The sequence below is a fragment of the Xenopus tropicalis genome, chromosome 8, assembly GCF_000004195.4.
Source record: "Xenopus tropicalis strain Nigerian chromosome 8, UCB_Xtro_10.0, whole genome shotgun sequence".
In the NCBI taxonomy this organism is placed as follows: Eukaryota; Metazoa; Chordata; class Amphibia; order Anura; family Pipidae; genus Xenopus; species Xenopus tropicalis.
Window position 1 is genome coordinate 142,486,711 of NC_030684.2, and position 71,307 is coordinate 142,558,017.

General features: G+C 45.0%; 4 protein-coding genes across 4 annotated transcripts; all 4 read right to left on the reverse strand.

Annotated features, from left to right (window-relative positions):
• Window positions 1-2,241: 2,241 nt before the first annotated feature.
• On the reverse strand, window positions 2,242-6,891 carry LOC100487022 (ras-related and estrogen-regulated growth inhibitor-like protein). The gene is made up of 4 exons (XM_002942433.3): window positions 6,474-6,891; window positions 6,255-6,308; window positions 4,671-4,747; window positions 2,242-3,535 (listed from the first exon to the last, which is right to left on the reverse strand). Exons 1-4 carry the CDS (start codon window positions 6,577-6,579, stop codon window positions 3,122-3,124), a joined length of 651 nt encoding a protein of 216 aa, XP_002942479.3. The 5' UTR covers window positions 6,580-6,891; the 3' UTR covers window positions 2,242-3,121.
• Window positions 6,892-16,087: 9,196 nt separating this feature from the next.
• LOC116406628 (toll-like receptor 6) lies at window positions 16,088-17,069 on the reverse strand (the record flags this gene model as incomplete). Its single annotated transcript, XM_031891013.1, has 1 exon — window positions 16,088-17,069. A coding segment is annotated over one exon (387 nt), but the record flags the coding sequence as incomplete, so codon positions are not given.
• On the reverse strand, window positions 17,052-36,855 carry LOC100487973 (toll-like receptor 2). Its single transcript, XM_031891012.1, has 14 exons — window positions 36,582-36,855; window positions 32,677-32,832; window positions 32,464-32,554; window positions 32,170-32,261; window positions 31,903-31,987; window positions 31,269-31,672; window positions 31,114-31,153; window positions 30,786-30,927; window positions 30,381-30,453; window positions 30,210-30,301; window positions 29,831-30,007; window positions 29,658-29,720; window positions 29,155-29,231; window positions 17,052-19,564 (listed from the first exon to the last, which is right to left on the reverse strand). The coding sequence occupies exons 1-14, from the start codon at window positions 36,588-36,590 to the stop codon at window positions 17,070-17,072; spliced, it is 3,996 nt and encodes a 1,331-aa protein (XP_031746872.1). The 5' UTR covers window positions 36,591-36,855; the 3' UTR covers window positions 17,052-17,069.
• Window positions 36,856-36,859: 4 nt separating this feature from the next.
• ndufs2 (NADH:ubiquinone oxidoreductase core subunit S2) lies at window positions 36,860-50,201 on the reverse strand. Its single transcript, NM_204032.1, has 14 exons — window positions 50,110-50,201; window positions 47,801-47,904; window positions 46,085-46,275; window positions 45,871-45,991; window positions 44,646-44,758; window positions 44,450-44,524; window positions 43,270-43,347; window positions 41,119-41,204; window positions 39,467-39,586; window positions 39,155-39,284; window positions 38,581-38,676; window positions 37,611-37,694; window positions 37,169-37,226; window positions 36,860-37,068 (listed from the first exon to the last, which is right to left on the reverse strand). The coding sequence occupies exons 1-14, from the start codon at window positions 50,193-50,195 to the stop codon at window positions 37,031-37,033; spliced, it is 1,380 nt and encodes a 459-aa protein (NP_989363.1). The 5' UTR covers window positions 50,196-50,201; the 3' UTR covers window positions 36,860-37,030.
• Between the last annotated feature and the right edge of the window lie 21,106 nt (window positions 50,202-71,307).

Below are 71,307 nucleotides of genomic sequence, written 5' to 3' on the forward strand. Positions count from 1 at the left end.
CTACTCTCCCTGTCTTTCTCTCCTCTCTGTCTGTCTCTCCTAACTCTTTTTATCTCTCTGCCCTCTTTCTCTCTCTGTCTCTCTCCTCTCTAGGTGTGCCTCTCTCTCCTGTCTCTCTGTGTGTCTCTCTCATCTCTCTCTGTCCCTTCTCTCTGTCTGTCCTCTCTCTGTCTCTCTCTCTGTCTCTCTCTCTCTGTCTCTCTGTGTGTCTCTCTGTCCCTTCTCTCTCTCTGTCTCTCTCTCTTGTCTGTCTGTCTGTGTGTCTCTCTCTGGTTCTCTCTCATCTCTCTCTGTCCCTTCTCTCTCTCTGTCTCTCTGTGTGTCTCTCTGTCCTTTCTCTCTCTCTGTCACTTCTCTCTGTCTCTCTCTCTTGTCTGTCTCTCTGTGTGTCTCTCTGTCCTTTCTCTCTCTCTGTCACTTCTCTCTGTCTCTCTCTCTTGTCTGTCTCTCTGTGTGTCTCTCTGTCCTTTCTCTCTCTCTGTCTTTCTCCTGTCTCTCTGTGTATATCTCTCATCTCTCTGTCTGTCTCTCACACACATGGATATAACTGTTATTCCCAGACAGCGCGTCTCACTCAGGCACATTAGCCTCACGCGGCCGCAACCTGCAGTCCCTCCGACTCACGTGGCAGCAATGCCAGTCCCCAGCTCCCCATGCCCGTGGCACGGCCCAATTACCCATCAGCCCCAGCGGCGCTAATTACTCACACACGGGTCACTATTAAATGTGATTGATAAATACAAAGAACCAGGAGCCGGGGGGGGGGATATTAATAAGGAGAAATACCTATTTACCCTCCAGGGGCTCTAATGTCTTACTGCCCCAGATACACATTTATATCAACTCATCAGTCATCTGCCCCTACTATCCCCCCCACTGCTACTATAGGCACCATCTCTCCCTACTATACCTGCTATCCCACAGCCCCAGTCCCTTCCCAGAGGCTATTATCCCCCCACTGCTACTATAGGCACCATCTCTCCCTACTATACCTGCTATCCCACAGCCCCAGTCCCTTCCCAGAGGCTATTATCCCCCCCACTGCTACTATAGGCACCATCTCTCCCTACTATACCTGCTATCCCACAGCCCCAGTCCCTTCCCAGAGGCTATTATCCCCCCACTGCTACTATAGGCACCATCTCTCCCTACTATACCTGCTATCCCACAGCCCCAGTCCCTTCCAGAGGCTATTATCCCCCCCACTGCTACTATAGGCACCATCTCTCCCTACTATACCTGCTATCCCACAGCCCCAGTCCCTTCCCAGAGGCTATTATCCCACTGCTACTATAGGCACCATCTCTCCCTACTATTACCCTGCTTATCCCACAGCCCAGTCCGCTTCCCAGAGGCTATTATCCCACTGCTACTATAGGCACCATCCCCCTATACCCACCCAGCCCCAGTCCCTTCCCAGAGGCTATTATCCCACTGCTACTATAGGCACCAATCTCTCCCTACTATACCTGCTATCCCACAGCCCCAGTCCTTCCCAGAGGCTATTATCCCCCCACTGCTACTATAGGCACCATCTCTCCCTACTATACCTGCTATCCCACAGCCCCAGTCCCTTCCCAGAGGCTATTATCCCCCCACTGCTACTATAGGGCACCATCTCTCCCTACTATACCTGCTATCCCACAGCCCCAGTCCCTTCCCAGAGGCTATTATCCCCCACTGCTACTATAGGCACGCAATCTCTCCCTAACTATAGCCTGCTATCCCACAGCCCCAGTCCCTTCCCAGAGGCTTATTATCCCCCACTGCTACTATAGGCACCATCCCTCCCTACTATACCTGCTATCCCACAGCCCCAGTCCCTTCCCAGAGGGCTATTATCCCCCCACTGCTACTATAGGCACCATCCCTCCCTACTATACCTGCTATCCCACAGCCCCAGTCCCTTCCCAGAGGCTATTATCCCCCCACTGCTACTATAGGCACCATCTCTCCCTACTATACCTGCTATCCCACAGCCCCAGTCCCTTCCCAGAGGCTATTATCCCCCCACTGCTACTATAGGCACCATCTCTCCCTACTATACCTGCTATCCCACAGCCCCAGTCCCTTCCCAGAGGCTATTATCCCCCCACTGCTACTATAGGCACCATCTCTCCCTACTATACCTGCTATCCCACAGCCCCAGTCCCTTCCCAGAGGCTATTATCCCCCCTCTGGCAGATGGGGTACAGACCCATACAGGGGGCATGGATCCCTATAAAGGCAAAGACACACATGAAGATTTAATATATTTTTTATTGGCATGTAACCTTCACAAAGACCCAAAATACGGGCAATTGCAACCAATTCCTGTGTGTAAACAGTAACCCCACACCCCCAGAATAAGTTAATAAGAGCCTTTTCTGTACATCTGTACATATAAATACATGAATGTGATATTTACATGTGGATTATATAGGGAGAGGGGGCTCATTACCCCGAGAGCCGTGTCGCCCCCTAGTGACAGTGCAAGTGCCCTGCTGATGAAGGGAATATACATATCCCCGAGGGGCTCGGCCGCAGGTAATTGGTCCATTCTGAAGTGAAATCAGAAAGTTAATAATTAGTGAGAGACAAGTCCCCCTTTGAGGCTGAATGGCTCCCATTTAGTGCAAATGATACCCCCCCCCCCATAATCCGGCTATAAATCTGCCCCTCACTCCATGCAGGGCTGAGCGGAATGCGTGGGCAAGTCTCTTCCAATCAGGAGTCTCACATCCCAGCCTATTAACGCTCAGGTTAATCATTAGCCCCCTTGGGAGTTCCACATCCTTGCTCATCTGAGCCCCCTCTGCCCTTGGGGGGGCACCAAGACTTTATACCCAGGCTGATGGTTCTTCTCCAGGTACCTGCTGGGTCACTTCAGTACCATAATAGTCTGGATTTTATGGACCCGTTCTGTCTTTAGTGGGACAGGCAGAATTATTCTGTCCATTCTGACATGAAGGACGTTAGGTAGTCCCTTGAGAGTGTCCCAACATGTACCATAACTGGTCCACCAACTAGGTCCTAGGACGAAGGTCCTCAAGACCACCATGAACTTCTTCTCTGGTTGGACCTCCTCGGCCAAACCAGGTGACTTGATAGTCCAACCGGTGGGAAAGCCTAGGGTGAAGCCTCACTCTGTCCTCCTCCTGCTGAAGACGGCCGACATGCTCCGTACGATGCCCTTAATGCCCCCGTTCTTCTTCCCCGAGCTCCTGTTCTCTCTCACCGCCTCCAGCAGTTGGTGGAAGACCACCAGGGAGCCGTGGTAGGTCTCCGCCGCCGAGATCTCGAAGAAGCCACAGTCCGAGGACAGTGCTAGCATACGTCCCTCTTGGCTGGGGACCTCTCGGTGGTGCTGCAGGTCCCTCTTGTTACCCACGATAATGACCGGCACTGGGCCGTGACGTTTCTTCATCTGTCGGATCCTCTGCAACTGCTGCCGGGCCACATTAAAGCTGTCGCGGTCGCAGATGCTGTAGACCAGGATGAAGCCGTCGGCCCAGCGGAGCTGATCCTCGGTGATACAGTTCTGAGCGTTTGGGTTCTGCAATGGGGGCAACAAGAATGATGATACATATCAGTATTTGTGGGGGGGGTAGAACCACTTAGGCCTCTATAAGGAATATGGGACTGGGCTCACAGAACCACAGACAGGGCTAAATGTAACAGGTTTTATATATAGGAAATAAGAAAAGGATCATGGGAATTGGTTGGGGCCCACTAGGGATAGGGCTGTTATGGCAGTCACTCCCCCCATTACATTTAGCACTGGGGTGTAGTTATTCCATCGGTGTCCCTATTAAAGTAGAATGTAAACATGGATATTCTGAGACAATTTGCAATTGGTCTTCATTTTTCATTTTTTTTGTAGTTTTTCAGTTATTTAGCTTTTTGTTTAGCAGCTATCTGGTTGCTAGGGTCTTGTTTACCTTAGCAACCCAGCAGTGGTGTGAATGAGAGGCTGGCATATGAATAGGGGAGGGGCTGAATAGAAAGATAAGGAATAAAAAGTAACAATAACAATAAAACTGGAGCCTCACAGAGCAATAGGGTTTGGCTGCCGGGGTCAGATATACTGTTGCTAGGGCTCAAATTACCTTAGCAACCAGGGAGCTGTTTGAAAGAGAGGCGGGTATATGAATAGGGGAGGGGCTGAATAGAAAGATAAGGAATAAAAAGTAACAATAACAATAAAACTGGAGCCTCACAGAGCAATAGGGTTTGGCTGCCGGGGTCAGATATACTGTTGCTAGGGCTCAAATTACCTTAGCAACCAGGGAGCTGTTTGAATGAGAGGCGGGTATATGAATAGGGGAGGGGCTGAATAGAAAGATAAGGAATAAAAAGTAACAATAACAATAAAACTGGAGCCTCACAGAGCAATAGGGTTTGGCTGCCGGGGTCAGTGACCCCCATTGGAAACCTGGGAAGCGTCAGAAGAATAAGGGAAATAATTGAAAAAAAATAAAAAATGCAGACCAATTGAAAAGTTGCTCAGAATCGGCCATTTTGTTACATAGTAAAAGTTAACTTCCCCTTTAAATAACTATTACAAAATAAATAATGAAGACCAATTGCAAAGTTGCTAGTACTGTCTACCCCATACCACGAGGGCTTTTAACCCTTTCTCTACCACCTTCCCCACCCTGTGTGACCCTTCGGCACTGAGGGACACTCACCTGGGGGCAGACAGAGTCCCAGATGCTGAAAGACGTCTCTCTCCCATCGACGGTCACATTGTGAGTGTAAATGGACTCTGAGAATAAAGAGGTGTTGGTTAGGCTTTTATGGAAGTGACTCCAGGCAGGGGTGGTAGGGGCAATACAGCGGCAGAGTATTAAAGAAAATGAAATGGAAGACAGGGCAGCAATATTATGAGTTTCTGCAGAACTACAACTCCCAGCATTCATGCTGCTAAGCATGCTGGGAGGTGTAGTTCTCCAACACCAGCAGGGCTTTGCTGCAGCAGGGGGATAGACTGGTTACATGGGTAGAAACATATACAGGTCCGGAAACCCGATATCCAGAAAGCTCCGAATTACGGAAAGCCTGTCTCCCATAGACTTTTAATCAAATAATTCAGATTTTTAAAAACAGTACCTGTACTTGATCCCAACTAAGATATAATTACCCCTTATTGGGGCAGAACAGCCCTATTGGGTTTATTTAATGGTTAAATGATTCCCTTTTTCTCTGTAATAATAAAACAGTACCTGTACTTGATCCCAACTAAGATATAATTACCCCTTATTGGGGCAGAACAGCCCTATTGGGTTTATTTAATGGTTAAATGATTCCCTTTTCTCTGTAATAATAAAACAGTACCTGTACTTGATCCCAACTAAGATATAATTGCCCCTTATTGGGGCAGAACAGCCCTATTGGGTTTATTTAATGGTTAAATGATTCCCTTTTCTCTGTAATAATAAAACAGTACCTGTACTTGATCCCAACTAAGATATAATTACCCCTTATTGGGGCAGAACAGCCCTATTGGGTTTATTTCATGGTTAAATGATTCCCTTTTCTCTGTAATAATAAAACAGTACCTGTACTTGATCCCAACTAAGATATAATTACCCCTTATTGTGGGCAGAACAGTCCTATTGGGTTTATTTAATGGTTAAATGATTCCCTTTTCTCTGTAATAATAAAACAGTACCTGTACTTGATCCCAACTAAGATATAATTACCCCTTATTGGGGGCAGAACAGCCCTATTGGGTTTATTTCATGGTTAAATGATTCCCTTTTCTCTGTAATAATAAAACAGTACCTGTACTTGATCCCAACTAAGATATAATTACCCCTTATTGGGGCAGAACAGCCCTATTGGGTTTATTTAATGGTTAAATGATTCCCTTTTCTCTGTAATAATAAAACAGTACCTGTACTTGATCCCAACTAAGATATAATTACCCCTTATTGGGGGCAGAACAGCCCTATTGGGTTTATTTAATGGTTAAATGATTCCCTTTTCTCTGTAATAATAAAACAGTACCTGTACTTGATCCCAACTAAGATATAATTACCCCTTATTGGGGCAGAACAGCCCTATTGGGTTTATTTAATGGTTAAATGATTCCCTTTTCTCTGTAATAATAAAACAGTACCTGTATTCTGGATAACGGGTCCTATACCTGTACTATTATATGGTGAGAGAGTTTGGCAGGGGATGCTGGGAATTGTAGTTAAGCAATGGCACAAGGGTATACAATAAAGGGAAAGCAGTAATATCTATGAATAAATAGTCGGGGAACTCACCGGTGCCAACGTATTCGCCAATGAACCGGCGGGTGAGGAATCGAACGGTCAGCGCTGGGGGGGGAAAGGAGAGGGTAATTAGGGTCATTGCATTAATAGGGGATTAAGAGCAGCGATATCATTAATAACAAAGCTACACCGTGCTTCTGACAAATCAATGCTTCCTCGGCAGAAGAGCTGACAATCTACAAGCTACAGCGCAGTAAAGCAATAACTCACCGGATTTCCCAACGTTCTCTGCCCCCAGAACCAGGATGTTGGCTTCCACCTTGGGCTGCTGCTGGCCGCTCTCACTCATTGTGCTGCTCCGGATCTGCACAACCATTTGTAATCCTGGGGCAAGTAGCACCGGGGCAAAGCTGAGAGGGGGGTAAGTGGGCTCTGGGGTAAGGCTGAGAGGGGGGTAAGTGGGCTCTGGGGTAAGGCTGTGAGTGGGGTAAGTGGGCTCTGGGGTAAGGCTGTGAGTGGGGTAAGTGGGCTCTGGGGTAAGGCTGTGAGTGGGGTAAGTGGGCTCTGGGGTAAGGCTGTGAGTGGGGTAAGTGGGCTCTGGGGCAAGGCTGTGAGTGGGGTAAGTGGGCACAGAGGAGAGGCAGTGAGTGCAGAAGAACAAGTGCTGAGTCTGATGGGAGCAGCTTGTGGTTATATAGGAGCTGGGGGCGGGCAGGGGGGGGGCACTGGCTCAGCAGCCAATCAGAGGAGAGATCAGCTCCATGTAGTATTCCCATCTCTGTCCCTGCAGAGAGCGTCTGATTCATGGCTGAGCCCAATGTACAACCCCCCCCCCGGTGCCACCCCCCCCCCCCACACACACACACACGCACACACGGGTGCCGGGAGTTGTACTTCAGTAGCACAAAAACTGCTGCAATAAAGTATTAACCCATTGTGTCCCATAGCTGCCATCTTCTCCTTCTGTCCCCATCTTCTCCTTCTGTCTCCATCTTGCCCTACTGTCTCCATCTTGCCCTACTGTCCCCATCTTGCCCTACTGTCTCCATCTTGTCCTACTGTCTCCATCTTGTCCTACTGTCTCCATCTTGCCCTACTGTCTCCATCATGTCCTACTGTCCCCATCTTGCCCTACTGTCTCCATCTTGCCCTACTGTCTCCATCTTGCCCTACTGTCTCCATCTTGCCCTACTGTCCCCATCTTGTCCTACTGTCTCCATCTTGCCCTACTGTCTCCATCTTGCCCTACTGTCTCCATCTTGCCCTACTGTCTCCATCTTGCCCTACTGTCTCCATCTTGCCCTACTGTCCTCATCTTGTCCTACTGTCTCCATCTTGTCCTACTGTCTCCATCTTGCCCTACTGTCCCCCATCTTGCCCTACTGTCTCCTCTTGCCCTACTGTCTCCCATCTTGCCCTACTGTCCCCATCTTGCCCTACTGTCTCATCTTGCCCTACTGTCCCCATCTTGCCCTACTGTCTCCATCTTGCCCTACTGTCCCCATCTTGCCCTACTGTCTCCATCTTGCCCTACTGTCCCATCTTGCCCTACTGTCTCCTCTTGCCCTACTGTCTCCATCTTGCCCTACGTCCCCATCTTGCCCTACTGTCCCCATCTTGTCCTACTGTCTCCATCTTGTCCTACTGTCTCCATCTTGCCCTACTGTCTCCATCTTGCCCTACTGTCCCCATCTTGCCCTACTGTCCCCATCTTGCCCTACTGTCTCCATCTTGCCCTACTGTCTCCATCTTGCCCTGCTGTTTCCATCTTGCCCTACTGTCTCCATCTTGCCCTACTGTCTCCATCTTGCCCTACTGTCTCCATCTTGTCCTACTGTCTCCATCTTGCCCTACTGTCTCCATCTTGCAAAGTGCAAAAAAAAAACCATATTAGTAGAAATTCTGTTACTGGTATAAAGTTTAGCTGCAACTCCCAGCATCCTCAGGGGCATTCAGACAGAAGCCCCAGGAGACCAGAGGAGGGAGAGTAAATAGAAATAACACAGAGAGTGTAGCGCAGCGTAACATACAGGGTCGGCGGATTCCATTCTCTATGCTGCCCTCTTGTGGCCAAAACTAGAAATGGCCTCCTAGTGCCAAGTCAGGGCAGAGCAGATACAAAGCAGAGCCCCCCAGGCATTAACTGTCATATGGTGAAACATTAATGGGGCAGATTCTTCCATTCCCCCCCCAGTATGTATTCAGGCTCTACATATACATTTATACAGCCCCATGAGTGCTGCGTTATACCCCCCCCCACCCACCCTGCCCCAACAATGCCCTATAGATTGGCCGCTAGTCTTTCTAGTCATCCCCTCTCCTATTCATATTTCAGTCTCTCATTCAAACCACTCCCTGGTTACTGGGGCAATATATACCATAGCAACCACATAGGTGTTGAAATTCCAAACTGAAGAGTTGCTGCACAAAAAGCTTAATAATTCAAAAACCACAAATAATGAAAAAAAATTGAAGACCAATTGCAAATTGCCTTGGAATATCACACTAAGGGCCTGATTCACTAAAGGGCGATAAAACGTGCGCTATTTTTATTGTGTGCTAAAATTTTTACCGCGTCTTAATTTTGGCGATTTTTCGCACGATTCACTATAAGCTTTTTTACACGCGATATTGCATGCGTTATTTAACTCGCGAAAAGACTATTTCAATGCGGTATTTGCCGGTACATGCGCTAAATTACGCGAATAATCGCTGCATATGAATGGTAGCATAGAAATAGTGTATAAAAATTGTTGCCGCATATAAATGGTGTATATAAATAGTAGCATATAAATGGTATCATATAAATAGTAGCATATAAATAGTAGCATATAAATGGTATCATATAAATAGTAGCATATAAATAGTAGCATATAAATGGTATCATATAAATAGTAGCATATAAATGGTAGCATATAAATGGTAGCATATAAATGGTATCATATAAATAGTTACATATAAATAGTAGCATATAAATGGTATCATATAAATAGTAGCATATAAATGGTAGCATATAAATGGTAGCATATAAATGGTAGCATATAAATGGTATCATATAAATGGTATCATATAAATAGTAACATATAAATAGTAGCATATAAATAGTAGCATATAAATAGTAGCATATAAATGGTATCATATAAATAGTAGCATATAAATAGTAGCATATAAATGGTATCATATAAATAGTAGCATATAAATGGTAGCATATAAATGGTATCATATAAATAGTAGCATATAAATGGTAGCATATAAATGGTATCATATAAATAGTAACATATAAATAGTAGCATATAAATAGTAGCATATAAATAGTAGCATATAAATGGTAGCATATAAATGGTATCATATAAATGGTAACATATAAATAGTAGCATATAAATAGTAGCATATAAATGGTAGCATATAAATAGTAGCATATAAATAGTAGCATATAAATGGTAGCATATAAATAGTAGCATATAAATGGTAGCATATAAATAGTAGCATATAAATAGTAGCATATAAATGGTATCATATAAATGGTAACATATAAATAGTAGCATATAAATAGTAGCATATAAATAGTAGCATATAAATAGTAGCATATAAATGGTAGCATATAAATGGTAGCATATAAATGGTAGCATATAAATAGTAACATATAAATAGTAGCATATAAATGGTAGCATATAAATAGTAACATATAAATAGTAGTATATAAATAGTAGCCACTAGTGATGAGCAAATGTGTTCTGGTTTCTTTAGTGAAAAATTAGCAAATCTTTCGAAAGATCCACGAAACGGCAAAAATGTTGTGCGGGCACAATTTTTGTATGTGTGGTGAATTTTTGCGTGGCAAATTTTTCCAGGCGTTTTGCCATTGGCGGATTGTTTTGAGAAACGCATGAAAAAATCCGCCGCGAAAAAAATTCAACGCACGTCCAAAAATTTGCTGCGAATCCATGCCTGGCGAAACATTTCATCCCTTGTAGCCGCATATAAATAGTTGCGCAAATGAACGCACGCCATGTTAGCCATACACGCCAATACTTGCAGAAAATGACTGTATTAAAAATGACCATTTCGCTGCAAACTGGCGGCTGCGTCACTCTGGGGGAAACACAGTCCATATTTTATTGCAAAAAATCATTTACTGTACTTTTGTATAATTTTTCGCCTGCCTGTAGTAGGTGTTAATTTTCGCATAGCCGAATGCGATATTTAGCGCGCAAAAGTTATAGTGAATCATGCGATTGTATTCTTTTCAGCGCAGAAATTAACGCAAAATGGTAAAACTAGTGCGAGAAATACCGCATGCGAAAATGGCGATTTTTCGCACGCAATAATACTATGGTGAATCACGCGTAAATTTTAACGCGAAAAAGCGTGCGATAATTTTTATCGCCCTTTAGTGAATCAGGCCCTAAGGCCTTTATTCACACGGACCATGTTAGCCTATGTATAGTCTGTAACACACTGCCATCTAGTGGCCATTAGTACAAAAAGCAGAAAATCTATTTATTACTATATTATTAAGTCCAATTGGTTTGTAGCAGAACTTCCTCACATTCCTTCACCTAAAAGCAAATATATAATATAATCATTTGCTCTATTAATATTAAAAAAAAGTTTATCTAAAAACTGCAGTTAAAGGGAAACTACACCCCCAGAATGAATACGTAACCAACACACAGTTTATATTATGTTAAGTGCCCTATTAAAGAATCTCCCCAAACTGGAATATATATATCAGTAAATATTGCCCTTTTACATCCTTTCCCTTGAGCCGCCATTTAGTGATGGGCTGTGTGCTCCCTCAGAGATCAGCTGACAGGAAGTGATGCAGCTCTAACTGTAACAGGAAGTAGTGTGGGAGCAAAAGGCAGAACTCTGCCCATTCATTGGCTGATGAGGCCTAGCATGTATGTGTGCCTTGGCTTGTTTGTGTGCACTGTGAATCCTATGACCCCCAGGGGGCGGGGCTTAGTACTTAAAATGGCAGTTTTCTATTTAGGATTACCCAATGGCACATACTACTTACCCCATCCCACGACACCACGCTCCGCCTCCTCCCCCGCCCCCCCATGACATCACCCCGCCCCCTTCCCGGCGCAGAAAGCAACCCTATTTCCATAAGTCTCTCCCCACTCTTTTCCGCATCCAATGGGAGTAAATTGAGACTCAGGCAGTGATTTGCTCATTGGGGAAATCCCATAATAATAATCACAGGAGTTTATTTGGGTTGATAAAAGACAAACCATCCATCAAGTCCAGCCCTTCAGCGTATCCCCAGCATCACCAAGCTGATTTGTAAATGAGGCCTAGTTGTTGTCAAGAGATATGGGGGGGCACCCCCATTTTGCTTGGTTTCAGTAGCTTCTGTGCTGCAGCTCTGATTGGGAGGAGAAGGAGATGGGGAGAGAGGAGAGATGGGAGGGGAAGAGAGGAGAGATTGGAGAGGGAGGAGAAGGGAGGGGGAGAGAGGAGAAGGGAGGGGGGAGTGGAGAGATGGGAGGGGAAGAGAGGAGGGATGGGAGAGGGAGGAGAAGGGAGGGGGAGAGAGGAGAAGGGAGGGGAGAGGAGAGATGGGAGGGGGAGAGAGGAGAAGGGAGGGGGGAGAGGAGAAGGGAGGGGGAGAGGAGAGATGGAGGGGAGAGAGGAGAAGGGAGGGGGAGAGGAGAAGGGAGGGGGGAGAGGAGAGATGGGAGGGGAAGAGAGGAGAGATGGGAGAGGGAGGAGAAGGGAGGGGGAGACAGGAGAAGGGAGGGGAAGAGAGGAGGGATGGGAGAGGGAGGAGAAGGGAGGGGGAGAGAGGAGAAGGGAGGGGGAGAGGAGAGATGGGAGGGGGAGAGAGGAGAAGGGAGGGGGGAGAGGAGAAGGGAGGGGGGAGAGGAGAGATGGGAGGGGGGAGAGAGGAGAAGGGAGGGGGGAGAGGAGAAGGGAGGGGGGAGAGGAGAGATGGGAGGGGAAGAGAGGAGAGATGGGAGAGGGAGGAGAAGGGAGGGGGAGAGAGGAGAAGGGAGGGGGAGACAGGAGAAGGGAGGGGGGAGAGGAGAGATGGGAGGGGAGAGAGGAGAGATGGGAGGGGTAGGAGGAGAAGGGAGGGGGAGAGAGGAGAAGGGAGGGGGAGAGAGGAGAAGGAGGGGAGAGAGGAGAAGGGAGGGGGGAGAGGAGAGATGGGAGGGGTAGGAGGAGAAGGGAGAGGAGAGATGGGGTAAGAGAGGAGAGATGGGAGGGGGAGATGGGAGGGGGAGAGAGGAGGAAGGGAGGGGTAGGGGGAGAACGGAGGGGGTGAGAGGAGAGAAGAAAGGGGTGAGGAGAGATGGGAGGGGAAGAGAGGAGAGATGGGAGAGGGAGGAGAAGGGAGAAGGAGGAGAAGGGAGGGGGAGAGAGGAGAAGGGAGGGGGGAGTGGAGAGATGGGAGGGGAAGAGAGGAGAGATGGGAGAGGGAGGAGAAGGGAGGGGGAGAGAGGAGAAGGGAGGGGGGAGTGGAGAGATGGGAGGGGAAGAGAGGAGAGATGGGAGAGGGAGGAGAAGGGAGGGGGAGAGAGGAGAAGGGAGGGGGAGAGAGGTGAAGGGAGGGGGGAGTGGAGAGATGGGAGGGGAAGAGAGGAGAGATTGGAGAGGGAGGAGAAGGGAGGGGGAGAGAGGAGAAGGGAGGGGGAGAGAGGGGAAGGGAGGGGGAGAGAGGGGAAGGGAGGGGGGAGAGGAGAGATGGGAGGGGAAGGAGGAGAGATGGGAGGGAAAGGGAGGAGAGATGGGAGAGGGAGGAGAAGGGAGGGGAGAGAGGATATGGGAGGGGGAGAGAGGGAGAAGGGAAGGGGGAGAGGAGAGAAGGAAGGGGAAGAAAGGAGAAATGGGAGAGGGAGGAGAAGGGAGGGGGGGGAGAGGAGAAGGGAGGGGGAGAGGAGAAGCGAGGGGGGAGAGGAGAAATGGGAGGGGAAGGAGGAGAAGGGAGGGGGAAAGATGGGAAGAGAGGAGAAGGGGGGGGGGAGAGGAGAGATGGGGGAAGAGAGGAGAGATGGGAGGGGTAGGGGGAGGGGGGAGAGAGGAGAGAAGGGAAGGGTAGGGGGAGAAGGGAGGGGGAGAGAGGAGAGAAGGAAGGGGGTGAGGAGAGATGGGAGAGGAAGAGAAGAGAGATGGGAGAGGGAGAGGGAGAAGGGAGGGGGAAGAGGAGAAGGGAGGGGAAGGGAGGAGAGATGGGAGAGGGAGGGGGAGAGAGGAGAAGGGAGTGGAGAGATGGGAGGGGAAGAGAGGAGAGATGGGAGAGGGAGGAGAAGGGAGGGAGGAGAGGAGAAGGAGGGGAGAGAGGAGAGGGAGGGGGGAGTGGAGAGATGGGAGGGGAAGAGAGGAGAGATGGGAGAGGGAGGAGAAGGAGGGGGAGAGAGGAGAAGGGAGGTGAGGAGAGATGGGGAGGGGAAGAGAGGAGAGATTGGAGAGGGAGGAGAAGGGAGGGGAGAGAGGAGAGATGGGAGGGGAAGAGAGGAGAGATTGGAGAGGGAGGAGAAGGGAGGGGGAAAGAGGAGAAGGGAGCGGGGAGAGGAGAGATGGGAGGGGTAGGAGGAGAAGGGAGGGGGAGAGATGGGGGAAGAGAGGAGAAGGGAGGGGGGGAGAGGAGAGATGGGAGGGGTAGGGGGAGAAGGGGAGAGAGGAGAGAAGGGAGGAAAGAGAAGAGAAGGGAGGGGTGAGGAGAGATGGGAGGGGAAGAGAGGAGAGATGGGAGAGGGAGGAGGAGAAGAGAGGGGGGAGAGGAGAGATGGGAGGGGTAGGAGGAGAAGGGAGGGGGAGAGAGGAGAAGGGAGGGGGAGAGAGGAGAGAAGGGAGGGGAAGAGAGTTTGGACTAGTGATGTGTGGGCCGGTCTGACACCCGTGGGACCCATAGGTTTCCCCACAGGTCGGCAGGTTTAGGCAGGCTTCTGCGCACCAGGTTGTAGGTGGGTTTGGGTTAAGCTCTTTCTTCTGCGCTCCCCACCTAGGAACTTACTGTGCCGATTGCCGTCTCTGGTGAGCCTTTTATAGACCGACACCTGCTTGGCCACGCCCCCTTCCAACCCACTATGATGTCATAATGAGGTGGTTGGGCACGGATCTATAAATTCTGAGGCGTGCCATGTTAGGGTCGGATGAGGGTGCTGGAAGCAAAACCGGTGCCAGTTTGGAGCATCAGCTCCGTGTTTCTCTAGTAAAAGAACTACAAATTCTTTTTCTTAATTCAAATTTTATAATAAAAAATAAATACAAATATATACACATATTTACAGAAATAACATTGATTTTTACAACGGGGGACTGGCCAAATGTGCCTGGGGGGGGGGACCATAGAGTTGGAGCTGAACCTGGCATGAGGAATGAATGGATATTGGGGGGTTGTATCAGGAGTCAGAACCAGCAGTGCAGGGAAGGGACAGACACAGTGACAGTTACACATAACTATAAACCCAGTGAGAATGAGGAATGAATGGATATTGGGGAGTTGTATCAGGAGTCAGAACCAGCAGTGCAGGGAAGGGAAAGGGAAGACACAGTGACAGTTACACATAACTATAAACCCAGTGAGAATGAGAATGAATGGATATTGGGGAGTTGTATCAGGAGTCAGAACCAGCAGTGCAGGGAAGGGAAAGGGACAGACACAGTGACAGTTACACATAACTATAAACCCAGTGAGAATGAGGAATGAATGGATATTGGGGAGTTGTATCAGGAGTCAGAACCAGGCAGTGCAGGGAAGGGAAAGGGACAGACACAGTGACAGTTACACATAACTATAAACCCAGTGAGAATGAGGAATGAATGGGTATTGGGGAGTTGTATCAGGAGTCAGAACCAGCAGTGCAGGGAAGGGAAAGGGACAGACACAGTGACAGTTACACATAACTATAAACCCAGTGAGAATGAGGGATGAATGGATATTGGGGAGTTGTATCAGGAGTCAGAACCAGCAGTGCAGGGAAGGGAAAGGGACAGACACAGTGACAGTTACACATAACTATAAACCCAGTGAGAATGAGGAATGAATTGGGTATTGGGGAGTTGTATCAGGAGTCAGAACCAGCAGTGCAGGGAAGGGAAAGGGACAGACACAGTGACAGTTACACATAACTATAAACCCAGTGAGAATGCAGGAATGAATGGGTATTGGGGAGTTGTATCAGGAGTCAGAACCAGCAGTGCAGGGAAGGGAAAGGGACAGACACAGTGACAGTTACACATAACTATAACCCAGTGAGAATGAGGAATGAATGGGTATTGGGAGTTGTATCAGGAGTCAGAACCAGCAGTGCAGGGAAGGGAAAGGGACAGACACAGTGACAGTTACACATAACTATAAACCCAGTGAGAATGAGGAATGAATGGGTATTGGGGAGTTGTATCAGGAGTCAGAACCAGCAGTGCAGGGAAGGGAAAGGGACAGACACAGTGACAGTTACACATAACTATAAACCCAGTGAGAATGAGGAATGAATGGGTATTGGGGAGTTGTATCAGGAGTCAGAACCAGCAGTGCAGGGAAGGGAAAGGGACAGGCACAGTGACAGTTACACATAACTGTAAACCCAGTGAGAATGAGGGATGAATGGGTATTGGGGAGTTGTATCAGGAGTCAGAACCAGCAGTGCAGGGAAGGGAAAGGGACAGACACAGTGACAGTTACACATAACTATAAACCCAGTGAGAATGAGGAATGAATGGATATTGGGGAGTTGTATCAGGAGTCAGAACCAGCAGTGCAGGGAAGGGAAAGGGACAGACACAGTGACAGTTACACATAACTATAAACCCAGTGAGAATGAGGGATGAATGGATATTGGGGAGTTGTATCAGGAGTCAGAACCAGCAGTGCAGGGAAGGGAAAGGGACAGACACAGTGACAGTTACACATAACTATAAACCCAGTGAGAATGAGGAATGAATGGATATTGGGGAGTTGTATCAGGAGTCAGAACCAGCAGTGCAGGGAAGGGAAAGGGACAGACAATGAATGGATGTTGGGAAACTGCTAGATACCCACCCTTCTAAACACCTCTGCTATTCACATTTTCTATTATTTTTCATTATATTAGTTGTTGTTTCCTGCCAGTATCCTGAATGTATAACACCAGCAGCAGGCAGCAGATCTGCTTGAGTCAGGAAGCATCTCCGGGCGCCTCTCTGCTCAGTTCATGCTAATATCGTGAGAAAAAAAATAGAAAGATGCTCAGAAGGGATCCCATTAAATTATATGGGGGGGGATATAAGTGCAATTTGCCAGTTGGCCAGGTTGTGATGTCTTAGAGCCCCAACACACACTTGCTATTGGTATTTAGGCTATACTGTCCCTCATACACAACAGAGACCCTACATCTCCTTGCATATGGAAGTGGTAGGACACATTGGAGAAAGCTACGGTGATCCCGGCAGGTAAAGTAACAAACAAAAATTCACAGTAAACTTTGGCAGTGACAGCTGTCTCTTAGTAGACTGCAACCCAGGAAACACAAGTCCATAATTGGGCAGTCAGCTGCCTGGCAAGTTCATTTTGCTGTAGGTTATTGATGGGACCTCTGAGGCAGGACATGGTTCCAGAGCCCCGGCAGTGGAAGGGCTGCCTAAAATGTTCTTCAACTGTATCCAAAAGAAATGCTGCTTGCTTGGCTCTGAAGGCCACTCCAGGTAGGTCTTCTTCCTCAGCATCTTCCTGAGCTTGTGAAACCTCTTCGGAAGGTCCTTCAGGGTGACGTTCTTCTTGACCACCAAGATGACGTCCTCAAACGAGTGTCCGATGGCCCTCTGGTGGGCAAAATACAGCTCATAATTGCACCACTCGCTGTTGACGAAGTTGTGGGAGAGAACGAAGATGGTTTTGCAACTGTTCTCGATGTTGTGAAATCCATTACGGGGCAGTCAGCTGCCTGGCAAGTTAATTTTGCTGTAGGTTATTGATGGGACCTCTGAGGCAGGACATGGTTCCAGAGCCCCGGCAGTGGAAGGGCTGCCTAAAATGTTCTTCAACTGTATCCAAAAGAAATGCTGCTTGCTTGGCTCTGAAGGCCACTCCAGGTAGGTCTTCTTCCTCAGCATCTTCCTGAGCTTGTGAAACCTCTTCGGAAGGTCCTTCAGGGTGACGTTCTCCTTGACCACCAAGATGACGTCCTCAAACGAGTGTCCGATGGCCCTCTGGTGGGCAAAGTACAGCTCATAATTGCACCACTCGCTGTTGACGAAGTTGTGGGAGAGAACGAAGATGGTTTTGCGACTGGTCTCGATGTTGTCGATGATGTTGTCGATGATCCATCGACCTGGGAGGAAGTCCCTCTCGTGAATGCAAACTCGGTACGGGGGGCTGCAGCTCTCCAGCCGGTACAGCAGCTCCCCTCTCACCCAGTCGGCATCTGAGTAGCTGTAGGAGATGAAGGCGTGGTAGTTGTATTCTCTGCTGTCATTGGCCTTTTTGGAACGGTATTTGGACTTGACAATGTGGCACATCATACGAAAATACCAAGGGGCATCAAGCCTCCAGCACATTATCATGCAGGCTATAACCACCACTGCCGTTGTCGACACCGTTATAGCCACCAGCAATCCCACGTTGCACTCTATTGACCCAGGTGTGTAAATGTCCACCCTTGTGTTCCTAAGTTGCTGAGGGTGATAGCAGCAATAGGATTGTGGCCAATCGGAAATTGTAATCTTGTTTTTACCTAGAACGTCTGAGAAGAAGGAATATAGGTCACAAGTGCAATGATATGGGTTATTTCCTGCGGTCAAGGTTCTGAGCTGGGGCAAGTTATTAAAGGACCCCTTATCAATAATACTAATAATGTTGTTATCTAGAAACAGAACCTGAAGGAAAGGATTACTCCAGTTGCTGGATATCGAGGTGAGTTTGTTGTAGCTGAGAACCAGCGTTTTAAGGTTTGTGGCATTGCTGAAGTAATCCATATCCAACGACTCAAGGCGTGAGTTGGACAGATCCAGGTATCGCACTGTGGTGGGCAAACAGGTAAACACCCCCGGTGTAAGAAGGTTGTTCTTTAATATAAAAGTCGTTATGTTAGGAGTCCACGAACAGTTTTCATCCTCAGAACCTATGTAATTAGACGAAAGGTCGAGAGAGGACAGCTTGGGCCAGTTGGCCGTCAACAAAGAAATGGGCTTAAGGATTTGGAGATTGTTGTTGGCAGCCGTGAATGTGTGGAGCTTGGGCAACTCACCGTACTTGCACGACGGATTGTAGAGGTCGGAGCTCAGAAGAAGGTTGTTGCGTATATCCAGTCTCTCGACGTTTTTCATCTGACTCCACGTGTCGCATTGCGCAAAATTGAAGTTGACGTTGATGATGTACAGGTTGCTCACCTTACTGAACCAGGTGAACGTCTGATCAAACGTCAGGATATCGGGGTTGGTTGCGTCTTTGATGACCAGGCTTCTCAGGAAAAGATTATCCATTTTGACGTCAACGGTGGTCCGTACGTCACTATAATCAAAGTCGACAGAGAGGAGGGAGAGGTCTTGGATACTGGAGGTCTGAATGGTTTCCAAGATCAGCTGCAAGAGCTTCTGGTTCACTTTCCCTCTATTGAAGATCAGTTCCCTAACATTAATATCTGGGAGGCTGGAGAATGGATTGGTGGGTCCTGCGTAATAGTTGTGTTCAAATAAGTTCCCAAAACTGAGGATGTCCAATGATTTCCCTGCCAGGTCCTTTAGAATCATCGGCAGTACTTTTGGGTTCGTATCAAGGGTCATAACCAACACTAGAACGTCAGTGTTTAGGACTGAGAAGGCCCCCGTCTGATAAAACCTAAGGCTGGATCTAGTCTTCAATTCAAATTTTTGGAGGCTGATGTTCTTTATGGGGACAAAATCACCTCTCAGAACCTTGCTGACAAACGGGCCACCGATGGACAAACTTCGGAGATTCGCCAATGTCTTAAACACTTTCCCGAGAGTAGAGTAGTTGTACAAATTGTCGGACAGATCGAGGACCTCCAAGAGCAGAAGAGGTTCAAGCAACGTTGAAGGCATCTCCGTTAGGCCATTATTAAACAGGGTCAGGTTCCTCAGCTGAGTATTGGAGGCAAATGAGCTGTTGTCTATGGTGGAAATATTGTTGAAACTCAAATTTAAGGCTTGTAGGTTGGTGTAAGAGGAAAAGTCATCAACTCTGATTTGGGAGATCCAATTGCAGGACAGATCCAGAACCTCCAGCGTGACGGGAAGGTCCTTTGGGACGTCATTGAGATTCTGCCCTTGGCAATTGGCATATTTTTGTTTCTCATCCACTTGGCAGGAGTTTTGGGACCATATGCCCTTGGTAAGGGCAAGTAGCAGGAAACAATAGAACACTGGCTCATTGTAGCGTCGGAACATTTCCATGTTCTTCACATCTTCTAGCCCTGAAAGGAACAACAAGAGCAAATCAATGCTATTGGCTTAGGCTGCTCAAAAAACAAAACAAAAAAAAGAACATTTCTGATAGGTGATTAGGGGTATGGGTATCTATCCGTTAAAAGGGAGGGGTTTATAATCAAGTTTGTGCCAGTTCCAGGGTGATGGGGTAAGAAGTTGCTCCTGGCCAATGAGCACACTTAGAAATCCCTTATGGAAAGAAATTTGGGCGGGGGGGGGAACACATTTCTCCTACTCCTTACTAATAAAGAAAAGGTACAGATAATAATTGGGTGAGTACTGGGGGGCAAAAGGCTTTGGATAGGACAAAATGTGATTATCTGTGGACTAATTACCCCAGGGTAGGTCCATTAGCTGCAATGGTTCCATGGTGGGGCAAAGAGCTTCCCACTGATGAATCATTGGCAGGGTGAGATCGAGACGTCCTTTGAGACCCCATTTCTGTGGGGGGCTGTTGAGTAGGTTGCATAGGCTACCAACCTGGGGCGCACACAAAGGGGGGTACATGGCATAAGCCGAGGGCAGGAAGGGCTTTCGATCATTTCTGATGAGGGCAGCTGGCTATCAATTCCAATGCTATAACTGCAGGGGTTACATTGTGACCCTAACTGCGCCTGTTTGTGGGACTGGACTGTAAGTGCAGCTCAGATTCATTTATTATTATTATTTCTGTATATAACAAGCTCACTGATTGGATCACTATGGATTACTCGCTTGAAAAGCAATTGGTTACTGCCCTGGGGGTGGGGAGGGGGGCATTTGTGGTTTTGAAATTCATCTCTTATTTGGCTTCTGGCAATTCACTTGCAACTCAGTGGCCCTATCAGAGCTGGGCCGACAGGTACTTTTGCCCTAGGCCAGGAAACCCAACCTGCTCGCCAGCCCTCCCCCCTACCCCCCTACCCCACTGCTCCATTTCTGTTTCTATGTTGCACAGTAGCCAGCAATCTATGGCAGCCCCGCGGCAACTGCCGTATTAGCCTCCCATAGCCCCCAGTTACACATTGGGGTTTATTGACTAAGGGGCAAGCGCTGGGGTGGATAGGGCCACCATTAGATTGGCTTATGCTTAGTGCCAATGAGTAAATATGGCACGAGGGGCAGAGCACAAAGCTCACTAGCACAAGGGGGCACTAAGCTGAACAACTGCCCTGGGGAGGAACCCTTTGGGCACCTGTTTGGGGGGGTAGGGAAGGGGTGCGCTCCGGTCCATAGCAACCTGTCTGCAAACAGAATTAAAGGGCAAGTCATAGTGTTTGTGCAAGTGGTCATTAACTGCAGCCACCGGCATGAAAAGTGACCTTGAGACAATATCCTATTGTTTTCTGCTATTTACATTCCTGCCTGATTGCTAGGGCACAGGGCTGGAACTAGGGGTATGTGCCTAGGGGGCAACTTTGGGCGGGCACTAGGGCCCAGGGCTGGAACTAGGGGTATGTGCCTAGGGGGCAACTTTGGGTGGGCACTAGGGCCCAGGGCTGGAAGTAGGGGTAGGCAGCAGAGGCACGTGCCTAGGGGGTAACTGGGGTGGGCACTAAGGCCCAGGGCTGGAACTAGGGGTATGTGCCTAGGGGGCAACTGGGGTGGGCACTAGGGCCCAGGGCTGGAACTAGGGGTAAGCAGCAGAGGCACGTGCCTAGGGGGCAACTTTGGGCGGGCACTAGGGCCCAGGGCTGGAACTAGGGGTAAGCAGCAGAGGCACGTGCCTAGGGGCAACTTTGGGTGGGCACTAGGGCCCAGGGCTGGAACTAGGGGTAAGCAGCAGAGGCACATGCCTAGGGGGCAACTGGGGTGGGCACTAGGGCTGGAACTAGGGGTAAGCAGCAGAGGCACGTGCCTAGGGGGCAACTTTGGGTGGGCACTAGGGCCCAGGGCTGGAAGTAGGGGTAGGCAGCAGAGGCACGTGCCTAGGGGGCAACTGGGGTGGGCACTAAGGCCCAGGGCTGGAACTAGGGGTAAGCAGCAGAGGCACGTGCCTAGGGGGCAACTGGGGTGGGCACTAAGGCCCAGGGCTGGAACTAGGGGTAAGCAGCAGAGGCACGTGCCTAGGGGGCAACTTTGGGTGGGCATTAGGGCCCAGGGCTGGAACTAGGGGTAAGCAGCAGAGGCACGTGCCTAGGGGGCAACTGGGGTGGGCACTAGGGCCCATGGCCAGAACTAGGGGTACATGCCTAGGGGGCAACTGGGGTGGGCACTAGGGCCCATGGCCAGAACTAGGGGTACGTGCCTAGGGGGCAACTGGGGTGGGCACTAGGGCCCACGGCCAGAACTAGGGGTAAGCAGCAGAGGCATGTGCCTAGGGGGCAATTTTGGGTGGGCACTAGGGCCCATGGCCAGAATTAGGGGTACGAGCCTAGGGGGCAACTTTGGGTGGGCACTAGGGCCCATGGCCAGAACTAGGGGTACGTGCCTAGGGGGCAACTTTGGGTGGGCACTAGGGCTGCCGCAGGGAAGGGACCATGGGAGCTGATCAGTAAATCCTACTTCCTGCATAGATGCAACAGTCCTGTCTCGCTTTATGGCAGGGATTTTAGATACACACTCAGGATTACAAGAGATCAATTAACCCTTTACCTGCTGCTGGGGGTCTACTTTGGCTGGGAAAGTAGATGAGATAAGACAGAAGAAAGCAACCAAAGATCTATTAGAATGGTGAGCCCCATTGGCTTGTATGTATGTATCATGGTGGGAGCCAATGGGATTGCAGCTAAGCAGAGACATAGGAGGCATAGGAGAATATTGGGGTGTCCCTAAACCAATGTTATTATGTAGGGGCCCCTCGTCAATTCTTGCCCTTTATTCTAAGAGAGAGTTCCCTTTGTTTGTCGCTGCTTGTGTGACCTTCCCCTGAGTGGCTGGATGCCGAGCGTTTGTTACTGGCTTTTGTTTGTGGGGATTGTGGGGATTGTGGAAATACTGGTTCTCCGCAGAAGCTGCACAACCACTGCCTCCCCAGTATGAGTCTCGGGTCTCCCTGACCTAAAAACATCTCCCCTTCTCACCAGGAAACCAATGCGCGGCTTATGTACAAATAAATGCCCTTAATTGGGGAGAATATAGAATTCAGTGTCAGAATCCCCACAGAGCATGCTGGGATATGTAGGCAGCATGATGGCTAAGGAAGGCCCCGGCTACAGTAACAGGCAAGCTCATTGCAGAGAAAAGGGAATCATTTAACCATGAAATAAACCCAATAGGGCTGTTCTGCCCCCAATAAGGGGTAATTATATCTTAGTTGGGATCAAGTACAGGTACTGTTTTATTATTACAGAGAAAAGGGAATCATTTAACCATTAAATAAACCCAATAGGGCTGTTCTGCCCCAATAAGGGGTAATTATATCTTAGTTGGGATCAAGTACAGGTACTGTTTTATTATTACAGAGAAAAGGGAATCATTTAACCATTAAATAAACCCAATAGGGCTGTTCTGCCCCAATAAGGGGTAATTATATCTTAGTTGGGATCAAGTACAGGTACTGTTTTATTATTACAGAGAAAAGGGAATCATTTAATCATTAAATAAACCCAATAGGGCTGTTCTGCCCCCAATAAGGGGTAATTATATCTTAGTTGGGATCAAGTACAGGTACTGTTTTATTATTACAGAGAAAAGGGAATCATTTAACCATTAAATAAACCCAATAGGGCTGTTCTGCCCCAATAAGGGGTAATTATATCTTAGTTGGGATCAAGTACAGGTACTGTTTTATTATTACAGAGAAAAGGGAATCATTTAACCATGAAATAAACCCAATAGGGCTGTTCTGCCCCCAATAAGGGGTAATTATATCTTAGTTGGGATCAAGTACAGGTACTGTTTTATTATTACAGAGAAAAGGGAATCATTTAACCATGAAATAAACCCAATAGGGCTGTTCTGCCCCCAATAAGGGGTAATTATATCTTAGTTGGGATCAAGTACAGGTACTGTTTTATTATTACAGAGAAAAGGGAACCATTTAACCATTAAATAAACCCAATAGGGCTGTTCTGCCCCAATAAGGGGTAATTATATCTTAGTTGGGATCAAGTACAGGTACTGTTTTATTATTACAGAGAAAAGGGAATCATTTAACCATTAAATAAACCCAATAGGGCTGTTCTGCCCCCAATAAGGGGTAATTATATCTTAGTTGGGATCAAGTACAGGTACTGTTTTATTATTACAGAGAAAAGGGAATCATTTAACCATTAAATAAACCCAATAGGGCTGTTCTGTAACTTTCTGGATAATGGGTTTCCAGGTAAAGGGATCCCATACCTGTACAATTATCCCCTTCTGGGCACTAGCACTTTATGTGCCAATGAGTATCACTGGATCATTACTATTTTGTAGCATTACATGTGTCACAGAGGTGTTTGTATTACTACAACTCTCACTCTATATATAGTAGCACTTTAGGATTTACAGCATCACGTGACATGGGTAAATTGAGCCCTGGCATTCGTTATAAGTGCAATTATTATATAATAATATCATTAATGGGGCGGTTCAGCTTTGGGTTAACGTTCGGTATGTTATAGAGTAGCACTCTCTGCATCATACCAAAAGTTACTGTAAAGGCAAACTGGGTTCCAGCGGGTATGGAAACACCAAGCGTAACCACAAGAGCTTACAATCTAGAGGTCGGACTTACCTTTGTTCTGCTGTCGGGGGCCCCGGGGATCCAGTCTGCTCATCCAAGCCTCGTCCCCATGGCTTCCTGCCCCACTGAAACCCAAGCGACCACAGAGAGATTCTCTGCTGACAGGCGCCCGAGTGAGTCTTTCCTGTTTCTATAATTGCCCCGAGGTGGGGCAGGGGGTGGGATTGTCTACTCTAGGCATTGTGGCTTTTCTTAAAGCGACATGGCACTGCTCAATTATGCATTTCCAAAACAATTGTTGACTGAAAGCTTTGGCCCCATTAGCATGTCGGGTTTAAAGGGGAACTCCACCCAAAAACTGTTCTGCATAATAAAGGGGTCTGTAGCCAACTCTGCTGTGTGTAAAGGGTGGGATTAGCATTGTTAGGGGTTGTACCCTAATTTCTACTACTGATTTACTACTACAGGTATGGGATCCCTTATCCGGAAACCTGTACTTGATCCCAACTAAGATATAATTACCCCTTATTGGGGCAGAACAGCCCTATTGGGTTTATTTCATGGTTAAATGATTCCCTTTTCTCTGTAATAATAAAACAGTACCTGTACTTGATCCCAACTAAGATATAATTACCCCTTATTGGGGCAGAACAGTCCTATTGGGTTTATTTCATGGTTAAATGATTCCCTTTTCTCTGTAATAATAAAACAGTACCTGTACTTGATCCCAACTAAGATATAATTACCCCTTATTGGGGCAGAACAGCCCTATTGGGTTTATTTAATGGTTAAATGATTCCCTTTTCTCTGTAATAATAAAACAGTACCTGTACTTGATCCCAACTAAGATATAATTACCCCTTATTGGGGCAGAACAGCCCTATTGGGTTTATTTAATGGTTAAATGATTCCCTTTTCTCTGTAATAATAAAACAGTACCTGTACTTGATCCCAACTAAGATATAATTACCCCTTATTGGGGCAGAACAGCCCTATTGGGTTTATTTAATGGTTAAATGATTCCCTTTTCTCTGTAATAATAAAACAGTACCTGTACTTGATCCCAACTAAGATGTAATTACCCCTTATTGGGGCAGAACAGCCCTATTGGGTTTATTTAATGGTTAAATGATTCCCTTTTCTCTGTAATAATAAAACAGTACCTGTACTTGATCCCAACTAAGATATAATTACCCCTTATTGGGGCAGAACAGCCCTATTGGGTTTATTTCATGGTTAAATGATTCCCTTTTCTCTGTAATAATAAAACAGTACCTGTACTTGATCCCAACTAAGATATAATTACCCGTTATTGGGGCAGAACAGCCCTATTGGGTTTATTTAATGGTTAAATGATTCCCTTTTCTCTGTAATAATAAAACAGTACCTGTACTTGATCCCAACTAAGATCTCCCTCAACCAATGGGGGGATCGCAGCCAGTGTGGAGGGTGATGGGGGGCAGCCACGGGGCTCTGCTCCCCCTATAGGTACCCCTAGAGTTGCCACCTCACCCCCATACATTGAATTGGCATCCTGCACGGCTCAGAAATGAATGTAGATACATGCTGCAGACTGAACTGATTTATGTGCAGCCATGCAGCATCTAAATTAATTGCTGATTAACCATGAAGGATGTGAATTCAATATGTGGCCGGTATTAAAGGGGTGAAGTAGCAACCCTAGGTACGCCCCTGGATCTATTCATCCCTTAACATTCCCATGAAACAATGAGCCAACAAGAAAAGATGGGGGGAGTGTGTTTATGATGCGCTCACTACTTCCTGCGCTCACAGCAGACAGTGTACAAACTAAAAGCACTGACGTGAGTCGGGCAGACACGTATAAATGCCGCAGCACCCTCATATTGAAGCCAGATATTCACGTGCGTCACGCCTTCCCAACGGAGGAATGCGTTTGTTTCCCTAGGTCATCGACCCGCGTGCCGTGAGAAATGCACAAACGGGCTGGCCTCCGTATGAACCGGCTCGTGGCCGCCAAGCTGGTAGCCCAACGGCTGCTACTGGCCGGCTGGGGATTCTGGGAGATGTTGTTTGCAGCAGCTGTTGTTATTAACGGGGAGGTTCGCTAAGCAACTTTTCCATTTTCAAATAGGGGTCACTGACCCCGGCAACCAAAAACCTATTGCTACAATTTTACTGTTTTTACTACTTTTTTTTATAGCTTTTTTTTTCTATTCAGTCCCTATCCTATACATAAACCAGTCTCTCGTTCAAACCACATCCTGGTTACTATGGTCATTTGGACCCTAGCAACCAGATAGTTGCAGAAACTCCAAACCGGAGAGCTGCTGAACAAAAAATGAAATAACTAAAAAAATAATGAAAAATGAAGACCAATTGCAAATTGTTTTTGCTACTTTTTTATAGCTTTTTTTTTCCTATTCAGTCCCTATCCTATACATAAACCAGTCTCTCGTTCAAACCACATCCTGGTTACTATGGGTCATTTGGACCCTAGCAACCAGATAGTTGCAGAAACTCCAAACAGGAGAGCTGCTGAACAAAAAATGAAATAACTAAAAAACTAAAAAAATAATGAAAAATGAAGACCAATTGCAAATTGTTTTTGCTACTTTTTTTATAGGTTTTTTTTTCTATTCAGTCCCTCTCCTATACATAAACCAGTCTCTCGTTCAAACCACATCCTGGTTACTATGGGTCATTTGGACCCTAGCAACCAGATAGTTGCAGAAACTCCAAACCGGAGAGCTGCTGAAATAACTAAAAAAATAATGAAAAATAAAGACAAACTGCAAATTGTTTTTGCTACTTTTTTTATAGCTTTTTTTTCTATTCAGTCCCTCTCCTATATATAAACTAGTCTCTCGTTCAAACCACATCCTGGTTACTATGGTCATTTGGACTCTAGCAACCAGATAGTTGCAGAAACTCCAAACCGGAGAGCTGCTGAAATCATTAAAAAAACTAAAAATAATGAAAAATGAAGACCAATTGCAAATTGTTTTTGCTACTTTTTTATAGCTTTTTTTGTTCTATTCAGTCCCTGTCCTATACATAAAAAAGTCTCTCGTCTAAACCACGTCCTGGTTACTATGGTCATTTGGACCCTAGCAACCAGATAGTTGCAGAAACTCCAAACCAGAGAGCTGCTGAACAAATAATGAAATAACTAAAAAACTAAACAAATAATGAAAAATGAAGACCAATTGCAAACTGTTTTTGCTACTTTTTTATATATTCAGTCCCTCTCCTATACATAAACCAGTCTCTCGTTCAAACCACATCCTGGTTACTATGGTCATTTGGACCCTAGCAACCAGATAGTTGCAGAAACTCCAAACCTGAGAGCTGCTGAACAAAAAATGAACTAAAAAAAATAATGAAAAATGAAGACCAATTGCAAATTGTTTTTGCTACTTTTTTATAGCTTTTTTTTTTCTATTCAGTCCCTCTTCTATACATAAACCAGTCTCTCGTTCAACCCACATCCTGGTTACTATGGTCATTTGGACCCTAGCAACCAGATAGTTGCAGAAACTCCAAACCGGAGAGCTGCTGAACAAAAAATGAAATAACTAAAAAAATAATGAAAAATGAAGACCAATTGCAAATTGTTTTTGCTACTTTTTTATAGCTTTTTTTTTCTATTCACTCCCTGTCCTATACATAAACCAGTCTCTCGTTCAAACCACATCCTGGTTACTATGGTCATTTGGACCCTAGCAACCAGATAGTTGCAGAAACTATATCTTGTATTTATCTGTATTTATTGTTATACTGTGTATTTATCTATTATTATCTTAATAACCCCGTTTGTATTAGTGTATAAAGATATACATACATACATACTACAGGGCACAGGCGTGTGAATCTGCCCGAAGCTGGATAGTAAATAGCCCAACGCTAACCATTCAGCTTAAATCCAATTGGCTTTGCGTACTGGGGGAACCAGTGCGGCGGGAGATTTGGGTTCCCACCCAAGTGCCACCCATATACATAACTACAGGGCATTAAGCAGCTTAGCAGAAGGGATAGAAGCCCAATTGGGGTTAATTAGCAGCTAATTACAGGGAAATGGCAGATCCTTTTACAGTCACTTCAGCTATACAGTAGATTGTAAGCTCTACAGGGCAATATTCTATAATCCTGTAAAGTAAAGATAATAAGGATGCTTTGGCCAGTTCAGAAGAAAAAAGAAGCAGCCAATCAGAAGACAGGACACACATAGGGAGGTGCTGGGGGCAGTTGTGTGAAAGCTGCATTCTCTGACTGCCCCCTGCCCCGGAGCTGGGATGGATACCTGCCAACAAAGATGCCCAAGCCACCCTGAAACTGCCCAGTCTTAGACTCCCATGTCTCACCCTGTAGGGGGCCTCTTTCCTTCCAGAGAAGCTTCCTACCCTGGTTTGTATTAGTGTATGGCTCCTAGAGAGGGTTGCCACCTTTAGCTGTGGCTAATCGCCGGGCAGTGGGACAGGAAGTGATGTATAAACTGTATATTGTTCAATTTCTGAGCCCTAAACTATAACCCTGTCAGTTACCAGACTGAGTCCCTATAATATTCTACAGAAACCAGCAGCATTCTAGGGCCTAATGGGATCTACCAATGGGTGCTCTGTACTTACCTTCCCAACAGCCATCTCATAGATAGTCACACCTAAAGCCCACCAGTCCACGGTTCTGTTATATAATGTTTTGCGCAACATTTCAGGAGCCCAGTAGCTCATAGTTCCACACGGGTAGGTCATTTGCGATCGGTCGTCAATTCCTAAAGGGCAAGCAAAACGGTGTTATCTTATAATCAACTGGGGTCTCCTAACTGGTTAAAAGGTGCATATAATATATAAAGGCCAAAAATGGAGGTTTCAGAATTTTGAGAATTCTGTATTAACATTAACGAGCACTAACATGATGTTTATCACTGTGTGTGAGCCTTAGCCTGGGACAATATGGCACATTGATGGACCAGAACCTTATATGTTTTATAATGATGCCAGAATATCCTACCTGTTCTGCACACTCCGAAATCTGCAAGTTTGGCATATCCAGCGCCGTCTATAACTACATTTTCAGGCTTTAAATCTCTGCAGGGAAACAAATAAAGTTATTGGTAATAATGGGCTTTATAGTGTTCCAGCCCTCAGTTCCCACTGCACAGTATGGGGTCTCCCAGCAGAGAACCCCCCCAACCCCACCCTGACTGTGTAGCCTGAACCCACTATCAGCATCACGTTCATAGAACCCAAAGCCCCCTCTGCCCCAGTTCAGAAGCCCATTACATGTGGTATATACCCTATACATTAGGGTAAGGCTATCTACATAATTACCCCTGCTGTTATTAATGCCAAACCTTTATATCGACATAAGCTCAGCTCATAGATCCCATATTAGAAAGTAGGGGACATTTCCCACAGATTTTTATTGCAGTATTATACACCCAGTCACCCTGATAGAAGTCCCTGTGCCTGACACCCAAGCTACAAGCCCCGTTACCTCTCTATAGTACTTACCGGTGGACAATTTGATTCTCATGTAAGAACTTGATCCCCATTATGATGCACGCAGAATAGAACCTGTGAAAATAAACACATATCACTTGCTTTACACATACATCTATTAGAAGAATACAGCGTGGCTCTTATTCTCCGTCTGTGAGGCAGCAGAACCCCCCAGTGATACTTACATAGTTCTGTCATGGGGGAGTGCACCTCTCTTCAACTGGGTCGATAAACTGCCTCCAGCAGCGAATTCCATCGCTATGTACACGTGGTGCTCACTCTGGAAGGCGCAGAATAGACTCACAAGGAAAGGGTTTCTTGAGTTCCTCGCCAACCTTAATATATCTTTCTCCAGGAAAACCCTGAAACAGAAGCCAACCAACATGAAAGGAATTAGCCAAATAGGTCACACAGGGCTGATTTACTGTCATAACGGCAAAGCTTCACCCATAGCAATTAATTGGCAATTTGGATAAATCTAATACTGAAAGCAAAGATCTGATTGGTTACTATGAGTAACGGCACCAGTCCCATGTTGGTAAAAGAATAGAAAATCCTACGAACCTTTCAGTCATATTATTCTCAAAGTAATATTCCTTTTCCATGCGCTTGATGGCGACCATCTTCCCCGTCTTCTTATGTTCTGCCTGATAGACCTGGAATGAGAGCGAGAGGCTTATATTTCTGTGCAAATGTGAATAGACAGTCAATTATAACCAGGGGTGAGTAACTTACCTGCCCGAATCTTCCACTGCCGAGCCATCTACAGAACTCGAAGTCAGCAGTGGAGATCAAGCTGTTCTGACGACTGAAAGAAAATAAATGTAAGGTTTAGCCCAATAGAATTCCCACTGACGGTGCTGATACTATATACCCAGAGTCTAGTTCCAGAACACTGTACATTCTGTAAGTTCTATGAAATCCCCATAGCACAAGGCGGCATGGGCCTTCTGATGGGGAAGCAGCCGTGGGATTAATAGAGGTTACACGAGCAGCACATTGGGATTGGGAAGAGCTTGGGATAATGTGAATAAATCCCTTGGCATAATCTATATTTAAGGTCCCGCCATAGTCACAGCAAAGCGCATCAGTCCATATTCTTATATATTAAAGTATTAGTACCAGTAACATTTCACTTACTCCTGATTGGCACATGCCCCTCCAATCGCTGGTGTCTCTGCCCACGCCTCCTTCTGGGTGGGCTGTATAGAGCCGGGCTGAATTTGTATCTTCTCTGAACAAACAAAGCCACGATCCCGAATGTTCGCTCGTGCAAGGCATTCTGGGAAAAATGAAAGAGAATAATGTAACACACATGAGGTTCTATAGAATACGGGTTGCACATATAGAACATGTATATATTATGGGAACACTGAGGGATGCAACATGATTACAGTAGGGCTCACATAGAACAATAGAACCCAGCAGTAAGAGAAGGACAGAAGCAGCCATTGCTCAGATACTGTACCTGGAGGTGACTCCTGTTCAGGTGAGCTACTCCCGGCAGCCTGTAAAGATACAAATCACAAGATTTTAGTTAAAACAGAGTCTCTCAGATTTTCACTTTATCTTGATATTGGTGCTTTGTAAGTTATTGTATTGTATAAAAGCAAATCTACTCACTGAGCTATTTCCACTAAAAACGATGTCTTTTTGCAGAAATTTAGTTAGGGAATCTAAAGTACTCCCGCTGCCTTCTGGTGGGTGCTCAATCTTTAATATGTTCACAGAGCCTGTATGTGATTCTTCGGGAGGATCCTCAGGTAGTAAATCTGAAGGCTTCTCACTGACTTCCCAAGCGTCCTCCATCTTTAATACATTCACAGAGCCTGTATGTGATTCTTCGGAAGGATCCTCAGGTAGTAAATCTGAAGGATTCTCTTCCGAAGCTTCCTCCATCTTTAATATACTCACAGAGCCTGTAGTTGTATCTGAGTCTGACAGATACTCGGTCTCTAATGAAGTACTGTCACTGCCCAGGGAAGTCGTAAGGAAACCTTGGCCGAATAATAGCGGCTTAAGCTCCTCTGCAATAATCAATAAGAAATAAAAAAGTAAATTACAGAGCTTGATGTTTGTTCTTTGGAAGTGTATTGTTAGCCCAATATATAATTATATATATTCTATAAATTGAGTACTACAAATACCAACAAATGCCCATTTCCACCAGATGTATGTCTGTATAGTTACATAGTGTTACTACCCACAATACAGCAACTCAGCACAACACAAAGCAATGGTTCATTGTGTACTGTACCTGACTTGGCTTCTTGGACCACTATCAGCATTGCCCCAGGGCTTGGATCAATCATAACTGGTTCAACTGAGTCATCCATAAGATCCTGTAAAGAGAAATATATAAAGATCAGTTGAAGGGCTGAGCGGCAGGAGGGCCGACTGGGATTCCCAACTGTACGAGTTCCCTAGGTATCTGCTTTCTAAGTGACACGAGCAGAACAAATAATTTTACTTGTATTCTCTCCCAGGTTTTACCCTCTGATTTCTCTTTTATAAATATACTCACGTTGCCTTCTATCTGATGGCACTCAGGTCTCTTCCATAGATCTGCATAGTCCTCAGCTAAGGAAGCAGCCGGGGCTATTTCTGCAGTGTATTCTGTAAAAAACAAAATATAATCCATTAGGTTGGTCACTGGTCACTGAGAAACATTGTTGTTAAAAGCCATAAAGCAGAGAGGCGCCTATAGATAAGTTATACAGTCAGTGGGTCTCTATACTGAGTATGGGGGGGATTAGGAAATTCACTAAGAAGAGTAAAGGTGGAGTTAAAGGCTGATTGTATAGATATTATATTATACCGAGTCGTATCTTGGCTTCTTGTACCACAATCAGTTTTGCTCCAGGACTAGGAGTCATCTGAATAGGGTCAGAAAAGCTGCTTTCACAGTCCTAGAAAGAAACAGAGAAGAAAGTGGTTTAAAAGAAAGTTTGCAAAGATGTGTCTATAGCATTAAAATACACACACACTATATATACATATATGGGTAATATATATTCTGCAGAAGAAGCACCTTGGTTTCTATTTCTACTACGATTTCTTCTATTTCTACTATTGTCTCGATCTCCTTTTCATTTTCTTCTTCTCTATGTACAGGAGCTTCTGGGTATTCCCTCTGTGCAACTTGGAAAAGCTGCTCGGGGGTCGGCACATTGTAGTTCATTGGTTCCTGAATGTGAAAATAACGTACATATTAACCTATCCAGGCAGCAGTTTGGTGATATTTCCCTATATATTGCACTACAAAAGTGTTTAGCAGCAGTCGGGGCCCAGGGATGTAGAAATGAAAGGGGCAATAAGAGTAGCATACCTAGATCAGCAAATTCAACTTTTAGCCCCAAAACATTAGTAAGTTGACCTATTCTACCAAGATATATTGAAATTGCTCATGAATTAGGGCTTTACTGGGCCCCTACACTCCTGGGCCCCCCTTTAACTGCAGGATCTGTTCCCCCTGTAGTTCTGCCCAGGGGGGATAAAGGCCTCACTAACTACCCTAGTGGGAATATGCCACATACTGTATAGGAGCTATACATAGCAACAATCTATTTTAGTTATACACACTTTTACACACACTTACACACATTTATATACATTTATACACACATACAACACAATTTAGCACAGGTTTTTTTTTTTTTTTTCCACTTTGCACACTTATATACACTCATATACACTTATATACACTCATATACACACTGTCACACAACTTTCACATGTGCACATGTATACACAAACTCACAAAAACTTTTTTAAATTTTTTTTTCATTTTACTTCTTTTTTTTTTTTTATTTCCCCCCAAAACTGTTTATTTTGACAGAGTGACTATTGGATCAGATATTCTGACCACTAATTATGCTGTCGTGTGACTTATTTTGTTGTTTCATTGATTTGCACATTTTTATCCCTATATTAGTATTCCTGATCTGTTTTAGCGTAGCTTTGCCATGTGCAACTTTGGTGTACAAAAATAACTTTACCTATTTTGAATTCATCAGAATGTGTACTTTCCAAAAATATATGGTTTTCTGGGGGTCCCTGTGTAGTTTGGGGGTCTTACTGCATATAATAGGCTGTCAGGGGGCTCTGTGTGCAAAAGCTGAGCTGGCAGGCGAGAAATCCTTATGCGCTATTTTCATTTTGGGGTCAGTACATACCGCAGACTTTGGTATATCTATGCATATTGGGCATCAATCTGTTCAGTAGGCCTCTGGTGTTCCTATTTGGGGTGAGCTGCCTTTGTACGCAAGAAATTGTGTGAGATAAATGCGGCAAACTGCAACATTTTTATGCGATTTTCTCAAATGTCATAAAAACCACTAACTTTAGGAAAGCTTTGCAGATTGGTACTTTGCTGTAGAAAGGACTCTTTACCCTTGTTGGATTTGTCAGAATGTGTACTTTCTAAAAATATATGGTTTTCTGGGGGTCCCTGTGTAGTTTGGGGGTCTTACTGCATATAATAGGCTGACAGGGGGCTCTGAGTGCAAAAGCTGAGCTGGCAGGCGAGAAATCCTTATGCGCTATTTTCATTTTGGGGTCAGTACATACCGCAGACTTTGGTATATCTATGCATATTGGGCATCAAACTGTTCAGTAGACCTCTGGTGTTCCAATTTGGGGTGAGCTGCCTTTGTACGCAAGAAATTGTGTGGGATAAATGCGGCAAACTGCAACATTTTTATGCGATTTTCTCAAATGTCATAAAAACTACTAACTTTAGGAAAGCTTTGCAGATTGGTACTTTGCTGTAGAAAGGACTCTTTACCCTTGTTGGATTTGTCAGAATGTGTACTTTCCAAAAATATAGGGATTTTAGGGGTAACCCTACATTTCTGCAGCTTCTACCCCTCATAAAACTGCCATGTGTTTATGAATTAGGTAAAGATAAGCCATGAAATTAGTGTGCACAAGGTATATTTGGGGGTCTCTAAGTGCCATGTGCTTTGATAAACCTATGTACAGTGGGCATCAAACTGTTCAGTAGACCTCTGGAGTTCATATTTAGGGTGTTTTATCTTGGTACCTAATGACCTGTAAAAAATAAGATGCTGTATAGTGGAAGTTTTGAGGTGATTTTTGGAAATGCCATAAAAATCATCAAACTAAGGATAGCTTTATGGCTTGGTACTTTGGAGTAGAAAGACATGGGTACCCATTTTAGATTTGGGGGAATGTGTACTTTCCAAAAATATATGACTTTCTGGGGTGAGTGTACTTTTTACTAGCTTTATCCCACATATAATGATGTAAATGTATTGATTTTGCAGAAGCTGAAATGACAGAAATGATAGTTCATATGGGGGTATGTTCTCATTGGGGCCCCTACATGCCACATACTTAGGTAAACCTATACATATTGGGCATCAAACTGTTCAGTGGGCCCCTGGTGTTCATATTTAGGGTGTTTTATCTTGGTACCTAATGCTATGTGGGAGATAAGATTCTGGAAACTGGAAGCTTTGAGTGGATTTTTGGAAATGTTATCAAAATTGCCAACTTTAGGAAAGCTTTGCGGCTTGGTACTGTGGAGTAGAAAGACATGGGTACCCATTTTAGATTCGGGGGAATGTGTACTTTCCAAAAATATATGACTTTCTGGGGTGAATGTACTTTTTACTAGCTTTATCCCACATGTAATGATGTAAATGTTGATTTTGCAGAAGCTGAAATGACAGAAATGACAGTGCATATGGGTATATGTTCACATTGGGGCCCCTACATGCCACATACTTAGGTAAACCTATACATATTGGGCATCAAACTGTTCAGTAGACCTCTGGGGTTCATATTTAGGGTGTTTTGTCTTGGTACCTAATGACCTGTAGAAAATAAGATGCTGCATAGTGGAAGTCTTGAGGTGATTTTTGGAAATGCCATAAAAATCATCAAACTTAGGAAAGCTTTATGGCTTGGTACTGTGGAGTAGAAAGACATGGGTACCCATTTTAGATTCGGGGGAATGTGTACTTTCCAAAGATATATGACTTTCTGGGGTGAATGTACTTTTTACTAGCTTTATCCCACATGTAATGATGTAAATGTTGATTTTGCAGAAGCTGAAATGACAGAAATGACAGTGCAGATGGGTGTATGTTCCCATTGGGGCCCCTACATGCCACATACTTAGCTAAACCTATACATATTGGGCATCAAACTGTTCAGGGGACCCCTGGCGTTCATATTTAGGGTGTTTTATTTGGTTACTTTATGACCTTTAGGAGTTAAGATACCATAGACTGGAAGCTTTGAAGTGATTTTAAAAAAAATTCACAAATTTTGATAAAAACCAATAACTTTAGCAAAGCATTGCGACTTGATAGTTTGGAGTAGACAGACAGTTGTGCCTATTCTGTATTCCCCAGAATCTCTTCTTTCTAAAAATGTAACATTTTCTGGGATAAACCTTCTATTAGCGGAATTTTTGGCCTTAAAATCTAAAGTATGCAGCTTTCTGGAGCAGTGCTTTGGAAATTTGGTAGTGTACTGCTGGGAGTTTTTGACCTATACATGTGCGAAATCTCCATAAAACTATATATATTTGGTATTGGCACGTTCAGGAGACATGGGACTTTCCAAATCAGGTGTATTTTCATGCATAAAATAATTTTTTTTTCTGGTATGTGTGTTTATATTATGGAAAATATAATTTTTTAGACATTTAGAAGCCTATATCTTGTTACAAAATTGGAATTACACAAAAATTCTACCATATTTTAAAAGCTTAGGTTGTCCTGAAAAAAACAATATATTGTTTTCCTGGGTAAACTAAAAGTTCCCCCAAGGAAAGGCTCCTAAAGTGAAACAGTGCAAAATGCTCAAAAACTGTCTGGCAGTAGAAGTTCCGCTTTGTTCAAAACGGCTGGCAGTGAAAGGGTTAAAGGAAAAGTTCATATGCCAAAATGTTTATTATCCTACCAAATGCATGTCTTCCTGCCTCTTACTAGTGATTCTCCCCGCAGAGCTGCTTGCTGGTTGCTAAGGTCCCTGAAAGCGGCAACATGCTGAAAGGCTTCCTTGCTGCTGCAGACCTAACGTTATTTACAAATAGACAGAAATAATAGAGAGCAGACAATACATAAAACACTGCATTTGCCTGACGGAGACTATTCCCATGGATTATTATTGCTCCCTAATGTGCTGCATAGGGGCACGGTGCCGGGGAATAAAAGGACTGATACACAGGAAATCTCATAGAGAAACCATAATATTTATTCATATTCAAAGCGGAAACGTGGGGATTTAAATACACGGACACGTGGCGCCTACGCCGGATGGAAGAACCACACCCATCACATGGTCATATAAGAGCTTTGCCGGTTCCCAGCCAATCCTGTCATGCTGTTCTTTGGTGTGAGCCAATCAGATTATCGATCCACTTCCCCAAACACAATATCCTGAGTTCCTGCAGGGAAAATACAGACCATGAGCATGGGGGTCTCTGTAACACCAGGGAGACAAGTGAAATGATGGAAAGGGGGAATGAAAAAGAAAAGAAATCTCACCAATAATAGCAACAACATCGGCGAGCATGTGTCCTTGTGACATCTTATCCAAACCTGCCTGAAAAAGAGAAAATGGGGCTCGTTATACAACAGGGCAGACTAGCGGCACATATTCCGACAGCTTTAATCACTACAAAGGCTTCCCCCATACAGATATCAGTAAAACCCTATTCAGTGATACAGTGACATGCCGGGGTAAATAGGGATACGCTGATCATTTGCCCCCCCAGCCAGTGAGCGGCCATCATGGGGAGCTAGGGAGACTCATCTCTAGAGGGACATGTCAGTGTGCCTATACTGCCCCATAGGTATCTGCTCTATTTTAGAGACAAATTATAGCCAAGCAGGGCCAATAAGCTCCCCACTTGGGCTGATGGGTAGGCAACCTTTACCTTTTCCTGCATGACCACCTGAAGACATTTGTACATTGTAATTTCCTTACCAGGTGAGCGAATCCTGGGGCTTTAATCTTACAGCGGTACGGGCGACTGCTCCCATCGGATACCAGGTAGACCCCAAATTCACCCTGGGGAGCAGGGATCATAAAGCAAAGTTAGCCAGCTATCATAACCAGTTGTCTAACCCTAGAAGAGCAGGTTATATATCTGACACTTAAGTTAACTTTTAGGGTGAAGACACACTGGGCTACTAGTAGCGGCTACTTTTTCATGGCTACTAAACGCCAGAAAATCCCCTGCCATTGACAATACTGAGAATTGCCTCTTCTTAAACATACATAGAGACAATTATCAGTAAATGATCACCTTTGTCTGTTTTAGTAGCCGCTACTAGTAGCTCTGTGTGTCTTCACCCTTAGTATTCCTAGCAACTTTGTAATTGGTCTTTATTATTTATTGCTTTTGAAGTCTTGTACATCTTTCAAATGGGGGTCACTGACCTCAGCATTCAAAAAACTATTGCTCTTGAGCTTACAATTTTATTATTGTTACTTTTTATTCCTTATCTTTATATTCATATCCTGTCCTATATTCATATTCCTGTCTCTCTTTCAAACCACTGCCTGGTTGCTAAGGTAAATCAGACCCTAGCAACCAGATAGCTGCTGAAATTCCAAATTGGAGAGTTGCTAAAGAGAAAGCAACATACCTGAAGAACTACACAAAAATAAAAAACAAAACAATTGATATTCTGAAACAATTTGCAATGTCTATGCCGTACTAAAAGTTAATTTGAAGATGAACAACCCTTTTAATGGTCCGTGCAGCAACCGCCACTACTGGCAGACTCATCCAGAGGGATAGATTTTCTAAAAGAATCTTATATTCTCAACCATCATCCCTATATCTAGCCTAGCAGAGGGTGCTGGGAGATATTTGAACTGGAAAAAACGAAGGCAAGTAGGCTTGTATTGCAGGAGATGAGAATAGGGTATTACCCAGGCTGTCTCTTACCTTAGGTGCCTCAATAGCAGTGTAAGTGGCCCCTGGGGGCACCTGGTATCCTTCGGTGTAAAGTTTGAAATGATGGATCAGACTCTCCATGGAGCGCTGCAAAGAGAGCATTTGTGTTAGGGGTTTCCCAAGCGGAAACACTGATTACTTTAGTTCTATACGGGCGAAGACAGCCGAGGCGATTAGATGTTGTGATTTTTTAAAATCTGATCGCAGTGACCAATCACCACGGCGAAAACAATAGCGCTGGCAGAAAGCTCAGACTCAGGCACAATGCACTGAGATGGCGCCTACACACCAATATTACAGCTACAAATACATTTGTTGGTTCAAGTATAATGTTAAATGGCAGAGGGAATTATTAATGTAAACAGTGTCATTTAGAAATAAAGAGTATCCCATAGAGCTGAGGTCTTACACAGCATGGGCCATTCCATTTTATCTGAATGGTTTATCTAGCTGAATTAACTACAAGAGTAGGCCTCTGATACACTGGTGTGTATAAACAACGGACACTGTGAGAGGGCACTAGGAATATTCCCATTTCTGTATTACTTTGAGTTACTGATCGAACCTTCATTTCTGATCTCTTCGGGGGAGACACCTTGGCATCATCTACTTTTATCTCTCCTTCTGGCATTTTGTTCAGACACTGAAGGATGATCCGCATTGACTGGCGCATTTCCTCCACACGACACAGGTATCTGCAGCAGGACAGTAACAGTGATTTCCTTCCCTACAGCGCCCCCTATTGCACACACATATACAGGAGGAATTTGAGGTGATCCCTATCTCCTGTACTTATCTTACCCCTACAAATTAGGCCTGTCTGCAATAGCACCCTGAATAACTTTATTTCAAAAGGGAACAGTAACACATTTCTCACCTGTCATAACAGTCTCCCCGTGAACCAATTGGGACATCAAATTCAACCTGATCATACACATCATAGGGCTGTGATTTCCTCAAGTCCCACTGGATCCCAGAGCCACGAAGCATGACACCGCTAATAAGAGAGAAAGAAAGGTTACAATAGTAAATAATTCCCTCTGCCATTTAACATTTTATTCTTGAACCAACAAATGTATTTGTAGCTGTAATATTGGTGTGTAGGCGCCATCTCAGTGCATTGTGCCTGAGTCTGAGCTTTCAGCCAGCGCTACACATTAGAACTGCTTTCAGCTAACCTATTGTTTCTCCTACTCCCATGTAACTGGAGGAGTCCCAAGCCGGACTTGGATTTCTTACTATTGAGTGCTATTCTGATACCTACTGGGAGCTGCTATCTTGCTCCCTTCCCATTGTTCTGCTGATCGGCTGCTGGGGAGGAGGGGGGGGGGATATCACTCCAACTTGCAGCGCAGCAGTAAAGTGTGCCTGAGTCTGAGCTTTCAGAAGGAGCCAGCGCTACACATTAGAACTGCTTTCAGCTAACCTATTGTTTCTCCTACTCCCATGTAACTGGAGGAGTCCCAAGCCGGACTTGGATTTCTTACTATTGAGTGCTATTCTGATACCTACTGGGAGCTGCTATCTTGCTCCCTTCCCATTGTTCTGCTGATCGGCTGCTGGGGAGGAGGGGTGGGATATCACTCCAACTTGCAGCGCAGCAGTAAAGTGTGCCTGAGTCTGAGCTTTCAGCCAGCGCTACACATTAGAACTGCTTTCAGCTAACCTATTGTTTCTCCTACTCCCATGTAACTGGAGGAGTCCCAAGCCGGACTTGGATTTCTTACTATTGAGTGCTATTCTGATACCTACTGGGAGCTGCTATCTTGCTCCCTTCCCATTGTTCTGCTGATCGGCTGCTGGGGAGGAGGGGTGGGATATCACTCCAACTTGCAGCGCAGCAGTAAAGTGTGCCTGAGTCTGAGCTTTCAGCCAGCGCTACACATTAGAACTGCTTTCAGCTAACCTATTGTTTCTCCTACTCCCATGTAACTGCAGGAGTCCCAAGCCGGACTTGGATTTCTTACTATTGAGTGCTATTCTGATACCTACTGGGAGCTGCTATCTTGCTCCCTTCCCATTGTTCTGCTGATCGGCTGCTGGGGAGGAGGGGTGGGATATCACTCCAACTTGCAGCGCAGCAGTAAAGTGTGCCTGAGTCTGAGCTTTCAGCCAGGGCTACACATTAGAACTGCTTTCAGCTAACCTATTGTTTCTCCTACTCCCATGTAACTGGAGGAGTCCCAAGCCGGACTTGGATTTCTTACTATTGAGTGCTATTCTGATACCTACTGGGAGCTGCTATCTTGCTCCCTTACCATTGTTCTGCTGATCGGCTGCTGGGGGTGAGGGGGGGATATCACTCCAACTTGCGGCGCAGCAGTAAACTGTGACTGAAGTTTATCAGAGCACAGGTCACATGGTTGTGGCACCCTGGGAAATAGATATGGCTAGCTCCATGTGAAATTTCAAAATTAAATATAAAAAAATCTGTTTACAATGATTTTACAATTCTGCTGGAGAAACTCTATTAACGGATGGGTTTTGTAACAAACATGATTTCCCATGACAGAGTTCCTTTAACTTTACCTGAATCCATAATTCAAAGCATCCTCAGCTGAAACCACTCCAATATCCACAGTTCTGTTCTTCCAAATTCTGTTGTTTGTCAACATCTGCAAGCACAGGATTATGGGTAAGGAAAGCTGCCTAATTCGAAGGCACAAGGGAGCCGCACCAAACTACTGGCAGTCTCATTTAGAGTTCCATTCTCAAACAGTTAGAATCCCAGGCCTATAGCATCAGAAGCTTCAATACTCCCTCTGATCCCATGTTATACTCTCTGCCCTTGTTTGTTACATTACTGTAAGGCCCCTATTCTTCAAACATTAACGTAAAGTGCTGTGTAACTACCTGGGGCTATATAAATAAATGATAAAGCCTGACATCAAATGCAGTGTTCTGCTTCTTTTTGAGTCAGTATGAGTAAGAGGGGACATGATTACTCTGTACAAGTACATTAGAGGGGATTATAGGCAGATGGGGATGTTCTTTTTTCCCATAAAAACAATCAACGCACCAGAGGTCACCCCTATAGATTAGAGGAACGGAGCTTCCATTTGAAGCAGCGTAGGGGGTTTTTCACGGTGAGGGCAGTGAGGGGGTTGGGGAATGCCCTTCCTAGTGATGGGGTAATGGCAGATTCTGTTAATGCCTATAAGAGGGGCCTGGGTGAGTTTTTGAACAAGCAGAATATCCAAGGCTATTGTGATACTAATATCTACAGTTAGTACTACTGGTTGTATTTATAGTTTATGTATGTGAGTGTATAGATTGGTAGGTGTGGGTTAGGTGTGCTGGGTTTACTTGGATGGGTTGAACTTGATGGACACTGGTCTTTTTTCAACCCTATGTAAGAGGCAGTGTGCAGTTTAAGTGATATAAATGTTTGCTCCAGTGTGACTGTTACCCCAATGTTTCTATATATCTGTAACCTTGTTATGGGCTAAGGGGGCCCAGCCTGAAGGCCAGTTAGGGGGGGATTTGGGGTGAGTGCTTACTTGTGCCCTGGGTACCCCTGGAACTATAGCGGGGTGACTGTTACCCCAATGTTTCTATATATCTGTAACCTTGTTATGGGCTAAGGGGGCCCAGCCTGAAGGCCAGTTAGGGGGGGATTTGGGGTGAGTGCTTATTTGTGCCCTGGGTACCCCTGGAACTATAGCGGGGTGACTGTTACCCCAATGTTTCTATATATCTGTAACCTTGTTATGGGCTAAGGGGGCCCAGCCTGAAGGCCAGTTAGGGGGGGGATTTGGGGTAAGTGCTTATTTGTGCCCTGGGTACCCCTGGAACTATAGCAGGGTGACTGTTACCCCAATGTTTCTATATATCTGTAACCTTGTTATGGGCTAAGGGGGCCCAGCCTGAAGGCCAGTTAGGGGGGGGATTTGGGGTGAGTGCTTATTTGTGCCCTGGGTACCCCTGGAACTATAGCTGGGTGACTGTTACCCCAATGTTTCTATATATCTGTAACCTTGTTATGGGCTAAGGGGGCCCAGCCTGAAGGCCAGTTAGGGGGGGATTTGGGGTGAGTGCTTATTTGTGCCCTGGGTACCCCTGGAACTATAGCAGGGTGACTGTTACCCCAATGTTTCTATATATCTGTAACCTTGTTATGGGCTAAGGGGGCCCAGCCTGAAGGCCAGTTAGGGGGGGGATTTGGGGTGAGTGCTTATTTGTGCCCTGGGTACCCCTGGAACTATAGCAGGGTGACTGTTACCCCAATGTTTCTATATATCTGTAACCTTGTTATGGGCTAAGGGGGCCCAGCCTGAAGGCCAGTTAGGGGGGGATTTGGGGTGAGTGCTTATTTGTGCCCTGGGTACCCCTGGAACTATAGCGGGGTGACTGTTACCCCAATGTTTCTATATATCTGTAACCTTGTTATGGGCTAAGGGGGCCCAGCCTGAAGGCCAGTTAGGGGGGGGATTTGGGGTAAGTGCTTATTTGTGCCCTGGGTATTCCCATAGGACTTCGGCAGTGATGTGCAGGCTCTCCTGAAGGCAGTCGTGCAGAACAGAAATTGCTTTGAAGTGAAAACTACAGCGCCCCCTGGATGCTGTTTGGCAGGAAATTCATACTCCCGTTTCAGTGCCTGCACACATTAAACAATATAGTTAAATCATCTTTATTGTAAGTGGAATGATTGCCCGGAAGTTCTTCTAAAGCAATGCTTACCTCTTCCACTTCATCCACTCGGATAGAGAAATTCTTTATGAATTCATAGATGTCGTCCATCAAGCCTAAAGGCATGTCCTGTGGGAAATCATCCATTGAAATAAAATAGCAATCTGTGCAGAGCTCACCACAAATAAGATCAGATTGTGAGCAGAGGAAAAGGGAAACTGAGCACTTTTTTTTTTCTTTAACACAAAACATAAGAAATCAGGGCAGTTTTCCTTTATTAGACATTACTTCCTTAAACATAAGATTATTTGTGTATATGTCCCCATTTCTGTACATGTCCGCGCTCACTGGTCGATTTTTAGACACTCTGAGCTCCAAAGTATAACCCTGATATTGAGCGCTCTTCCTGCAGTAATTCTATATACATCAGCAATATCTAATAGCAGTGTATTTGGGAATGCTTTATGCACCTATGATCATCTGTGTAGTAGTGTTTGTGTAATTTAAGTCCACTATAAAACCGTGGGTCTGCTTCTGGAACTGTGGAATGGCACCATATAGAAGTTATAGACCTCATTCGTCCAGGGGGAGGCATTCCCTGCAGCTACTACTATAAGCAAGATGTGCTGATGTAAACAGCAATGTATTATGGGGACTGCAGTTCTTAGATTATACCAATATTTACCTTTTAGTTTGACATCCCTTTAAAAAGTCCTATCATAGTGCAGTCTTTCATATACTCTTCCCAGAATCCCACACAAGCCAGCAGCAATGCATGTTCTTTTCTGCTGTAAATGTTTTGTGTTGTCCCCAGTAATTTATAGTTCTGATTGGCTGGTACATATGGAGGTGGCTATCCGGCCACCAATCACCAGCATGTCCACGGGCAGATTTTAGCTGTTGAATTGGGTCCATTAGACCAATCCGTCAGCCTATCTGCCCATGTATGGGCACCCCGATGGGCCTACCTGGCCTAATCAGGCAGGCTTGATTGATGCGGTCCCTGATCCGACAGCGCCTATCCCGCCATTGTAATTTAATCGTTTCGATTAAATTTGCCCAATATTGTTTACCCTTAGGTGGGCATATCGGGAGAAGATCCGCTTGCTTGGCGACCTCGCCAAATGTACAAATCTTCCCATGTATGTCCACCTTAATATCCAGCAATTCATTGGTTTTTACATATTATCGGGGTTTTACTTGTAATGTAAACATTTAACCATTCCCTCACCTGATGTACTCCGCCAGGACGAACGTAAGCAGCGTGCATTCTAGCCCCCGAGACACGCTCGTAAAACTCAAACATCTACATTGGGGAAAGGTCACATTCTGATTAGAAATCTGACAGACAGAAATTTGTTGTTCTCTTAAAAGCACAAATATGTACAAAAGTGCTACAGTAATGGGGAGAATAAATAAGAACCCACCTTCTCCCTCTCCTCGAACATCCAAAAGAAGGGGGTCATGGCGCCGATGTCCAATGCGTGACAGGTGACCGCCATGATGTGATTTAGAATGCGAGTGATCTCTCCGAAAAGCACTAAAGAATAATCAGCAGGTCAGGGGACAGGAATCAACAGCAGCACCATAATCTTTACTAGTACCGCTGATCACAGGCACATCCGGTTGCTTTGAAGTAAGCTGACCAATGATAACAATCCACATTGGATCAAATTCAAAATCATCCAATCAGACAATCCAGTGAACTAAGGAGCCTTGCTGGCAGCTGTAGGTGCTGATTGCCAAAAGCAACTAAATAGCTGAATTAGCCATTGTGCCAATCGTGTTTCTATTAGAGAAGGCTGATCAAAACTAACCAGTCATTGGCAGTCACTGGTAGCACCCATTTGTGTACATCAACCCTCCCCTTATCAAGACTTGCCAACTACATAGCAGCCAAAATTGCAAACTGAAGTGAAGAAAAATATTATTATTACTATAAATTATTCATAAGTCTTTAAAAAGAAAAAAGGGGAAAAAAACTCCATGTTTCACATTGGTTCACTTTTAAGTTAATTTTTAATAGAATTTCCAATTCCTAGCAATTTTGCCATTGGTCTTCATTATTTGCCTCTCTCTTCTACATCTTTCCAGCTTTCAAATGGGGGTCACTGACCCCAGCTGCCAATAAACCATTGCTTTGTTAATGCTTCTTTTTATTTTTAATCTTTCTATTCAGTCCTATTCATATTTCTGTCTCTCATTTAAACCGCTGCCTTGTTGCTAAGGTAAATAAGACCCTAGTAACCAGATAGCTACTGAAATTCCAAGCTGGAGAGCTGCTGAACAAAAAGCAGAAACATTAACAACTATAAGCTCAGACAAATTTCCCATATCCTCGAGTCCAATATAAAAACACCTGTAAGGGTTTAATCTTTGGAGGGGAGCTATTCACCCACCATCTATTAATAACCCTGACAAGGTCTACGGTTAATCATACTCGTCTTTGTGCGGAATCTAGGAAAGTTAGGGTGATAAAGTGATGTTTGGTATACACGTGTTCATCCTACTGTGTGATAAATATATTCCACAAACTTACAAGACTGTAAATCAGTAACCGCTAAAATATGTTTAGCATCTATTCGTGACCCTGGGGAGAAAGGGAATGCAAACCCCATGAACTGCATAAGAACAGAGAACTGATGGCGTTACCTCGAATCCACTGAGCTCTGGGCGGAGGCTGGATATTCAGCAGTTTTTCTACGGCCAGGGAATAAGCCTGTTCATTACACATCATGGATACATAGTCCAGGCGGTCAAAGTAAGGTAATGCCTGAGGGTCAAGGAGATCCATGAGAAAATCTATTGGTAAATAATCTTCAAAAATCAGAGTGACATTTATATTCATGGGGGAAGGGGGGCTTACCTGGAGGTAGGTCTTGTACTCAATAAGTTTCTCAGTGCCACGGTGCAGCAGGCCAATGTGAGGGTCACAGCGTTTCACAGACTCCCCGCTCAGCTCCATGACAAGTCGCAGCACGCCGTGGGCCGCCGGGTGCTGGGGCCCGAAATTGATGGTGAGGTTTGAAACCGTTTTCTCAACTGGTGGGTCCTTATCTATTTGGAATGAAAAGACAAGATAACCAATTTTCCAAAAAAGTCTTTGCGGAAGGAATTCTTTCCTGGTTTACAAAACCACAGCAAATTTAAGCTGGCTATACACTTAAAGAGAAGCTCATTTGGGTGATATTGGATTGATCCCATAGTTCAGCCCTTGGGCCAAACGATAGGGTCGCATTGATGGAATGCAGGCTGTCGGGGTGAGGAGGACCTCATCAACACGCTGATGAGCAGTCCCATCTGAGGGCCCCCATACCTGAGCAGGTAAAGGCGGCTATACATGGGCAGATTTTAGCTGCCCATTCTTTAGGCCAATGCGGCAGCTTCTATGTCCATGTAATGGCACCCCCAAAGGGCCTACCTAACCAAGATCAGGCTGAAAATTGGGCAGATCTCGATCGGGCAAGTTTGATTTTTAGTTGGATTGGGGGCCGCATCTAATTGTTGATGCAGTCTTTGCTTCAACAGCACCTATGCCTGTCAGTCTAATGCAGTCGCTTGGCCCTAGAGCCAAACAACCAAATAAGCCTGGGCATAGCGGGAGAAGATCCACTCGTTTGGCAGCCTCGACAAACGGGCAGATCTTACAATATATGCCAATCTTAAGCTGCAGCTTTTATCGGCCCATGTATAGCCACCTTAACCCCATTTGGCCAAAAGTGGGGTGTGCAGCATAGGGTATTCTTTTCATCTCAGGTTAAGAACCCACGGAGCGGGCGGCAAACTGCTCTGAAAAGACTTTCCACCAGCAACAATAGGAGTCTAAAGTTGCGAGAAGTTGCCAAAAGCTTTCCATTGGCAACAATAGGATCCCAAAGTTGCCAATGGCTTTCCACTGGCAACAATAGGAGCCCAAAGTTGCCAATGGCTTTCCACTGGCGGCTACTACTGTTGCAGATGGAAAGCCTTTTTGGAGCGCTGTCACCCACGATAGCAGAGATGTATAGCAGGCGACTCAACTGCTCCGTGTGTTCTTACCCTTAGAGATGCACTGACAAAACTAACACTTACTCTAACTGAAACCCTTTAGGGCAAAGACACATACATCAATTAGTCGCTGCAACAGACTTTTTAAAGGTCGAAGCAACTTATTGCCCCATGTGTCTTTGCCCTTACACTAACTGTGTGCCCTGGAGCAGTAACCCCTCCAATTGGACTGCTTAGAAGCAATGGGGTTAAGGGGGGAGGTTGGACTTGGGTCCTCAAACCACTTAAATGTTACTGTTCAGATATTGTGTTGTTTGCTTGAAAAAGGGCTTTGCCTGAAACATGTAGTAATGCACAAATAAATATCAATTGCAGCAAAGTTCTGCAGTGTCAGGTGTCCTCCATTGTTCTATATGATGTTTATGTATAATAGTGCTACAACAGGAGAACAGGAGCGATAGCCTGTCCAAAGGAGTCAGCTGAACTCGAATACCGGAATTGGAAAGACTTTAGATTTCACAGGATCTCTTGTACTGTCCGTTTTTGCCAATAAAAAAAACAAAAGGACGTGGATACCATAGTTTATGGTTATTACCATTCCAAGGAGCCGGAACCCATTTCTCTGTGATGGGGCTGGGATACATGACGGCTCCAGCATACTGCTCGGTCCATTCTACATCTGGCTGCCATTGCTTGCCTCTGCAGGGAAACAGTTAAGCAGATTTCAATACATGAGTGAGTATCCACTGCACCTCTATTTAGGATCATCAAAAAGATGTACAAAAGGTATAAAAATACCCATAAACTAACCTGGCCCCAGACGTGACACTGACTCCATGGGTTAAACTGCTATAACAGATAGGTGGGGGGGAAAGGGCTCTCCCAGCTTGTACAATTGCCAGTTGTGTGGCCCAATCCTGCTCCTAGAGGCACACAAAATAAAGGCAATCTGGAAGGGGAGGAAGTTCAGACTTCCCATGATATACAGTCTACTTATTCCCCTCACTTCAGCAGCAGGCTTAAGTAGCAGGGCGATTATGCAGTTTTATTTATCCGTAATATCCATCTTTAGGGAGCCCTTTATTGTGTGTGCCTCTAGTCCAGTACCGTTCCATACAACCAAATGCAATCCAATACATTTTTGATGTTTAGGGAAACTTGCCCATTTGTGCCCCATTGTTTGTGATTATAATGGGTGCCTGTTTGCCCTTTATCCCTGACACACAACCCCAGCTTATGGACTGCACTTGGCTGGAAGGATCATACCTCCCCGGCGCTGGCACAGGTCTATACATGCCAAAGAACCTTTGCTAACAAGTATGTCCCGTAAGGCTGAAATGGGACTCACTATATAGGACATATATAAAGACAGGTCGTAGTTCTCCAATGACTGCAACCACACTATACAAGAGATAAGCAAAGATAGATAGAGATAGATAGATAGATAGATGATAGATATAGAGATAGATAGATATAGAAAGAGATACATATAGAGAGATAGATGGATGGATATAGAGATAGATGGATAGATAGATAGATAGATAGATAGATAGATATAGAGATAGATAGATAGATAGATATAGAAAGAGATACATATAGAGAGAGATAGATGGATGGATATAGAGATAGATAGATAGAGAGATAGATTGATAAATGGATATAGAGAGAGAGATAGATAGATAGATAGATAGATAGACAGACAGATAGAGATAGATAGAGAGATAGATAGACAGACAGATAGACAGATATAGAGATGATAGATAGATAGATGGATATAGAGAAAGAGAGAGATAGATAGAGAGATAGATAGAGAGATAGATAGATAGATAGATAGATAGATAGATAGATAGATAGATAGATAGATAGACAGACAGACAGACAGACAGACATAGATAGACAGACAGATAGACAGATATAGAGATGATAGATAGATAGATAGATAGATGGATATAGAGAAAGAGAGAGATAGATAGATAGACATATAGAGATGATAGATGGATATAGAGAGAGACAGACAGATATAGAGAGAGATAGATAGATGGATAGATAAATGGATATAGAGATAGATGGATATATATATATATAGATAGATAGATAGATAGATAGATAGATAGATAGATAGATAGATAGATAGATAGATAGATAGGACAAAGGAGTGCTTTAAAGGGGTGATTCACCTTTAAGTTAACTCTTAACATGTTATATAAGATCCTATTCCCAGGAACTTTGCAATTGCTCTCCATCAATTTTAAATGATTTCCCTTCCTCTTCTGCCCCTTTGCAGCTTTCAACTGGGGGGTCACTGACCCCGGCAGCCAAACCCTATTGCCCTGTGAGGCTCCAGTTTGATTGCTATTATTACTTCTCTTTCTCTGCAGCCCCTCTCCTATTCCTAATCCTTCCCTCTCGTTCAAATCACTGCCAGGTTGCTAGGTTAAGTTAGACCCTAGCAACCAGATAGCTGCTGAAATCCAAAACTAGAGAGCTGCTTTACAAGAAAAAAAACTAAACAACAGAAAAAAATCATAAAAAAGGAAGACCAACTGCAAATGATCTTAGAATATCAGTGTCTACATCATACTGAAAGTTAATTTAAAGATAAACAACCCAGTAAGGTGACATTTAGCTTTAGGGCAGAATATGCTGTTCCCAGAGCAGGGACAATGATGGGCAGATGTCTATTCAGCCTACAGGGCTGTACAGCGCACCAGTGCAGTCTGCAGCATGAATGCCATATAATAGTCAGTCATGGAGGATGTAGATGCATTTGCTATTAGTTCTACACACACACACGGACATATAGAGCCGGGTCACCTCTGCCAGGACGCTGTGCCCCCTGCCCCTCCCCACCCTCCCCTTGCCCTGGCACACAGGCACACAGCCCAGACCTGTGCCAGCTCTCACCTGACGGGCTGGGGCAGCTTTAGCCACCGGCTGCCTAACAACCCTGAAGGTGCCCGCAGCCTTCCAAGGGCTCTGAGTGCCGCCATTTTCCCTGACAGCCCGAGAGAACTGGCAGCTGGGAACTTCCGGAGAGGCGAGTGGCTTCACGCCGATAAAGAGCAGTGCGGGATCGGCCGCCATCTTTGGTGCGGGAAAGGGCTGCTTTATTTCCGCGGCGGGGAATCCTAGGGAGACATATTGCTTGTGGGCAGAGATACACTAATGTTATAAACCCCCCAGTCCCAGGATTTCTATCATGTAGTCTAATCATTCTGTGAGGGAATCAAGTCATTTTATGCTGTTAATGTGTTCATTTTGTGAGGGAATCGGGTAATGGTCTGAGGTAACCAACTGCGTATTATCCGTGATACACTAATGTTATAAAGGCGCAAGTCCCAGTCTTTCTATGAGGTAATGCTAATGTTATAACTCTGCCAGTCTTTCTGAGAGGGAATAAAGTCATTCCCAAAAAAGTTCATTCTGTGAGGTGCAGGTATAGGACCCGTTATCCAGAATGCTCGGGACCAAGGGTATTCCGGATAAGGGGTCTTCACGTAATTTCATACCTCCCAACATTCGAAAAATAAAAAGAGGGACAAAAAGATTTAGCGCACGTAGCACAGCACATTTTTGACCACGGCCACTTTTGTAGCCACACCCTAATTGCCACACCTCATTTGTTTCACAAAATACTCCTTTTATATAGTTCAAATGGCGGGATCAGATGCAAATGTGCTATACCCTCATACTGTACTACCTAAGGAAAACCATATAGCAACTCCTACATATAAATACAAATATAGAGAGAAGGCAGTCAGTTATAAGTGAGTTATAACTATGTACCAGTTTTACCCCCCACAGTGCCCCCAATGGCCCAATAGACAGTATCCCCCATACACAGTGCCCCCAATTTCCCTCATACACAGTACCCCCCATAGAAAGCGCCCCAATTGCCCCCATAGACAGTACCCCCCATTGAAAGTGCCCCCAATTGCACCCATAGACAGTACCCGCCAATAGAAATTGCCCCTACAGACAGTAGCCCCCATACACAGTGCCCCATAGACAGAGCCCCCAATTGCCCCCATTGACAGTAGCCCCCATACACAGTGCCCCCCTAGACAGAGCCCCCAATTGCCCCCATTGACAGTAGCCCCCATACACAGTGCCCCCATAGACAGAGCCCCCAATTGCCCCCGTTGACAGTAGCCCCCATACACAGTGCCCCTATAGACAGAGCCCCCAATTGCCCCCGTTGACAGTACCCCCATAGACAGAGCCCCCAATTGCCCCCGTTGACAGTACCCCCCAAACACACGCCGCTTCTTCTTCGGCTCTAACTTCTCCTGCGGCGGTGACAGGCCCTTTTATAAGGTTGCGCTCCGTGTGTACGTGTGACGTCAGTACGCACAGGGCGCAACCTTATAAAAAGGCCTGGCGCTACCACAGGAGAAGTTAGAGCCGCATAAGAGGGAGTCAGCGCATCCCGCTGTCCCGGAAATGCGGGACATTCCTTGAACTATCCGGGACAGCGGGATGCACTATAAAATCCGGGACTGTCCCGCAAAAAGCGGGACGGTTGGGTGGTATGTAATTTGGATCTCCATACCTTAAGTCTACTTAAGAATCAATAAAGCATTAATTAAACCCAATAGGATTATTTTGTATCCAGTAAGGATTATTTATATCTTAGTTGGGATCAAGTACAGGTACTGTTTTATTATTACAGAGAAAAGGGAATCATTTAACCATTAAATAAACCCAATAGGACTGTTCTGCCCCAATAAGGGGTAATTATATCTTAGTTGGGATCAAGTACAGGTACTGTTTTATTATTACAGAGAAAAGGGAATCATTTAACCATTAAATAAACCCAATAGGGCTGTTCTGCCCCAATAAGGGGTAATTATATCTTAGTTGGGATCAAGTACAGGTACTGTTTTATTATTACAGAGAAAAGGGAATCATTTAACCATTAAATAAACCCAATAGGGCTGTTCTGCCCCAATAAGGGGTAATTATATCTTAGTTGGGATCAAGTACAGGTACTGTTTTATTATTACAGAGAAAAGGGAATCATTTAACCATTAAATAAACCCAATAGGGCTGTTCTGCCCCAATAAGGGGTAATTATATCTTAGTTGGGATCAAGTACAGGTACTGTTTTATTATTACAGAGAAAAGGGAATCATTTAACCATGAAATAAACCCAATAGGGCTGTTCTGCCCCAATAAGGGGTAATTATATCTTAGTTGGGATCAAGTACAGGTACTGTTTTATTATTACAGAGAAAAGGGAATCATTTAACCATGAAATAAACCCAATAGGGCTGTTCTGCCCCAATAAGGGGTAATTATATCTTAGTTGGGATCAAGTACAGGTACTGTTTTATTATTACAGAGAAAAGGGAATCATTTAACCATTAAATAAACCCAATAGGACTGTTCTGCCCCCAATAAGGGGTAATTATATCTTAGTTGGGATCAAGTACAGGTACTGTTTTATTATTACAGAGAAAAGGGAATTATTTAACCATTAAATAAACCCAATAGGGCTGTTCTGCCCCCAATAAGGGGTAATTATATCTTAGTTGGGATCAAGTACAGGTACTGTTTTATTATTACAGAGAAAAGGGAATCATTTAACCATTAAATAAACCCAATAGGGCTGTTCTGCCCCCAATAAGTGGTAATTATATCTTAGTTGGGATCAAATACAGGTACTGTTTTATTATTACAGAGAAAAAGGAAATCAATTTTAAAAATCTGAATTAAAAATGGAGTCTATGGGAGACAGGCTTTCCGTAATTCGGAGCTTTCTGGATAAGGGATCCCTTACCTGTAATCTACCACCAGTGTTTCTGTGAGGTAATTGGTTCATTTAGTGAGGTAATCAGGTGGGTGAAGATGTTACAACCACAGAACTGATAAAACTGCCATATTTATTGTAAAAAAAAAACAAAAAACTTTTTTAACAGTGGAGAAAGGGGAGAAATATATTTTATCATAAATTTTAAATAATAAGTCTGTTTTTAATTAATGTCTAACTTAAGTTATTATATTGTATATTGTATATAAATGTATAATAGTGACCTAACTACACAGCTGTCGGTTCTGGGAATATGGCAGACTTGCTACATCCTGGGTTTTCATTAGTCCTGGTGGTGGGATGGCGACAAGGGCAGGTAAATGTAATGAGTGGCTATAATACCATAGAAATGTTGCACAAAGATGTTTGTTTAAGCGCACAGTTCAACAGTATTTCCTAGAATTGTGGTGCCATTTTACCCAAACGGCTGCACAGCCGTGTACCCGGGGCCGTAGGTGCCAATATTTGCGCCAGGTGTCATGCAGTTGGGTTGAACTTGAACCCACCATATGAGGGGCAGCAAAACATTGATCTCTGCATAAAATCCCATCAGTATGTAAGTCCTGAGTTCAGGGCCATTTGCAAATGCATGTGGAAACTACAACCTTTTACTGGTGCAATGCTGAAGCCATTATTGTGCATTTTACACACACTTTGTTGCCTTCCCTGGTGCAGTTCATTCTTTTAAATGAATTTAGACATTTTGGTGCCCTGATTGGTTGCAGGTTGGCTTTGGCCCGACTACTGTTGGGCCCGACTACTGTTGGGCGCCCTAGGCAACCCGGTCGGCCACCTCGCCCCTGCACCTTCCTCATTCGAATCGCAATACGAACCCGGGGGCGGGGTTCGCATTGCGATTCGATGGATCATTGCCCCCACCACGTAAGGACAAAAGGTGGGGGCAATGACTAAAGTTAGCGGACTGGGGGTAGGCAGGAGAGGCTGCCTGGCACCCCCCAATCGTTGCACCCTAGGCAGCTACCCCTAGTTCCGGCCCTGCAAGGGCAGGTCAGGCCCCCAAATCCCACTCTTGCTAAAAGGGTGAGTGAAGAAACTAAAGCCGGCCATACACGCAGGGCTGCCTTTAGGGGGGGAGAGGGGGTACCGTTGTGCAGGGCCCCGTGAAAATCTTCTTCGGAAGGGGGCCCCGGGCTCGTCGCGAAAGATATACGCAAATTGCGTAAGTTATGCATAAGGTTACGTTAAAACTTGCGCAATTTGCGTAACTTTCTTAAAAGTTGCCAGTAGTCCTAAGACTTAAATTGCCTAGAAATTTAGGTGACTTGAGTACAAGCAAAGACAATGCAGGGAAGGGGCAGGTAGGTGGGAAGGGGTTAAACTTAGGGCAAACTCCACTGACCCCAATAAACTGTCTTATTAGCAGATTAATCAATGGAACTCTATAATAAGCAGTTTATATAAAGAGTAACATCAGCTGATTATATTGCACGCACAAGGGATGTGGCCAAAATTAGGGTACTGTGTACTTGTGTTCATGGGGGGCCCCATATAAATAAGTTGTGCGGGCCCCAGAGTTTCTGATGGCGGCCCTGCATACATGGACCAATAGTATCGTACGAAACCCGTTATCAAACCGATATCAAAAAAAGGCTGTGGATATTGGTCCGGTTAGAAGATTTTAATGGTGCCCGAGCAAAATCTACGTTCAGGGCTGAATCGGCAGGTGGAGGTAGAATTTCCGCCGTATCTGATGATTTCACATGAAAGATCAAAATTGCTATGTGTATGGCCACCTTAAGGGTAACCGGGTTATATAGTATACTTAGCTGCATTTACCCCATATCAGGGCTAACAATCAAGTTTTTCTCCTTGTTCTAACTGCCTATAATGGTGAAAAGCAGAAACAAAGTGTTTCTGTGTTGCTCTGGGTTACAGGACCAGGACAAAATTTCCAGTTATTATATATACCCATAATCCCCTTGGTTGACAATGGCAAAATGTGTTTTTGTAATAGTCAAGAGATTAGAAAGGGGTTTAGTTATGTATATCCAATATCAGAGAAGGGTAGTTACTGCTGGGGGGGTCCTGGGGTAAAGCAGGTTTAAAGGGGTCCTGACTAATATACAATAAATGTTGGAGAAACTGATCTTTGCCAAGGGTTGGGGCCCTTTAATAAGTCACTTTGGCTATCAGAAATATCTCTCTGGTGGCTACCTATTGAGGCTTGCAGTATCAGCAGCTGAAGGGGCCTTATATCCCCTATTCCTGTCTGTCACCTTGGAAATGGAAAGTGTTCACACCCATAGGTCCTACTGATGTCAGCAAACAGGGTTTTTCCCCCATAAATGTACCATTGGAAATAGGGTGGCAACTCTATAGTATATGTGCCAGTCAGGAGTGGGGGGCGAAGGGTGAATGCCAGACATTGGGTACAAGGGGTAGTGGGATGTAGAAATTGATAATCTGAGGCGATTTGTAGTTGATGGTTTTTCAGCTATTAAGCTTTTTGTTTAGCCACTCTCTGGTTTGGTATTTCTGCATCTGTCTGGTTGCTAGGGGCTTATTTGCTCTAGCAACCAGGCAGTGGTTTGAATGCGAGACTGGCATATGAAAAGACGAGGGACTGAATAGGAAGATAAATAATAATAAGTAACAATAAAATTGTAGCCTCACAGAGCAATAGTTTTCGGGCTGCTCTGTGCAGATGTAATGAAGGCCAATTGCAAAGTTGCTAGGAATAGGACATTCTATAACATACTATATGAATGTTGGTCCGGGATACTACCCGTATATACTCGAGTATAAGCCGATCCGAATATAAGCCGAGGTACCTAATTTTACCAAAGAAAACTGGAAAAACGTATTGACTCGAGTATAAGCCTAGGGTGGGAAATGTAGCCGCTACTGCTAAGTTTCAATAATCAAAATAAATACCAATAAAATTACATTAAATGAGTGGGGTATGTGTTTTTAAAAATGTGTTTAAACAGTAAACTAGCTCTGGTGGAGAAGAGGGTCAACAAAAACAATATTGTATCAATAATGATACCTTAAGAGTGCTACCCCCTCAGCAACCAAGCTAAAACACAAAGAGTTAAAATCCTTCAAAACTATATATAGTTTATATCGAATATAAAGTGCAATGTCTAGTGCAGAATGGGACAGGTGAGGATGGTAGATGAAGATGAATTTGGGAGCTGGCCGGGGCACTGGAGGGTCTGGTTGCGGGGGGCCTAATTTGCACACAAAGGAGAGAGGGTGCTAGTCTGGAGGGACCCATGGCACCCGACTCGAGTATAAGCCGAGGGTGACTTTTTCAGCACATTTTGGGTGCTGAAAAACTAGGCTTATACTCGAGTATATACAGTAAATTTAGTCATTAGGAACTAAAACTCCCATCCGCCTTTGGGGCCCATAAATATAGTTTACCTCTAATTCCAATCAGGATTTGCGACTCCTAAATACAGCGTGGGGGCCGCTCCTTTCTCACAGCAGTTTTTTCAGTGTCTCCATCTGAAATCTGTCTGGATTCCGGGGAGGCCTAGGAAAAAGACCCAGGAATTCCATCTTGGCCGGGGATCAGAAAATAACAGCGCAAATAAATAGAACAGAACAGACGGCTTATTAGGGGCTAATTCCCTCCGGAGAACAGGGGGTTGGGAGACTTTGCAATATGGCAACACAATATAAATATGCTGGGGGTCAGTGTAGAGAGCTCTCTGGGGAACAGCCCCACATCCATCCTATGATTTGCCCCAATACTGCTTTCTGCCCACACCGCTATCTAAATAAAAGATAATAATATTAATGTGTTTTCCATGCATTTTTCCATAGACCCTGGGACCTGAGAAGCACAGCTGATGCATTCGGGGACAATGGCACCCAAAGCAAAACAAGCACATTTATGAGCGCTCCAGGGTACTCCTACATAACATTCTTTTTCAGAGGGGTAGTTAGAAAAGCAGCGAAGCAGAACACAACCTAACCCTATGTGAAAATTAGCTGGAAGTAACATCTGTGGATCTGCAGCCCCCCCACCCAGACAAACAGCTGCTGGCGACCCCCACACATACCCACAGTCATGCTTGGAATTGCAGAAATCCTTTTTTCCCACAGTGCCATTGGAGAACGCTGCCCACTGTACGTCCCCTTATGGCACCACAAGGGTTAATAACATGATACAGTGGGTTTCAGTCCAGCATTTGGTCAGGGCCCCTCTTAGCTGATAACATGATTTTAGATTCATGCAAAAATGTATTACTGTGGTTCCAGGATTATCTAGAACAAAATACATTTTCATCCCAAACCTCACCCAGAACATTAAAGGGGAACTCACCCTAAAAACTGCTTTTTGCTAATGAAAAGAAATTCAGTTCTAAGTAGCTTCTCAGTATCCATTCATTACACGTTCTCACTGGTTTTATAATTAGTTGTAAATGTAATTGCTATTAAAAGTAATATTTGTCTGGCTGTTTATATTCATTGCACTGCTGGTTCTGACTTCTGAAACAGTGCAGCAGAAGCTTGTTAGATTAACAGATGTTGAAAAGAACTGGCTTCTGCTATATTCTGCTATATATAAGGGTCAGAACCAGAGAACAGAAAGATACAGACAGACACTGCTGACAATAGCAATTATATTTACACATAACTATAAACCCAGTGAGAATGAGGAATGGATTTATTTTGGGAAGTTGTATCAGGAGTCAGAACCAGCAGTGCAGGGAAGGGAAAGGGACAGACACAGTGACAGTTACACATAACTATAAACCCCAGATGAGAAATGAGGATGATGCGGGTATTGGGGAGTTGTATCAGAAGTCAGAACCAGCAGTGCAGGGAAGGGAAAGGGACAGACACAGTGATCAGTACACATAACTGATAACCCAGTGAGAATGAGGATTGAAATGGGTATTGGGGAGTTGTATCAGGAGTCAGAACCAGCAGTGCAGGGAAGGGAAAGCGGACAAGACACAGTGACAGTTACAAATAAACTATAAACCCAGTTGAGACATGCAGGAATGAATGGCATATTGCCGGGAGTTGTATCAGAGTCAGAACCAGCAGTGCAGGCGAAGGGAAAGCGGACCAGACACAGTGACAGTTACACAAATAAACTTTAAACCCAGTGGAATGAGGAATGAATGGGTATTGGGGGAGTTGTATCATGGAGTCAGAACCAGCAGTGCAGGGAAGGGAAAGGGACAGACACAGTGACAGTTACACATAACTATAAACCAGTGAGAATAGGAATGAAGGATCTATGGGGAGTTGATATCAGAGAGTTCAGACCAGCAGTCGCAGGAAGGGAAAGGGCAGACACAGTGACAGTTACACATAACTATAAACCAGTGAGAATGCAGGAATGAATGGATATGTGGGAGTTGTATCAGAGTCAAACCAGCCAGTGCAGGGAAGGAAAGGGGACAGGGACACAGTGACGTTAACAATAACTATAACCCAGCTGAGAATGAGGAATGAATGGATAGTTGGGGAGTTGTATCAGAGTCAGGAACCAGCATTGCAGGGAAGGGAAAGGGACAGACACAGTGACAGTACACATAACTATAAACCCAGTGAGAAATAGGAAATGAATGGGTATTGGGGAGTGTAATCAGGAGTCAGAACCAGCAGTGCAGAAGGGAAAGGACAGACACAGGGACAGTTAAACATAACTACTAAACCCAGTGAGAATGAGGAATGAATGGATAGTTGGGAGTTGTATCAGGAGTCAGAACCAGCAGTGCAGGGAAGGGAAAGGGACAGACACAGTGACAGTTACACATAACTATAAACCCAGTGACCCAGTGAGTAAGGCCAAACAGTTGAGAATAATAGGAATGGGTTAGGAGGTGGGATATACAATAAAGAGGAAATTGAAGGAGTTAAAGGGAAAGAACAGATAGAAGAAGTGGGCAGAGAAATGACAATGAGATTATAACAGAAGAATGAGAGAACTGGAGTGGAGAAAGGGAGAGAGTAGCTTAGTGGGCCCCAGGAGTAATATACTTCAGTTGAATATTTTGGAGATGCAGCCTTTATAACTTTATTGTAGTTCATGTTTCCTCCTCTGGGAGGAGCTAGTTGGCCAAGAATAGTCACCTGAGGCAATTTGTTTTCTCCCAAAGAGCATTTTCAGTGCAATCTGTTTTCTTTATGACTGTGTGTTATTCTCTCTTCCAGCTGTGCTCTTGAACCCTGGAAACCTTCTTGTAGTAACTGTGAAGAGACTTCCATGCTTGAGAGCTGCTTGGAAAAGGGTTTAAATCAGCAGAAGAAGGGAGGGCGCTGCTCTTCCAGGAATACAGATGCTCAAATCTAGCTGAGGATCTTGGGAGACATAGTTCCACAGCAGATGTAGAGCAGAGGAGGCCCAGTGCAATGCAGAAAAGCTCTAATTCTGTGTAAGGGAAGCCATTGCCTTGGTGGATCCTATGGTACAAAGCCGCAGTTTCCCCCATAATCCCAGCTCACACAAGCAATTAGACAAGATCTAAAGCAGATAAAGTTGTGCTCCTGTACCCCCCCCCCCCCCCCACCTCCCCTTCTCGCTTTTCTGAGAATCCCATGTGTTTGCTTTGCTCTGGCAGCATAGGAAAACGTTGCTTCAGTGGAAAATACAAACCAAAAGCTCCTCCAACTGATGTTAAACTGCAATTCTCTGCATTGCCACTTATCTTTCATATCTCAATTAAGGGAAATAATAATTTAGCAGCACACACATGCAACATGCAGTGGAAAGCAGGGCAACTAGGTAAAGGGTTTAGGTTCCGTCACTTTGTCCTCTCCAGTGTTTAGTAATCCGGTGGCTACTCTGCATGTCATTCACTTAGGTTTCTAAAAGCCTCTATTGGTTTAGCAGGCGCTGAAGTCATGAAGGTTCCACAGAGAACGTTCGTGTACTTCAGTATATGTTCGTTGGCTTCCGCTGGCTATCATGACATGCGCAGAGAACAATCTTTCAACAACAAATGTGCATCCGATCAATTTTTTGGCCAATAATGTTGGGCCGATTAGTGGCCTGACTATTGTTAGTACACCATCAACTATACGATAAGTTAACAATATTATCGGATCCTTTTGGAAAAAGATGGAGACAGTAGACAAGATGGAGACAGTAGAGCAAGATGGAGACAGTAGGACAAGATGGAGACAGTAGGGCAAGATGGAGACAGTAGATTTAGATGGAAAGAGTAGGGCAAGATGGAGACAGTAGAGCAAGATGGAGACAATACAGTGAGATTGAAGGAGTAGAAAAAAAGATGGAGACAGTAAGAGGGAGAAAGTAGTCCAAGGTGAAGACTGTAGGACAAGATGGTGACAATAGATCAAGATGAAGGGCAAAATAGTGTTGGCAGAGGAAGATGATGACAGTAGGACAAAGTAGAGAAAGTATGGCAAGGTGGTTATACTGGGACAGAAACGTGACAGTATGTCGAGATGTTGGCAGCATGGAAGACAAGATTATGACAGAAGCACCAATAGTTACAAGAGGCCAAAATTGTGGCAAAAATATGGATATAGTAGTACAATTTGGCTAAGGTGAAAAAAGATGGAAACTGAAGGGCAAAATTGAGACAGTAGGGAAAGATGGATGGAGTCGGTAGGGCAAGTCAGCCTTGCTAAGAGAAGATGGAGAAAGAAGGGCAAGATGGCAACAGAAGATCAGTGGACCAGATGGAGGCAGTAGGGCAAGATGGAGACAGTAGGGCCAGATGGAGACACTAGGACAAGATGGAGACAGTAGGGCAAGATGGAGACAGTAAGGCAAGATGGAGACACTAGGACAAGATGGAGACACTAGGACAAGATGGAGACAGTAGGGCCAGATGGAGACAGTAGGGCCAGATGGAGACACTAGGACAAGATGGAGACACTAGGACAAGATGGAGACACTAGGACAAGATGGAGACAGTAGAACAAGATGGAGACAGTAGGGCCAGATGGAGACACTAGGACAAGATGGAGACAGTAGGACAAGAGGGAGACAGTAGGGCAAGATGGAGACAGTAGGACAATATGGAGACAGTAGGGCAAGATGGAGACAGTAGGACAGGATAGAGACAGTAGGGCCAAGATGGAGACAGTAGGGCAAGATGGAGACAGTAGGACAGGATAGAGACAGTAGGGCCAAGATGGAGACAGTAGGGCCAAGATGGAGACAGTAGGGCAAGATGGGGACAGTAGGGCAGGATAGAGACAGTAGGACAGGATGGAGACAGTAGGGCAAAATGGAGACAGTAGGACAAGATGGAGACAGTAGGGCAAGAAGATGGAGACAGTAGGGCAAGATGGAGACAGTAGGGCAAGATGGAGACAGTAGGGCAAGATGGAGACAGTAGGGCAAGATGGAGACAGTAGGGCAAGATGGAGACAGTAGGACAAGATGGAGACAGTAGAACAAGATGGAGACAGTAGGACAAGATGGAGACAGTAGAACAAGATGGAGACAGTAGAACAAGATGGAGACAGTAGGACAAGATGGAGACAGTAGGGCAAGATGGAGACAGTAGGGCAAGATGGAGACAGTAGGGCAAGATGGCAGGGTGATGAGAGGAGCAGAAGATGACAATAGTAACATTGTCAGAATGGATCCTTATTGAGGGTACAGCCTCCAGTTGTGGGTGGGTGATAGGAGTTCTGTCTGAATAAAAGCTAAAAGGCCATAGGCCAGTCCTACTATATGTAAGGAAAAAAAGCATAGGCCTAGCTGTAATTGGTCTGGCCCCACAGCAGGGGGATTATTACTTTCCCATTGTAATGAGCCGGAGACATAAATACAGTTACAGCAAACTGAATATACCCAGCAGCCTTACACGCTAATAGAAAGTGACAGAATTATCATGGAAATAGGGTTAAACTGACAGTTTGTTCCTGCCTGCCCCCCACATGTGTCCTCTGGTTGGTAGGGAAGAGTCGGTCCCCCAGCCGCCATAGAGACAAGCACCAAAATATAGATATACGGCTCAACTGGCCTTCTCTCCCATAATCCCTTGTGCCTCTGCTCCAGCTGTCGCGCAGCTCCCACATCTGCCCCTGATTCCTAGCACACTCTGTATGGCAGCTTTCTCCCGCAGATCTGGGGACATCCTGTCTTCTGTAGCGTTATTAATGGATATCCGGAGCTTCATGCCTAATGCAAATAATTTACAGAAGGAAGCCCGCGTGTTCTCGGGGATAATGCGCAACATTATCAGGATTAGGGCTCATTGATTCCCTCGGGGGAAGAGGCGGCCGATGGCAGTGAAGTGACAGTTAGGAAATAGAAAGATTCCAGTGTCCAGGGCCCTATAGAAAGTATTTGGTACCTTTTTCATAAACTGAAATTGTATTGCCCCACTGGGCCCCTTATACCTCCAGGACCCCCATAGTATTTGCAGGGTCTGCTCCTTCCATACTTAACCCCTGATTCCCTTACCTTGGAAATATCTTCTTCATCAGGGGCCTACATAAGAGCTATCAAGCCCAACAGTATCTGCTTATTTACTGCTGCCATATTGGTTGCTATAACCCTATACTAACCTTCCATGTATTGTATTTCTTACCGCTTTCTTCAGATCACTGAGAAGCTATTGTGTTGATGATGACCAATCAATTGCCCTGGCTAAAGCAGCAAACTATTGGCCGAACAGGGGGCGGGGTTCAGGCTCCACACCAAAAGCAAGTGGAATGGATATTGGTGAGTACTACAGCATATTGGTTCGATAACTGAAAAGTGGGTGTGGCTTAGTCTCCAAGGTAGACACAGGACAGTGCAGTGGATATCAGTAAGTACTGCAGCCATATTGGTTGCCATGGCAGTTCATCAATAGCTGAAAAGTGGGCGGGGCTTAGTCTCCAAGCTAGATGCAGGATGATGCAATGGATAGCAGTAAGTACTGCAGCCATATTGGTTGCCATGGCAGTTCATCAGTAGCTGAAAAGTGGGTGTGGCTTAGTCTCCAAGCTAGACACAGGACAATGCAATGGATATCAGTAAGTACTGCAGCCATATTGGTTGCCATGGCAGTTCATCAGTAGCTGAAAAGTGGGTGGGGCTTAGTCTCCAAGTGGACGCAGGACAATGCAATGGATATCAGTAAGTACTGCAGCCATATTGGTTGCCATGGCAGTTGATCAATAGCTGAAAAGTGGGTGGGGCTTAGTCTCCAAGTAGACGCAGGACAATGCAATGGATATCAGTAAGTACTACAGCCCTATTGGTTGCCATGGCAGTTCATCAGTAGCTGAAAAGTGGCCTTGGCCTGGCTGAAGCAGCACAGAGGGTGAGGTTCAGTCACCAAGCTATAACCAGTGCAGGACAATGCTACAGTTATTGGCGAGTACTGCGGCCATCTTATTTTTTTTAATACTTATAACAATGTATTTTGCCTTTAAATCACAGATTTGTCCATGATCAGATGTCTGTCATCCACTGCACTAACATCCGCCAAGTTTATTAGGAACTTATTAGGATCTCATGCATGAAGCATCTGCTGTTGACACTCTTGCCATTTCCTATTGGCTTGTTGTACTTGGCAGCCATTTTGTTTTGGCAAGAGATGTCATTTCTGCTGATAATTGTGTTCTGTAATGCCAAAAGGGGATACAAAGTGTAGATTAGTTCTGATTTCTGAGTTTTAGTGAAGAGGAGGAGGACATGTAACTCTGCGTTCTTTTGGCACAGTTAGTGGGCCCTTCAGGCCCGGACTGGCAATCTGTAGATTCTGGCAAATGCCAGGGGGGGGCTGTAAGATGCCATAGACAATCACTGTTTATTGGGTTGGTGGGGGGCTGTTTGGGCCTCTGTACTTGGAGCACCAGGGCCCATTTTTGAATCCCAGTCCAGACCTGCAGCCCTTTATGTATCCAAACTCATTTGTCAGAGGAGAAGCCTGTGTGTATCCTCTCCCCTCTCCCTTTGACTCTAACCATGTTGGAAAGGGAGGAATTATCTCTATTTACAAGAGGAATTGTTTCCAGCTGTGCCTTTTGCTCTGTGTCAGCAAATTCAATGTAACATGAAAAAAGAATTAAGTAATAATAATATTATGGACGGGGGGGGCAGTACAATAAAAGGATACAATAAGGGGAGGTGGTGGGAAAAAATAAGGTTTTATATCAGATATCAATATGATTCCCAGCACTAAGAGGAGTGAAACAATGAAGGGTTTGGGGGGAAAAGTAGGCCGAGTAACCCCCTTAGGGCCCCGAGCTGTCACTCACCATTCACTGCTATGGAAAATACCTTTCTGAGTCAGGGGTTTACAGCCATGAGCTAAGCCTGCAGCTGCTTTGTATGTCCACCATGGGGCTAGGGCTAGGCTAATTCACATGGAAGGGCTTCCACTAGGATATCAGGCAACACTCAGACGCAGCAAGGCTGCAGGGAGTTGTGGTTAAGGAACGGTTAGATGCTGTAGGTTGGCTTTGTGACTAATATTGCCTGCATTTACTTTCAAGGAGACTAAGGAAAATACATCTGTGGCCTCTTATGCACCCAGTTCCACCCCAACCACGTCCACTACTCCACCTGTCCAGGGTGTAAATGGGTTAAAGCTCAGAGCTTATAGTATCCTTAGAACCTTCCTTCTTGGCCGTGTCTATCTAACAAGCTGCTGAACCTCACTTTCTGTCAGTCTCTGCTGATGTCCTAAGGCAGGCGTCCTCAAACTTTTTTAACAGGGGGCCAGTTCAAGGTCCCTGAGACTGTTGGGGGGCCGGACTATAGTTAGTCCCCGCCCCCTGCTCCTCGGTCCCGCTGCGGCCTCATCCCTGGCTACTACCTGTCTGCCTCAGAGTGGTCCTTGGCCCCAGTGCATCATGTCACCGCATCGCACCAGGGGTGACGACCCAGCGGGGTAAATGACCCTGGGGGGGGGGGAGTATATGGCCCAAGGACCATAGTTTGAGGATCCCTGTCCTTAGGGAAGTGTCTTTCCTTCCCCTGCTCACTTACTTGAGACTGCAGCAAGAAATGTGTCCAACAGGGCTGAGTAATATTGGTACCCAGTACCAGGGTCGGACTGGGGGTTGCAGGGCCCACCAGGGTTCCCGCCCCGGGGGCCCTGTCGGTGCCCCCACTGGCCACGTCCCCAAACAACCCCCCCCCCACCCGAGGTCCCCCCGAGCGTGCATAAATTTAACGCGCCAGGGGAGGAACAGTCAGCAGGGGGACCAGTCCGACCCTGCCCAGTACTACCACTATTCCTGCACACTCAAGTCCCCCACTACTCGCTAAGTCCCCCTTGGTCATCTTGGTCAGCAAAGTTTGGGGGAATTCGTTCTTAAAGGAATTGTTCATCTTTAAGTTAACTTTTTGAATGATGCAGTTTGTAATATTCTGAAACAATTTTCATTTGGTCTTGATTTTTTTATTATTTGTGTTTTTTTTTTTTTTAATGATTTCACTTTTTGTTTAGCAGCTCTTCAGTTTAGAATTTCAGCAGCTTTCTGGTTGCTAGGGTCTAAATTGTCTTAGTAACCTGGGAGTGGTTTGAATAAGAAAATAGAATAGAAAAATAAAAAGTAACAATAACAATAAAATTGTAGCCTTTCAGAGCAATAGTTTTTGGCTGCCGGGGTCGGTGACCCTCTATTTGAAAATTGGAACCAGAAGAAGAAGGAACATCATTTGAAAACTATAAATAATAACGACCAACCGAGAAGCTGCTTAGAAGTGGCCATTCTATGACATACTAAAGGTTAACGTAAAGGTAAACAACCCCTTTAATAACCTTGTTTCAGGCACCTCCTGGATCTTCCTGCCTCCCAGCATTCCCCAGTTGGAGGACCACCATTTATTGAGCATATCTAACCACCCCTTTCTTTGCTGGTGCTTGAATCTTTTTTTCCCTTTAGAAAGTGATGGCCCTGAGTCAGTCGAATAGTTCTGGGCATAAGGAATTTGCTTGAGAGGTTAATAGCAGAGATGGCAGTTAGGTTGCACATTTTGTACAATGATTATTGCCATGCAAGATTCATGCCACCCCCACCCTGCTGTCCCTACATGCACCCTGGAATATATATATATATTCCGCCTTCTAGCAGGACGCGTGGGCAACGTTGAAGCCGTGCCCATTGTAAAAATTAATAATATGAAACAAAACTGCAGAAAACCAAACAAAACAGGACTCTACCTCCGAATATGTCTGAAAACAAACGTTCAGCAGGAGATTGGCCAAAGAAACACATGTTGTCAGAATGCAAAATAAAGGAAAAGAATCCCGCAAACACCATGGGGCTTAACATTAAGACCACGGTACTGTCCTTAATTCACCCCGTGGTGTCTAGGTATCATTATTCACATGTGGTTCCTGTTAGGGGATTCCAGGGGCGGGTGGGATAAAATGTTTTTGGTTCTTTATTGGGTAGAACCAACCTGTGGTCTTCCGACTACAACTCCCAGCATCCTTTCCCCGCTGGATTTAATAGCTCAGCACCTTGGCAGGTTGTACCCATAAGCAGGGGCTTATTCCCATAAAAATATCATTTCTGCAGTGATGCTCCATAACTAATATGGTCAGCAGTCGCTAGGGGCAAGTGAATCATATCAGAAGATACAGAGAAATCATTTTTGTCCCAGACAGAGCCACATCTCTGGGAAATCGAAATCCCCTAAATCGAGATTTTTCCTTCCTAACCTGAAAAGCGTTGCCCCCCTCCAGCTTAGAAAAATGCATGGAAAATGTAAAATATATGGACATGTGGTTCGAATTATAAAGCAACATTTCCAACCTAGGAGTCTGCTATTACACAGACAAGATGAATATTTATGTTTTAAATACTGCTCACTCGAAGTGTTCTTAACCGTTTCACACTATCAATCACTCCGGGCCCCTCAAAAGCCCCCCCCCCCCTGTTTGTGTCACTAATCTCCAATGTGTTTATTAATGAAGTGTCAGGGGTTGACGGGTTTCTTTGTCAAAATATTGGGAAGAAATGTGCTTGGCGTTGTCTGATATGTGGATTTAATTTGAGGGTCTTCCATAGACTCAAGTCCACTTCCCGGGAGAATTGAGAGGTGGAGAATCTGGACATGAGAACGTCCAATCCCACTGAGAGATTGGCCAAGATGAGAGCCCTGGGTTCTCCCAAGAGACAAAACCCCTTCTGTTTTCCCATCTTAGACACAGCCAATGGACTGCCCTACTTTTTATAAAAAAAAAAAAAATATGACCTCAAATGACGTGGTCACCTTACTCCCAGATCTACAGCCAATTCCCAGTCGCCCCACATCAGAGCTGGAAGAAGAAAAAAAAACAAAAGTTTTGTGAAATTTTGCCAACGAGGCAAAAACAAACAGCTGTTCTGCTATTTAATTCAACTGTAAGCTGTAACACCGGCCCCTCGGAACAACAAAAATACAACAATAACAACAAAAGTAATGGGGCTTCAACATTCGCTGGCAGCAGATTCTGCTTGGACAAACCTTTTTTCTAATCTTCAAATCTGAAAGATAAAACTGTGCAGTCTTAGCACGTTCCGCTTGGGCGGAGCTTGGAAAGATCTGCAAGAGAAAAGAAGAGACTCGGTAACGTGAAACCCATTTGTTAAAGCATCAGGTTTATTATTCCGAGTTGTTTTGGATCCCAGTTGAGACTGTTGGCCTTCTCAGCTGAGCCACATGGTTTATGCCAAGCGTGATGCATCTGTGTTTGATATCATGGGGATGATCCGTCTAGCGAGCCCTTAAACGACTTTGTCAATCGCGTTTGACTCAGTATTATCTATTTGTTAACAGCTGCTCAGCCAAGTGTTGTAAAGATTTAACAGCTTTGGTTTTAGGGTAGGGAGGAGCGGCCAGTATAGGGGAAGACATGTAAGAAGGACATATATTATATTTCTACTATGGAATTTTTGTTTTTAGGATAGGGAGGAGAGGACCTTTGAGGTGGCCGTACATGTACCAATTACGATCTTTCCTGGGACCATTGACGTTCAGGGCTGAATCGTCAGATTTGCAGTATAGGTTAAGAGCAGATTCAAGTAAGAAGGACATATATTGTATTTTTGCTATGGAATTTTTGTTTTTAGGATAGGGAGGAGAGGACCTTTAAGGTGGCCGTACATGTACCAATTACGATCTTTCCTGGGACCATTGACGTTCAGGGCTGAATCGTCAGATTTGCAGTATTTGGGAAGAGCAGATTCAAGTAAGAAGGACATATATTATATTTTTTCTATGGAATTTTTGTTTTTAGGATAGGGAGGAGAGGACCTTTGAGGTGGCCGTACATGTACCAATTACGATCTTTCCTGGGACCATTGACGTTCAGGGCTGAATCGTCAGATATGCAGTATAGGGGAAGAGCAGATTCAAGTAAGAAGGACATATATTATATTTTTGCTATGGAATTTTTGTTTTTAGGATAGGGAGGAGAGGACCTTTAAGGTGGCCATACATGTACCAATTACGAACTTTCCTGGAACCATTGACGTTCAGGGCTGAATCGTCAGCTATGGAAGTAGAAACAATAGGGATTCTACCTTCACCTGACGAATCTTTAGTCCAGGGGTGGCCAATATGTCGATCGCGGTCCACCAGTCGATCCCCCGCAGATTTCTGGTGGACCTTGATCAAGCCGGGCATGCAGAAGTGCTGCGTGAATGCGTACGTCTGGCCACCCCTGCTTTAGTCCCACCCGATCGACGAGACGACCGATACCCGAAGCTTCTCGTTGATCCGCCATACACGCATTGAATATGCTATGAAACACGGTTTCGTACGATAATATCGGTGGGTGTATGGCCAGCTTAAGGGTATAAATGGATAAAAATAATGACGACATAGAGCACAGAGTCTATTTTAGGTGAGACTCAGGGTCAGTATAGTAACATGGATTAAGTATGTCCAGTAATGTACAGCCAATAAGATGCTTGCTATTACTACTTTAACTTCTTAATGAATAGAACTAGCTGCTGATTTCTACTTCCCCCCCAAAAGTGCTGATATGTAGGTTATCACCAAGAACCAAACCTAAAATTCCCATTGTTACTCTGAGCACCAAAGATGTTAAAGTGAGAAATTGCAGCTAAAAATACGCACGTAAACTGATAAACCACAGAAAAATCCCTTTAATCTAAGACTGGGTTGTTCCTTTTCTCCTCGGTAATCCATGTGTATATAAATATTTTTCAGTGTAGGTTCTGCACCATACTCCTCTTTTGTTTTGTTTTTAAGATGGATCCAGCTTTGTGCTATAGATCTTATTAGCCTCTGCAAACCATCATCGATGCATGAATGTAGCCAAGAGGTCGTAGACATCTGTCTCCAAAGCGGTGATCAATCCCAGATCTGAAGGCCTTGGTCGGAGGCCGTTGATCCCACGGTTGGGTTGTGTGTCATTACCTGGTTTCTGGATGAGTCACTGTCCAGCTGTTCTGTTTTTACTCAAGATGTTAACCAAGCGAATCAAAGTTTGTTTGGGTTGAACTGAGGAGGCTTTTCCATTCCAGTCTGATCCATGAATCATCTCAAATTGTGTGCAACACCTCTGGTTGTTGCTGTGGAAGCTCTTCTTGTAGGGACATAAGACAAAGCTATGTTAGGGATTGTGTGGGAGATAATAGCAAAGAGCTTGTCCTTAATTGATGCTTAATTACCCATGAGGTTGAACATGACCTCAAGATGGATTCAAACATGGAAACTTGCCCCTGGTGGTCCTTCTGTGGCTTGGGATGTATACAAAAGACAAATCTTTTTGGAACAGGCCTGCTCATTTCTCTCCCTGAAGTCCAGCTGTCTCTTGTCTCTTGGCTGCCCTCCCCTTCTATTTCTGAGAAAGTTTGAGGGGGGTTGAAGAGAGCAGCTGGAATAGAGACTCATCTAATGCATAGATGACCAACGAGGACTGAGTCAGAGCAAACGTTCTCTTTAGCAGCTCACCAACTCCCACACTGGCGAGATTTTGCCCTGAGTGTCCCAGCAAGTTACCATTAATCAAAGACTGTCCCAAATCTTCTTTCTTTCCATTATCATTTCTTTTCTTTTTTTTTTCTCCTTTTTACTTTAGAGCTTCTAATGGACAAACAAATGTCCAACGCAAAGTAATGTGACCCTGTTTGCCGACTGCATTAGTTTCTCCAGATGTCACAGACTTAGAGCTGACGTCCATTGTTTATTTGCTTATCAAATTCATCCTTAAGGTCCCCATACCCTGGCAGATCTGCTCAATGTCGCCAAGCGAGCAGATCTTCTCCCGGTATCCCCCACCTACGGGTGGGCGATATCGGGAGAATCCAGGGTAATTATAATGACGGGCATAGGTAAAGTCGGTCCGGGGACCACATCAATGAGCCGATGTGGTCCCCGATCCGACTAGATTTTTCTAACCTGCCTGATCGAGATCTGCCCGATTTCAGGGCAGATATCGGTCGGGCAGGCCGGTTGGTAGTGCCCATACATGGGCTGATTAGCTGCCGAATCGGTCCAAGGGATGCATATCAGCAGCTAGAATTGGCCCGTGTATGGGGACCTTTACTTAAGGTAGCCATACACGGGCCGATTGTAGCTGCGATATCGGTCCCTTGGACAGACTCGGCAGCTAATCGGCCCGTGTTGGGGAAACAACGACTGGCCTGCCCGACTGATATCTGGCCTGAAATTGGCCAGATATCGATCGAGCAGTTTAAAAAATTCAGTTGGATCAGCTCGTTGATGTGGTTCCCGACACCGACTGCGCCTATTCCAGTCGTTACAATTCAATATTTTGGCCCCAGGGCCAAACGACCGAAGTAGCCCAAATTCCCCGATATTGCCCACCCGTAGGTGGGAATATCGGGAGAAGGTCCGCTCGCTTGGCGACCTCACTAGGCGAGCGGATCTTTACGTGTATGGCCACCTTAAGGGGGACATTCAACAAGGTGGCCAGTTGCAGGCTTACAACTGTATCCAGGCCCTAAGATGTAAGAAGGCCCCTTTGGCACAATAGCAAGGGTTCAGAGATTTGGTTAGATAGATGGGTATATTTCCTGAGAAATATATATTTAAAGCCATTATTAAAGAAAGAATCTGCAATTTGGAAATGAGGGGTTTATTCACATGTTATTAAAGCTGACAAGTATAAGAGAGCACCTCACTTATCAGGAGAGGCTGATGGAATTAGAGTCTCTGATTTGCAGTAAGAAGATAAATTGTGGCGTGACGCCGTGGCATTCAGCCAAGGATAGGAGAAAATAACTCTTAAGTGTACCTTCAGCATCCCTGAGTGATTAGTGCCTTCCTCCAGGTTTGTTAATCAGCGGGCTCCTGCTACATTGCTTCAGGAGTCAGAACCAGGAGTGTAGAAAATATTAACAGTTAGATAAATACTGCTAAAGGAGATACTCTACCCAACAAGATGAATTCG

Bases quoted from the DNA above. Each gene is read 5' to 3' on its own strand.
- LOC100487973 (XM_031891012.1), bottom strand. The intron at 30,454-30,785 runs GTAAGTGAAATG...ATTTTCTTTCAG, and splicing joins GGGGCATGTGCCAATCAGGA to TCGTCAGAACAGCTTGATCT. The intron at 29,232-29,657 runs GTAAGTACTATA...GTTTCCCTGCAG, and splicing joins GAGAATCAAATTGTCCACCG to AGATTTAAAGCCTGAAAATG.
- LOC100487022 (XM_002942433.3), bottom strand. From the start codon at position 6,579: ATGGTTGTGCAGATCCGGAGCAGCACAATGAGTGAGAGCGGCCAGCAG. The intron at 6,309-6,473 runs GTGAGTTATTGC...TTCCCCCCCCAG, and splicing joins AGAGAACGTTGGGAAATCCG to CGCTGACCGTTCGATTCCTC. The intron at 3,536-4,670 runs GTGAGTGTCCCT...CCCCCATTGCAG, and splicing joins GGGACTCTGTCTGCCCCCAG to AACCCAAACGCTCAGAACTG.
- ndufs2 (NM_204032.1), bottom strand. From the start codon at position 50,195: ATGGCGGCACTCAGAGCCCTTGGAAGGCTGCGGGCACCTTCAGGGTTG. The intron at 39,285-39,466 runs GTGAGAAATGTG...GTCCTGCTGCAG, and splicing joins CGGGGAGACTGTTATGACAG to ATACCTGTGTCGTGTGGAGG. The intron at 37,069-37,168 runs GTGAGATTTCTT...TTTTCCCTGCAG, and splicing joins CGATGTTGTTGCTATTATTG to GAACTCAGGATATTGTGTTT.